General features: G+C 47.5%; 2 protein-coding genes and 1 pseudogene across 5 annotated transcripts in view; all 3 read right to left on the bottom strand.

Annotated features, from left to right (window-relative positions):
- LOC103535821 (1-acyl-sn-glycerol-3-phosphate acyltransferase alpha) overlaps positions 1-18,875 on the bottom strand; it is a 25,269-nt gene extending 6,394 nt beyond the window's left edge. The window contains exons 1-2 of the mRNA XM_030462750.1: positions 18,807-18,875; positions 14,243-14,311 (exon numbers count right to left, since the gene is read on the bottom strand). The gene's annotated coding sequence lies outside the window, so the exon portion shown is untranslated. The remainder of the gene's footprint in view (positions 1-14,242; positions 14,312-18,806) is intronic.
- LOC115599384 lies at positions 6,070-20,277 on the bottom strand (annotated as a pseudogene).
- A 2,529-nt stretch (positions 20,278-22,806) lies between these two features.
- TSPOAP1 (TSPO associated protein 1) lies at positions 22,807-70,326 on the bottom strand. 4 transcript variants are annotated; one of them, XM_030462707.1, is made up of 27 exons: positions 70,120-70,326; positions 64,914-65,021; positions 63,980-64,063; positions 62,542-62,631; positions 61,131-61,253; positions 60,666-60,770; positions 60,248-60,298; positions 54,011-54,194; positions 53,460-53,677; positions 52,313-52,422; positions 50,694-50,803; positions 48,321-49,136; positions 47,653-47,804; positions 46,044-46,637; positions 42,830-43,132; positions 42,395-42,574; positions 38,051-39,175; positions 37,322-37,448; positions 37,067-37,218; positions 36,729-36,897; positions 34,630-34,701; positions 34,230-34,262; positions 33,866-33,969; positions 31,948-32,019; positions 31,171-31,299; positions 27,681-27,740; positions 22,807-24,127 (listed from the first exon to the last, which is right to left on the bottom strand). In XM_030462707.1, the coding sequence occupies exons 6-26, from the start codon at positions 60,765-60,767 to the stop codon at positions 27,714-27,716; spliced, it is 4,830 nt and encodes a 1,609-aa protein (XP_030318567.1). In that variant the 5' UTR covers positions 60,768-60,770; positions 61,131-61,253; positions 62,542-62,631; positions 63,980-64,063; positions 64,914-65,021; positions 70,120-70,326; the 3' UTR covers positions 22,807-24,127; positions 27,681-27,713. The 4 variants fall into 4 exon arrangements, with proteins under 4 accessions (XP_030318567.1, XP_030318568.1, XP_030318566.1 ...); XM_030462708.1 differs by lacking the exon at positions 70,120-70,326 and adding an exon at positions 69,578-69,594 and having other exon boundaries at positions 22,812-24,127; XM_030462706.1 differs by lacking the exons at positions 27,681-27,740; positions 70,120-70,326 and adding an exon at positions 69,578-69,727 and having other exon boundaries at positions 22,832-24,127.
- Positions 70,327-70,576: the final 250 nt, after the last annotated feature.

The raw sequence follows: 70,576 nt of genomic DNA, 5'->3' as shown, positions 1-70,576 counted from the left end.
TGGGGACACAGAGAGTTTCTCTGAGCTGGCTGCAAGATGGGCAGGAACTCAGAAATGATGGAGGAGAGAAAGAAAGGCAATGATTCTAGCAGCCAACTTCTGCCCCACACATCTGGGGATTGATGGGACCAAGGTGGGCAACTGGACATTCCTCGGGCTGGGAAAAGTGACAAAAAGTGCCACACGTTGAGACAAAAAGATTACTGAAGCAAAAGCAGCTGGTCCTGCTGTTTGCACAGACAGAGGCAATCAGGTGTGTTCTGCACACAGAAGAAATAAATCAGGAAAATACAAGTACAGCCTGGGAGTGCTCCAACTGCATTTCATCTCCTCAAACCACTGCACGAGAAGGATCTTTGCAATAAATACAATGAGCAGCCTGAAAAATGAAAGCTTCATCATCATCTGCCTGAGGGGCTTTGCTCAAGCAGCTCTCACCTCAGAGGAAGAATATTAAATTTCAGGAAGGACTGAAAGTTGCATGTTCTCAAAAGCTTCAAGAACCCCTAAAACCACAGTGCATGTCACCAGCTAACTAAAGAATAAGATCACAACCCTGAGAACAATAAAAGACAAACTTCTGTTATATTCCATGAAGAAACTGAGGAGAGGCATGATGATGATAAAGACATTGCCTGAGCACCCTGCCCCCTTGGCTTGGCTCTTCTCTGCTCCATGGGGAAGCTGGACAGAGGTGACTGCAAGCCCACTGCTTCCCTGCAGCCGTGAGAGAGGCAGACAAAGCAAAGAGCTTTGTTTTTCCAGAGGCTCCTCACTGTCCCTTCACCTGGGGAAGAGAAGCACCTTGGTGTGCCCAGTGGTCCTGGGTCCCTGCCCAGTGCCCACCTCCCCTCCAGGGCTGTCCCCAGAGACTTCCCATGGCTGCTTTGTGCTTATCTAAGGTCTGATCCAGCAAACAGTTACCTTCCTAATGCATCCTGACCTCCTTAACCACTCTTCAGTATCAATTATGGCCTTTTACAACTGGGTGGAGGGTGTTTTGATGCACAACTGGTCCATCCTGACCTGCCAGCAGAGAGTGCTGCCAGTGAAAGGTCTGTGAGTGGCTGTCCTGCAAGGATGGTCACAGCTTCCCAAGCAACCCTGCTGCTCTTGGGCACCTGGTGCTGGAGGAGCATCCTATCCTACACAGCCCTGCACATGAAAACTCATCCAGAAGATTCATGGGCAGGGAAGGATGCAAACCTCACAAACCACCAAAAATCTTTATTTTTAAGTCACTGACAGCATGTTTCAGATACTTCTATCAAAGCTGTGAGGAAATTATGCTCTTTCAGCCTGCCATGTACTGCCAAGCAGGGCCAAAGCTGCAGCAAGTTGGTGGCTTGGCCAAAGGAACACAGCAACCCTGCAGTTCTGCTGAGCTGCGGCAGCAAGAGATCCTGAACGTGGTGAAAAGGCACAAAAATGTATTCAGCACAAACGGTGGTGTCCACATAGTCAAAGAAAAGCATAACCAGAGAAAGACTGAAGCAGATTTACACCTGGGGATGTGTTGGCCCCTCAGCACAGTGAGCTGGGGGAGGAGGGGTTCTCCAGGGCAGCACTCAGCTGAGGAATAACCAACACCAACTGAGTACCACTGGAATGTCCCATGCAGAAAGATGACTCCAGATACTCAGAGCACCAAGGACAGACCCAGTCTCAAAAAGACATCAGAAACACAGGAGTCTGAAGTGGTCACCTGGGGCTTTAAACAGCTGGTAAGCATCTCTGATGGGTATGGGGAAAGGCAAGGACACCAAACAGTAATAATAATGATGCCATTCCCAAATCAGCAGAGAGAGACAAGCAGCTCAGAGCTAACAAAACATTTAGGCTCCAAACCACCAGTACTAAAATCCACATCTATATCCTTCTGCAGGGAACCCCAGCACCAAGATCCATCCTGTCTCCCTTTCAGAAACAGCTCTTGCTCAGCCTGCAAGGCATTTTCAGAGACTCCAGCTCTAAGGAAGCTCCCTGTTTCCAGGCTAAATGTGTCCATGCTCAGCTGACTCCCTGTTTGCCCCTGGGTCTTTGGGTCTTTGCACCCTTTTCAGAGGTTGGCTCAGTGCAGGTGAATCTCAGAGGGGGGGTCTTGCTCATCTCATGGGCTCTCATCATGCAGCTTGAATAGCTCTCCTACTCACCACCCTGATAAAACACACACTGACCAGAGGAGAGAGCTGGGGGCAGGGGGGGTGAGCTAATCTAATCTAATCTAATCTAATCTAATCTAATCTAATCTAATCTAATCTAATCAGAAAAGGCCAAGAAATTTTTGTTCCCAATAAGAGTGAAGGCTCAGAAGAGAATGGGCTGCTGTCAATGCAGTGACACTGGAGAGAGGAGTTGCTCAGGTTGGTAATCACAGGTGGTTTGTAAATGAGAAAGCAATGGTTTCAGGATTGGATTCTGAAATGGAAGGAAAACCCACTGGAAGCTGCTGGCACAAACAGCTTGACTGGAAGCAGCCTTCAAAGAGCAAAATAGTGTAAGTGCTCAGTGCTAAGGATCACATCAGCCACCCAGTCCTGACAGTGAGAAGAGCTCTGACAGGAGCTCATCTACTGCTCAGTTATTGCTCAGTGACACTGATATGAAAACTTCAGAGAGATTCCAGGGTAAATATATTAAAAAAGGGTCATCAAGACTAAGGAAAGTGAACGTATCATGCTCTGGCTGCAGCCCCATGCTGAAGCTCCATCAGTTTCACAAGGCACAGATTAGCTTTGAATACTTACAAGCAAAGAGATGGCTGGCAATATCTTTATAATGCCAGGAGAAGAAGAGTTGCTACATGAAGCTACGTGTTGGCTCATGACAATTTCCATGACATTCAGAGAGCTATGACAAAAATGTCATGCAAGGGGCTAGAACAGCTTGTGCTACAGGATGTGCATTCATGGGGATAGTGCACAGTGCAGCCAGGTCAGCTGGAAAATAAAAGAGTTTTTCACTGTAAATCACAGAAAAATTGAGATGGGGAGGGACCTTTGGAGGTCTGCAGTCCAACCAGCTCCCCAGAGCAAGGTTAACCCCAAAATCAGGTTAGGTTGCTCAGGGCCATGTCCAGGAAAGTATGGAGAATCCCCAAGGATGGAGATCCCACCAGCCCTCTGGTCCCAGTGTCCACATTGCACAGTTATCAGGGGAATAATGTTTTCTCTGTCTTCTCTCTTATCCTTTCCCTGTGTGCCCCTGAGAAGTGTCTGGCTTCATTTCTACTCATTAGGAAGGTGCAGACTGAAAATAAACCACCCCCTCTTCCCTCTCCAGATGGAGCAATTCCAGCTCCCTCAGCCTTTCCTTGTACATCCTGTGCTGCAGCCCCCTGGCCATTTTCTTGGGCCTCCCCTCAAGTATAAATATTACTGAGAGAAGGTCCTGAGAAAGAGGGACTGAGGATGGACATCCCTTTGACAGACCTGAAACAGCTGGGGGAGGCTACAGGTGGGAAAGAAAGGGCAGGAGAGGATCATAGAATCACAGAACTTTCAGGGTTGGAAGGGACCTTTCAGCTCACCCAGTTCCACCCCCCCTGCCATGGGCACCTCCCACCAGCTCAGGATGCTCAGAGCCCCATCCAGCCTGGCCTTAAAAACTTCCAGGGATGGATGGGGCTTCCACCACCTCTCTGGGCAACCTGTGCCAGGGTCTCACCACCCTCATGGGGAAGAACTTCCTAACTTCTTCCTAACTTCCAGTCTAAATCTCCCCTCCCTCAGTTTGAATCCATCCCCCATGTCCTGTTAAGAGGCTCCAACAGAGCTGGCAGGGAGGGCTGAACTTTTGGAAATCAGCAGCAGAGGCTGAGCAGGGCAACATTCACTGGAGGTGTGGGGTTGGAGTTAGACAACCAGTGCTGGAAAACTAAAGCTTGGGAAATCTGAAGTTAGCTGAGACATCCCCCCTGTAGCCAGGGGTCTGGAGATACCCCAGGTGCAGTCAGGCTTCTCACACCCATCATATTTGTTGACTCCCTGTAGCTCTCAGCACTGGGAACTTACCCCAGAGTGGCCTCCAACCCACTCTGGGATGTGTTTCTGCCTTCCCAACGTGTCCAGGCTCATCTTCCTCAGCCCACACACCTGGGGCATCACAGCCCCAGCATCATCCCCACCCTGGCCAAGGGCTGCCAGGAGTCAGTATCTGTTCCTCCTCTTATCCCCAAGGATCTCACAGAGAACCCTCCAGGTTTGGGGGTGATAAAGAGGAGATTATTGTCAAGTGTTTGTTGGAACTACATCCTGTGCTGGCCCTTTCTCTGAGGAGTATTTTATAGTGCAGCGTGGCACGGGACTGTGGCTCAGACACTTCACGAAGAAGCATCTGTAACCAGAAATACCTGGGGTCTGTCTTGAATCAACTTTGTCCAATATTCCTATGCAGAATCTACCACCACCCTCCCCTCAGCTGTGGCACCTTTTACAAAGCTAAAGGAACATTTTGGCCTCAACTCAGAACTGCAATTTATTGACCAATAACAGTAACAGAGCAGAGGAAGGGGAAAGGGAAGCAGTTTTAATTCCTTCCAAGAAAAGATATTAAGTGGGAAAACTGGATTAGATTTTACTGTCTTTTAAGTTAAGATTATTCTTATCTTTGCCAGGACATATCTCACCAGCTCCATGGCCAAGAGGTAAATCCCTGGCTCATGCAAGGATGCAGGAATAACTTGTAATGGATTTTGGTATCACTAAAAGAGACCAAAAAAAAAAACCCAAAACCAGGGATTAAGAATAAGTGGCTAAATCACTCCTGGTGTGTAGGCTGGAAACTTTGAAAGGAGGGTACAAAACATGGTTTTGACAGGAAAGCTCACTGAAACCCTGTGTTTATGAAATTGCTTGAGCAATGGGAGTTGGACTGGGACTTGCTCTCTGGATAACTCATTTTGCTTTGCTTTGGGATTGGAGTTATCTCGACAGATCTGGGACATCTTTTCATGAAGTTCTTTTATCACTGGACTCCATCTCACTGGAAAGATTTCATGCAAAATAAACTGAGCAAATGACCATGTCCAAATGTTTCAGGCAGTAAAAGAATCTGCAGAGTAAAAAATAATAATGCATCTCATCAGATTCCCAAGTCTGAGCTTCTGGGGATTCTTCAATGATCAGCATTAAAAGTCACCAGGTGCTTCTTCTACAGGACATAAAAGCCACAAAAGAGAAAGGGACATGGCACAGCTCCCTGTTATCTTGTGTGAATTACTTCCCCAGGTTCATCTGGAAAAGAGAGTCATAAATAACACTGGTATTAGTCCTGCTTGCTCTGAAGGATTCCAGGGATCCCTCCTTGACTATAAGCTCTGTCAATGTCACTTGTTCTGGCACCATGAGGATGGCATTTAGGGGTGTACCCTGACACCCTTCCAAGCAGATAATCCCATATCCCTGGGGAAAGTATAAAGATCTACCCTGAGGGAAAGGGGGAGATGTCTGAGCCCTTGGTGGGAGCTCTTAGCAGCAGAGCTTTGCTTCTTCTCACAGCCTGTATTGTCATGGCAGGGCCTGTCAAAGCAGAGCAAAAAGATGTATTGTTAGAAAAAAAACCCATGGCACTGAAACAGCCAACCTGTCCCTTGGTAGAGCCACTCTTGCCTCCACCTGCTTCCCAAGGATTTCAGAGAGCATTTTGGAAGGAAAGCAATAAGCCTCATGGATGTCACAAATCCTGAAGGCAGCTGAGGGAAATACTGCAAATAGAGGCAAAAAAATTGCTAGCTGAGATCAAACTCTGCAGTCTCTTCTACAAAGTGGGAATTGATGCAAGTGCAGAGCTGCTTCTGGTTGGACCAAGACCTGCTCAGAACTGTACAAACCACAGAGCAACCACCCAGACAGGAAAAGCCCTGATTGGGGCATCACTCCCAATGCAGAAAAGTAAGGAGCTAAACTGAGAAGTCTGTTAATTAAAAAGAATAATGCCAGAGCTATGCACTCAGCTGGGTTTTGCTCACACTGGATGCTGGTGCCAGGGGAGCTCCACTGTGGACCTGGTGAAACAGAGCCTCTGAACATGTCCATGTGCATGTTCAGCCCTGCGTTAGGCAGCTCTGCTTCAGAGCTCAGGGCTCTGCTTATTCCCCATCTTTGCTCCTCCCATAAAGCTGCATTTGAAGCTTGTGCCTTGCTCTGTACCTTCCTCAGTCCCTTGACTTCCAGGCTCTGAGGTCCAACTTTGGGATCCTGCTGCAGCTCCCAAAGCAACGAGGGAATCTGTGGGCCAGGAAGATACATCTTGGTACCTTTGAGATGACAGTGTTGTCACATATTGTTGCTGACAAGGAGATTTGGAGAGTGCAGAGACCTCCTGAGGAGTGAAAACCCCTCTGATTCTCCTCCACCAAACGCTGCAGGAGAAAGAAGTCACAACAGATTTTTCCCTGCCAGCTTCTTCATATTCAAGACTCCTGCAACATTATTTCCCCCTAAGAGAGGAAACAGATTTCTTTTGCCAGGAACAAATGTAATATGTGTTATTTAAATCAAGACCCCTGACCAACCATCTGAATAATTGAAATTGCTTTTCTGCCATGGACATGTAATAAAGCTGCAATTAAATTAAAGCCTTGCCCTGTGTTCCCTCAAATGAGGCACAAGCACCCTCTTGTAAAGAGAAAAGTCAGCACATACCAAACTCAGACTGTGGTTACATCCACGTGATTTCCATGCTGGCACAAGCCCTATAATTATTCTCATTTAGGAAAAAAAAAACAAAAACAAAACAGGTTCCTGTACCCTGCCAAAAGAACAGGATTTCTAAACGTGCCATAGACTGTTTGCCTTTAAGCTTCCACAACTGGCTTTAGAGTTTTTAGTAAGTGTTTTAAGCAGAAAAGGTTCCCAGAAATGTTGGTTTGTGCAATCTTTGTGGTCAATACGTTCAGGAATGGAGCATGTAACTCACTTCTGCACCTGATGCCCCTGAGCAAACCCAAGGAGGAGGAGGAGGACTCCAAGTATGTTGAAAGCAGAAGAGATTTTGGCTGCCTAGCAAACCTCAAACCACCCACCTCCTGCTGCATGTGAAGCCCAAATGCTGCTACAGAGCACAGGGGCCCAAATTGGAAGTGGGGTGGGAAGGAGGAATAGGGAAAATTCATCTCTGAGACCCCTGAGAAGTTTTTAAGGCACTGAAATATGTCAAAGCTGCATCCTGCAAACTGAGGAGGGGGGAACTGTAAATTCATGGAATGGTTTGGGTGGGAAGTGACCTTAAAGCTCATCCAGTCCCAATCCCCATCCCACCAGCCCAGGGTGCTCCAAGCCCCATCCAACCTCCAACACTGCCAGGGATGGGGCAGCCACAGCTTCTCTGGGAAACCTGGGACAGGGGCTCAGCACCCTCACCCCAAAGAATTTCTTCCTAATCTCTCATCCCAATCTCCCCTCCTGCAGCCTGAAACCATTCCTTCCCTACAGCCTCTTTACCAAGTTCCCACCTGCTTTTGCTTCCTCAGGAAAGAACTTTTGAGAAATGCCTGTTCCTCCTCAGGCCATCAGTGAACAGAAGGATTTGCATGACTGCAATTAATGTATTCAAGGAGAATCACACGGTTTCTCTCATCTCAATCTCCCCTCTTCTAGTTTGAAACCCTTCCCCCTCATCCCATCCCTCCAGGCCCTTGTCCCAAGTCCCTCCCCAGCTTTCCTGGAGCCCCTTCAGGCACTGGAAGGTGCTCTGAGGTCTCCCCATGGGATCCTTCTCTTCCCAAGGCTGAACACCCCCAACTCTCTCCCCCTGGCTCCAGGACAGATCTTTGACTTTTGCAGGGCACAGAAGGAGAAGTCCCTCAGAGCAAGGTCAGGAATGCTGCCAGTACCAAGGAAGCACTCGGGGCTGAACTGGGACTTAATGAAGTCCCCAAAATAATATTTTTACTCCTTGCAACCCCTCAAAGTGTTTTAGTTCTTCAGCAACATCCCTGGGGCTGCAGACAAATTTTCAAAACTACCCAAACTATGGTTCACCACATCAACAACATTGGCTGATTCCAATGGGATGAGGTTTAACACGGCCAAGTGCCGGGTCCTGCATTTTGGCCACAACAACCCCATGGGGAGCTCCAGGCTGGGCACAGAGTGGCTGAGAGCAGCCAGACAGAGAGGGATCTTGTTGTCTGGATTGCCAGGAAGCTGAACATGAGCCAGCAGTGTGCCCAGGTGGCCAAGAAGGCTAATGGCATCCTGGCCTGTATCAGGAACAGCGTGGCCAGCAGGTCCAGGGAAGGGATTCTGCCCCTGTGCTCAGCTCTGGTGAGGCCACAGCTTGAGTCCTGTGTCCAGTTCTGGGCCCCTCAGCTCAGGAAGGATATCAAGGTCCTGGAGCAGGTCAAAAGGAGGCAACCAGGCTGGTGAAGGGACTCAGGGGAGACCTCATCACTCTCTCCAACTCCCTGAAAGGAGGTTGGAGCCAGGGGGGGGTTGGGCTCTTTTGCCAGACGACTTTCAACAAGACAAGAGGGCAGGGTCTCAAGTTGTGCCAGGGGAGGTTTAGGTTAGATATTAGAAATAATTTCTTTCTGGAGAGGGTGATCAGGCATTGGAATGGGCTGCCCAGGGAAGTAGTGGATTCTCCATCCCTGGAGATATTTAAAAAGAGCCTGGATGTGCCACTCACTGCCATGGGCTGGGAACCGCAATGGTGGTTCAAGGATGGGACTCGATGATCTGTGAGGTCCCTTCCAACCCAGCCAATTCTATGATTCTATGAAGAGATGCCAGGCTGGATGGGGCTTGGAGCTGCTGGGAGGTGTCCCTGACCATGGCAGGGATTGGGACTGGATGGGCTTTAAGGTTCCTTTCAGCCAAAACCAGGCTGGGACTCCAGGATTCCATGCTCCATCTGCTGTCAGCACAAGGCATTTTGGGCTGATTTTACTTAACAGCTTTTTCTTTAATCTGTGAAGTCAATCCACATAGATCCTGGTCTTCCAGCCTTTAAAGCTGTACTTGTTTTCCTTCTTATTTACAAGTTTCTCTTATAAATAAGAGAACACAGAGTACAAACACACAGGTGTTTGAACACACATTAACATGAGCATCCTTGTAAGCAGGAAAAAGAGCTCAAATGTTCACATCAGGTGTGAAACATCAGCGTGGAGAAAGACAAAGAATTTGCACAGGTAGTGAACAGGCTGAAGGTGAAAACTCGAGGCTGAGAAGGGATCTCAGCCAAGGATCTCAACCATGATAAATCCAGACAGGGAATAAGAAAATCACCAGAAACAGAATAGAACATTTGGAAGAGCAATGGGGAAAATAAACCAACCCAAAACGCAGCTGGGATAACTTCCATATCTTCATAAAGATATCCACATAAACTCTGATCTCTGGGATTTGTATATCCAGCTCCTTTCTTACCTGTCCCCACCACAAATGTTCCTGAACTGAGTGGCAATGACACAAACCCAACTCTGCCTCTGTGCACAAAGGGCTCTGCCAGTGCCCCCACCCAAATGTTGATATTCTTTGGTGTCCCATAAAACTGTAGGAACTTCCTTGCTAGACTACAGTTCCTCAACCCTCAAGCAAGTATTTCAATCCCAAAGGTTGTGAGAGTCCACAGAATCTTCACCAGGAGGTACAACCTGCAAGTCTGGGTAGCAGAGCAGACAGATCAGTGATGTTTTTCTCCCTCCTGGAAGGATTTCTTCCCCTCTTTCCTAAAGCTGGGGCACAGACAGGGCCTCGGTATATTTAGAACATTTTTCTAATACTTTTCTCTATTTCTGTTAAATCCATTGACTTTCCATCCCTCCAGAGCCAGCCTGGCACTTCACTGGGTTTTGGGGAAGGGCCATGTCTGCTGGTCCCAGTTGCTCCAGAACCTTCCAGAACCATTTTGCTGCTCCACTCACCTGCACACTGGTGCCTGTGGTGCCTGTGCCTGGGCTCTGGAGCCAGGGTAGGTCTTAATCTCCTGGCAATGTGGCCAAGGAGCTGGGGGAGAACCATGGTGGCTGATGCTGCAGCAGAGAGCCAGAAGTGTGACCTCAGGGCATCCAGAGGAGACCAAGATCCAGGCACCTGATCCTGGGGACTCCTAAGCCTGTGCTGCGGGGTCTGGGCATGGCAAATGGAATCTTCACTGCCACCCAGGAGCCCTAAGGGACCATACAGAGACCTTCAGGAGGTTTATCCAGAGAGCCACAGGGAAGAGGTCTCCAAAAAACTGGTCAGAGTTGCATCGACTGAAAGTGAATCTGGACAAGATGCTGATGCCACTGTTGTACAATAGCATCATGGCCAAGTGGTTCCCCAGCTGTCAGCTTGTTCCTGTCTGACCACAGGTACAAGACAGTCCCTGATTCCAAGAGAGCTCTATACCATCCTTGTTACTCTTGGTGGGAGAGGGCCACCAGATTTGGCCTGAAGGATTAAATGTTACTGTACTGCAAAGAGCTGAAAAATCACTGGTGCACAATTCTGCATCCTTGTGGATACCCAGAAAAGGCCATCTGGGACTCAGGGTCTTATAAAATGGCCACTTAACTATAGAAGTCTGTGGGGCATGACTGCATCCTCCTACCTGCCAGCTCTGTGAAATTACAGAAAGATCCCCACTGCCAGCAGGATGTCTAAAAACAAAGAAGAATTCAGAGGAAATAACACAGCAGATGGTGCCTGGATGACACCACCATCAATTCAAGGAGACTGAGAATTTCCTTTATCAGAACAAGCATTAGAAAGCCCTTTTCCTCTTGCTATCCCCAGCATCACCTTCGTAAGTGGTCTGACAACAGAGAGGATGGACACCGAAAGCCTGGGAGCTAAAAACAAACTCACCCTGGATTTACATGCCAGTTGCACTTCAGCAGACCAGCACTCAAAGCTGCTCTGTATTCAAAGCCAGGATTTGTGGTTCAGATCAGCTTCTGCACAAGAGTTCCTAGATAAAGCATGGAAAAATCCCAACCTTCTGCTGCAGCAAAGGCAGAGCATCCCCTGACCTGACCATGCACCTGGGTATATTCTAGAGCCTCTGTTTGGGCTGAGAACTTGGGGATCCAGCATGCTTCTTATCAGCATTTGGAAGTCAGCCCTATTGCATCTCCCAGGACATTACTGCCAGAGCAGCTCCAGGCTCTTACATCACATAATGACACCATTTGGCACACCCAGGAGTCACCTGTAAGGTCCTGTCAACAATCTTTCTCAAGACCAGCTCAAAATGCCATTTTGGTTTTGCATCTTGATGAGCCCTCAGTGGTTCTGACATGTTATGTTTGTTTGTTTGTGTAATCCCAGAGCACATTTTTTATAGAAAAACTACAATTTCTAGACAACTAAACAGATTTCTATACAACTAAAAAACCCTACATTTACATTTTCCAATATGCTCTTCCATTTGAGGATGGCTGGGCTGGAACTCAACAGACACTTGGAGAGAAGCCACAGGGGACCAGTCCCACTCCTGCAAACTTCTTTCTGAACTGTTTTCCTACTTTTGCCATTTATACAACACCAAGGAGCCAGTTACAGAGCACTTGGCTCTGGTCTATGCATTGCCCCAGGTTTTGTGCCTCCCTCTCCTCCATCTCCAGACAGGCTCTGATTTCATTGCTCCACTTCTCACCCACTTATCTGTGGTTGTACAGAAATTATGAAAGGGGAACAAGGAATTTCAGCCAAACAGAGGCTGGAGATGTTTCTAAATATTCAGTGACAAGAGTGCTTGAAAAACCCTTGTTTTAGTTTGGGAGCTCTGCTCCCACAGCCAACTTACCTGGGGGGCCATGCAGTGATTTCTGCTGCACTGCAGCTTCAGGGCAGGCAAATCAAACCCAGTCCTTTCCTCCTGCTCAAACATCCCATCCCAGAGCTCATCCACACCCATTTGCTGCTAATTACCCATTATTAATCTGGAGATGGGGATCAATACCACCTGCAAGAGGGACGGGGGAGCAGGTCAGGGTGGTCAGTGGGTGTGGAAAAGCCTCTGGAGAGCCGAATGCACCTTAGATTTAATGAGAAGCTTTTACTGCAAGAGAATGAATCTTCCTGAACTTAAGGCATTAAACAGAAAACACTCTGAATAATGTTCTTAGAGACCTCAGCAATTAAGGAACCAGACAATGTGCTCATAATAAGATGGGCTGCAGGGAGCAGCTACATGGGGAAAAATTCTGGATTGTAATAAAGGTCATTTAATACATTTAATGCAAACTGCTTTTAAGCAGAAGCTCATCCAGAGAGGGCAGAAAAGGCTGAATGAAATCAACTTGCACTGCAGAGATGCAAGAAAGGCTTTGCCTTGTGCCAGAATCCTCCAGACAGCATCAAAGGTGCTTCTGAGTAGAACTGGGGCTCCTGTGGGCTTCTCATTTTCATTTAAGTGGTTCATCTTCATTCATTTTCATTGTATCCCCACCAGGGAGGGAAGTAGCTCTGGAAACTTTTTCCCACCAGAAGCAGCAGGTAGTCCTGGGAGGTTATGACCGAGGGGGAAAGAAGCAAAAGGGGAGTCAGGAATTGCTTGGCCATCACTCAGATCAGTGTTTCTGGCTCAGGCTGCAGGAGCTGTCACCCTGAACTTCCTTGGGAGGATTTATGTTGGAGGTTTTGCAAGCCCATCTGTGGAGCAGAGGGACTTCCCATGTTTCTGTCACCTTGCTGTACTTTTACCCAAGTGCTCTGGCAGTGCTGGAAGGATCTTGGGATCCCCTCTGACACTGCTGAGTGACATTTTTGTTTCCTCAGCTCTATGGCCTTGGTTTGAAGCCTCTTCTGCACCTGAGCCATGAAGCTCCAAGCACTGCAGGTCCCTGCCTGGGCTCCTGGTTTCTCCAGCCATGCCTGGTGGGAATTCTGCAGCCTCTGGCAGTGCTGAGGTTTCCATGAGGATGCAGAGTGGACACCACAGCTCCAGCAATGCCAAGAGGCACAGCTCCTGCCTGACCCACAGTAACACTGCCTCTGCACCAGCATCCGTTGGCATTCAGGTGTCCCCAGACTTGTTCCTCCTCACCTCAACAGCCTGGCAGCTCAGACCCTGCCAAATCCTCCCACATATTCCCTCCTTGTCCTATAGGCAGAGGCCATTCCTCCCAGACAGGTAGAGATGCCCTGCTCCCTCTGTCCCTCCTGCTCCAGCTGGCAGAACAAGTCAGCAGGGTTGTCACCGGTGGTGTCACCACCCCCGGGCAGCTCTGCTGCTCCTCTCACACCAGAGGTTCCCAGCCCTGCTCTGATGTCTCTTTGGAATATTCAAGAGGCTACACAATGTAATTTAAAAAAAAAAAAATCTTTGTCAGGAGGTGGAGATGTCTGAATTGTCTGAAAATTGTGGGATGAAGCCATTGATCTACAGATGGTGATGGACACAGTGAGTGCCACTGTGCAGGTCCCCACATTGCCTTATCCATTGGATCCATCCAACAATACTGAAATAGTTAAATCAACAGTCTTAAGAACTTAAACCCTTTGATATTCCTGATTTTTCCATTGTTTATTTGTTGAACCAGCTCAGCAGACAGGTTTCCAGTTCAGGATAAGTGTTGCCTTTGAAAACCCCAGGACTTCCTTCTCTCACAGGACCTGACCTTTTCTGTTGGCATCTGGCTTTGAAGCTGGTCCTGCTCCAAACCAGAGGCTGAACAAGAGACCTTGAGAGGTCCCTGCCAAGTACAGGAATATTTCTGTACTCCTCAGGTCTCATTCAAGGTGAATTCACAGCCCCAAGGGGCTTTTGCCCCAGAGTGCTAAGGACAGAGGAATGCTCTGGCTGGTCAAAGCCATCAGCACATGGGGCTTCTGGAGAGGAGAAGGCTCACAGTCTGGAGGAATTTTAATCCAAATCTCCAATACCATATTTATCCTGCACCAAACACTGGTTAGAAAAGCTTTTCCTCTGACTTTTCTGCCCCCATGTTTCCCAAACAAAAATATGCAGGTAAAAACCCATCAAGCAAATTCCTCTAGGAAGATGAAGATGAAAGATGAAGAAGAGGAAGATGAAAGAGCCAGAGGTTATTTCAGGCTTATTATTTCAAGGATCTCTGATTTTGCCTGGGACAGAAGGGGACGGTGGGAAGGACTGGGTTGTTTGCATCCCTAAATACTGCACTCGTGGGACAACACTAACGAAGAGCTGGGACATGTGAGATGGTGGCTGGTACCTGGATCATGGCACCCAGGAATTTCTGTGCCTCCTGGGTGTTCTCCATCCCATCTGGGGTTCAGAGCCCTCACCCTCTGCCCAGTGCTCTCCCACAGCTCCAGCATCTCACCTGCTTGAGAATCCCCCAGGGATGTCACAAGAGAGCAGCTGTGTCCTGCCTGGGCCTGGCTGCTTCCCACTGGAAAGAGACAAAAGCCACGTTGGGAAGCACCCACAGGGACCTTTTCAGATTTCTCAATATCTGCACGGTGAGGGAGGTGGGGAAGAACCACAGGGGAAGAGAAGGAAAACGTGGTCTGGGTTCTGAGGGTTGGGGAGAAGTGGAAATGAAAAGCTGGATGTGAGCCCAGGAACCAACCAGGTCCTGGCTGCATCCTCTCAAAGGGGCTTAGGAAAAAGAAGGGGACAGATTTTAGCAGGGCCTGTAGTGACAGGATGAGAGGTGATGGTTTTAAAATGAAAAAAAAAGGGAGATTAAAATGAGATCTTTGGAAGAAATTCTTTGCTGTGAGGGTGGTGAGACCCCGGCCAGGTTGCCCAGAGAGGTGATGGATGCCCCATCCCTGGAAACATCCCAGACCAGCTTGGATGGGGCTGTGAGCACCCTGATGTGGCTGAAGTTGTCCCTGCTCACTGCAGGGGTTGGGATGTGTGAGGTTTTAAGCTCCCTTCCATCCTGAACCATTCTGTTCTTCTACAACTCTATAGAAGCCAAATTTCTGCTGGGTCAGAAACAACCAAGATGCCACCAGGGCTGTGCTCAGCATCACAGGGAGCTGGAAAAGGTTTTCCCAAATAAGGGCTAGGAGCAGTAACTTAAGAAGTTAAATACAAGTGGGTGTTCTCCAGATTCAGGAACCAAGTGCCAGAGCTGAAGAGAGAAATTCAAATGGGCAGAGAGAAATCAGGAGGACCAAGGGAGTTCTGAAAGCCTTACAGCATCCTTTAATCCAGCTGAAGGTGCAGACAAAACAAGATGAGAAGCCCAGTCAGGCTCTCTGGAGAGTAAAAAGTAAAAGCAAAATGAGTCACAACTTGAAAGAATAAATGACAAATGGTACCAAAATGAAATATTGAATCCTTCTTTAAATATCAAGGGCAGGAATCCCAGGAGCATGCAGGTGATGAGAGCATAAAGAGGCACTCAGAGAAAAGTAAACGTGTGGCAGTGCCCCAGTCAATAGAGGGATTTGCTCCTGGATTCAGCACAGAGCCCTTTTCAACTGCTCCCAAAGAGGTTGTGAGAGCCTGGGGAAGGAGGAACAAAAGCTGCTCTGTGTGGTTTTCTCAAGCAGAATGTGTCCACCCAGGGCCTCCAGCAGAGCTCCAGTAGGAAATCACTGAGCCCTGTTAGGCAACTGCAGAGGTAAAATTTCCCCAGTTCTCAGGCACCAGAAAAGCCACAAATAAGAGGGAATTTTCAAACAAGCCCCTGAGCCAGCCTGAACTGATGGTTATAGATTGAGTGATGGCTCTGGAACTGCTGAGGCTCAGGGCTGGGAGGTGACTCAGGAATAATGGATACCCCTGCCCTTCCTGCTCCATCTGCCTTTGGCTACAAGTCCTGGGTAGTCCCTGCCAAGGAGAGACCTGCAGAGGATGGGGAGAGCAGCTGGAGACATGGAACAGCAGATGGAACAGATGGAGAGGTGGGAAAGGCTGAAGGAAACACAACACAAAGAGCTTGGAAGGAGGGGGCTGTAGGGTGACACCAAGCAAAGCACTCCCCCTGGTCCCACCAAGGACCACAGAGATGTTGGCAAGAGGAGCCTGGGGCAGATATGTGGGGCACAAAACAAGAGAACTCAGCTCCAGAGTTGCTGAGATCTGCTGTGCCCTCAGGCTTCCTCTGGCAGTGCCCCAAGCAGCCCCATGAGGCCCAAACCAGCAGGAGTCATCCAGGAGAAAGGACCAAAAGGAAAGGCAAAGGGAGTGGAACACTAATTCAGATGCTGTGTCAGGAGCATCCCCTCTCTAGGGCCCTGCTCTATGGCAAGCCCTGCTCCTCCCCAGCTGGGGCAGGGAGGTGGGAGCATTGCCCAGGGCTCCACTTCCCTTTTCTCTGTGTGCAGCAGATGGGGAGGCTGTGGTGGCTCTGCAGTGCTTTGGCTGTGCCCAGGACAGAAGGAGTTATTTTGGCTTGGAGAAGGAGTCCAAAGGATAACAAAAGCATGAAGAGCAACGGAGCAGGAGGCTGCCCTGATGGGCACTGATGTCCTGGCCAGGGTGCTACCAGTGCACCCTCAGTGCTGGCAACACATCTTAAAATGTCACCTCGTCCTGCAGGGACTCTGGTTCTGCATCCAGCTGGGACCCTCAGAGTGCAGCTGATGCCCTGATGTGCAGCAGCACAGGCAAATGTTTCATGGGAGTGTCCCAGCCCAGCACCAACACACCTGTACCCATCCTGATGAAAGAGACACAGCCACCAAATGACACCTGTGGACAAACCATTGCCCCCGTGCCCATTGTTACAGCCGCTTTTGCTTGGCTCCATCATGGCACAGATCCCCAGGTCCCCTCCAGCACCTCCCTGTGTTCCCTGGGCCCTACACTAGAGCTGCTGAACACAGCTTTACTCCAAGCATACAGAGAAAAAAGAAGAATTTGGAGATGCTGAGACCTTTTTCCTACCTAGCACAGCTTGTCTCAGCCTTTCCTGACGTTTGCTCTGCCTCATGTTCTGTGTAAATAAGAAAAACAAACAATTAAAGGAACAAACTGTAGCGGGTGGAATTGTTTGCTCTGTATTTCAGGGTCAGAGGTGTCAGCACCCAATTCACCTGCAAGAGAACATGGGATCTGAGCTTTCCACTGGCTTTTCATTGGGCTGAAGGGCACAGTTCCCTCCCCCTGCCCATGAAATTCTGGTTAAAAGCCAGCAAGCCCAGCTGGCAGCTGGGATCCCCCAGCCATAGCCCAAGCTGCCATCCAGTAGGGAGGTGAGGGCATCCCAAGGGGCTCTGCCATGGGTACAAGCAGGAGCTGAAGGGAAGAAAGGCAGACAGCCCTTCCTGGGTTTAATTCCTGGGTCATTGGGTGGGATCTGCAGAAAGATAAAAGAATAAATTCACCACCAGTTCAGGGCTGCAGAAACTGCAGAAACTGCAGCTGTAAGACAAGCCAGGGGGGAGCTAGTTCAAAGAGAATCCCTATGCTAAACCACATGGGGATCACTCATAAACCCCAGGTGTGCAGGGTCAGGTTGAGAGCAGAGATGCTGTTTGGGGAGTCCCAGGTCCAGGTGAGCCTGGAGATGCCAAAATTTACATAAAGTCCTTTGGATACCTAGGATTTTCCCCCTGAATATAGAATATGGTTTGGGTTGGAAGGGACCTTAAACCTCACTCAGTGCCACCCCTGCCATGGTCAGGGACACCTCCCACAGCCCAGGGTGCTCCAAGCCCCATCCAACCTTCAACACTGCCAGGGATGTGGCAGCCACAGCTTCTCTGGGCAACCTGATACACACCTATCAGATGGAATCTTTAAAGCTCAGGTGTTCCTGTTTCGTGTTAGGAGTTTAGTGTCCCTATCTGCATAGGGGACAAGCTGTCAGCCAGAGCCTGTGACCCTGCTCACATTCTCAAATGGGTGTTGGCCAAATGTTCATTGATGCTCCATCCCTTCAGAGCGTTCCTTGAAGGTAAATAAAGGTACATGGGAGAGGCAGAGCTGCAGCACCTCTTCAGAGGCAGAGGAGCAGGGCTGCAGAGAGGCCATGTACATCCTGGGGAGCATGGAGAGATGAGCATCACATCCCTGCCCCAGGCACCACTGAGCATCAAACAGGCAAAGATCTGCTGGGGTGTTGACACCCATCACCTGCTGTCTCTGATGTATTTTTGGGATACTGGTCAAGAGTGGCTGAATCTGAGCCAGCATGTGCCCAAGAAGGGCATCAAGGCACCAGCATCCTGGTTTGTCTCAGGAATGGTGATGGTGTGGCTGGCAGAAGGGAAGTGATGGTGCCCCTGTCCTCAGCCCTGGTGAGGTTGCACCTCGAGTGCCGTGTTCAGTTCTGTGCCCTTCACTACAAGACGGAGCTTGAGGGGCTGGAGCGAGTTCAGAGAAGGGCAAAGGAGAAAAAAATGAAAAATCAGCCACTGCTCATAGACATCACATGAATTTACAAAAATAACAGGCTTTAGGATTTAAGCAAATTACAAAGATTTATTTCAGGGAAAGGAAACAATAAAACCACCTTTAAAAGAAAAAAACAAATTTTCAAGAGGAGAGATTTTACCTAAATTGTCACTCTGAGGAGAGAGTTGTTAAGAAAAGAAAAAAACAAGAGAGCAATGAGGTTTTATCACTGTCTGCTGGCCCTGGTCTCTGGCTGGGGGGAGGGTGTGGGTGTAGGACCCCCCATTCCTGCTTGGCTGCTGTTCTCTGCTTTTTTTCCTGTTGGGGCTGTCCCGTAGCTGAAGCCAAAGTGGCAAGAGAAGGGGGAGAAGAGAGAGCCAGCATCTTCTCCTTTTCTCTTGGAGTTTTTATACAGCAAAAAAAGGGTTCTGTCTTTTCACAAATCATTGGCACACAGACTGGAAAAGATTTGCCATCCTGAGAACTTCTCTTTTAATTACTGTAATCCTTCAGTCCTTGTTACCTTGCTAAATTTAATATCTTTGTCTTGACCATCTACCAGGAGACCTTCTGATCAGCATTCTTACCTCTAGAGCTCACAGCCTCCTTGGCAGCCCCCTGGTCATTGCAGCTGGGTCACACCATGGCTCCTGAGGCCCTGCCCTCTCCTGGGCAGCCAGGTGGTCCCCAAAGCTGGGCTACAGAGTCACTCCTGGATGGAGAGGCTGGAGCTGAGCAGAGGATGCTCCCTCCATGCTGGAGCAAGGCTGGAACCCCCCAGGCTGTGTCTCCTGGCCTGCCAGTGCAATCCTAAAGATCCCCAGCAGTTGATCTTTGCCTGGCAGGAGCCCTCCCTGTGCCTCCCTCAGCTGCTTTCTCTTCCTGCCCCTGGTTTGCATCTGCTCCACACAAAGCAGGGCCAGGACTGCCACCCCATGGAGGACACTGCTCCTTCCACACACAGATGAGATGTCCCTGCACCTTGCTGCCTTCCCATCCTCTCTTGGAGCCTTTCTCACAGTTGTCCCCACAGTGACATGGACCCTTGCTGCCTCAAGTCTGGCAGAAAAACTTCTTACCTTGGGGCTGAGCTATTGTGAGTCCCATCCCATGTGTGCTCATTCCTGATTCAAGCACAAGATTCTTCTGCAGCAAAGCCTTACCAGCGCTGACCCATTGGACCTTTCACTGCTGCATGCTGGAAAGAACTGGGAACGTACCCAGAGCACTTCCATGAACTGACACATCCCCAAATCCTCTTACAAAACGGAAAGGCAGCATAGAAAAATAACTCAGCTTTGCCTCATTGCATGGGAAGGATCTGAGCTGTGGCCCATCAGAACCCCGTCCCATTCCCTCCTCCCAAACCCCACAAAGCCCCAGTGACCAAGCCCTGCATCTTCCTCCTCCCCCTTCCTCCCCAGAAGGTGAGGTCCCTACCTGTGACATTCAAGTCCCCCCTCACAGACCACCTCAGGTTCTCCTTAAGGAGCCTCAAGGTGGTTTCCATGTAATCTGCAGCCTGAGTCTGTTTGAAAGATCTCAGCAGCTCTGCTGGGCTCAGGGCATCATTTTTCAGGTGCGCCCTTATGCTGCAAGGGAGAAGAAAACCAAATCACCAGGTCTGAAACGGGACAAAATTGAGAATCCTGCAGGTTTCAGGCCTGAGTATCAGCATTCTGAGATGGGGGGGTTCTGGGGGGTTCACCAGAGCCAGGAGGAAAGGGCAGGGATGCTGCAGGGCAGGCAGGGGGGGAGTGCTGGCACCCACCTGGGAGCCCCCCTGGGCTGCACTGGGGGCTCCTCCTGCCCCCAGCTCCCAGGAATCTGAGCACAGTAATTGCTCTGCTCCCAGCAGAGAGAGGTCAGAGATCTGTGGCTATACACACACATACATTCTTGTGTTTATAGTTTACAAATAGAAATGATATATTACCTGTATACATGCCTGAGAGGAGCCTGTGAGAGCCACTCGAGGCATGAGAAGGGTATTTCCATCAGGAGAGGCTTCCAATAGCCACCATGGGAGATGAAGCCATCATCCATCCATCCTGCCATCTCACAAGAGAGCAGTTGCCATTTCTTTGAGCTCTTTTGCAGCCCCAAGTAGTGTGATTCAGGTTAATTCTGTGTCCCCAGCCACAGCTGTCACCAGGAAGCCTGCACATGCATTAAGAGCTTTTCTCTGCTGTTTTTTTTCTCATCACTGTCTTTACTCCCCCACTTCCTATCTGCCAAGAAACCTATGGGGAGCTCAGGCCCTTACCTTTGGGTAAGAAACTTGGGACAAGTCCCTCACACCAAGCCCTGAGCAGCTGCTGGCAATGCTTGGGCAGGGCCCCCTGGCTGGACCAGCACAAGCTGTGCCTGGAGCATCTGAAAGCTGCACCAGATGCTTCTGTACCCTGCAACTGGAGTCTGGGTTCCACCTACAATACTGGGGGGTGCTGGTCTCTACTGGGGTAATTTGCTGTGGCAAAGCAGATTATTCCCAGTCTATCACCCCAGCACAGCAGTGGTTGTGTCAGAGAACAGTAACTGCAGGAGTTGGGCTGCCCCGGTCCTCCTGCCCCTCAGTGCAGCATGGAAAGCCCAAACCTGCAGGGATACACAGAGCTTCTCCACAGGTACATGCTCCCATCCTGGCTTGCAAGTGGCTCATTATGGAGAAACCAAATAAAAAAGGGAAAATGCCAAAGCATCTGAAACTTAAAAGCTGCACTTCTAACAAAACCCATCACTGACCTCTTGGGTTCTGCCCTATTCCAAAGAATAAATCATCAGGGAATCACAGAACTACACAGAATCATCAATCTCTGGAGAACACCTTGTCCAGCCCCCTGCTGGGACTGCCAGGAGCACATTGCACAGGACTGCAGCCAAGGGGGGTTTGAAAATCTCCAGCTCAGAGGACTCCACAGCCTCCCTGGGCAGCCTCTGCCAGGGCTGTCACCCTCGGGGTAAAGTTTTTCCCCACGTTCAGATAGAGTTTCCCATGTTCCAGCTTGTGCCATTTCTCTTCTCCTGTCACTGGGCACTACTGCATCCTCCTTACACCCACCCTTTGTATTTATAGACACTGATAAGGTCTCCTCTCTGCCTTCTCCTCTCCAGACTGAACAGTCCCAGCTCTCTCCACCATTCCTGGGGGAGATGCTCCAGTCATCCAGTCATCCAGTCACCTTTCTGCCCTCCACTGGGTTCTCCAGCACTTGTCTCTCTTGAACTGGGGAGCCCAGAACTGGACACAGTACCCCAGATGTGACCTCACCAGGGCAGAGCAGGGCAGGAGGATGAATGACCACCCTCATCCCACTGGCCACATCCTGCATCCCAGGATGCCATTGGCCACAAGGCCACAAGGACACAATGCTGTCCCATGGATAACTTTTTGTCTCTGCCCAACTCTCCAGCCTGGACAGGTCACAGAGGATGGCAGCACAGCCTCTGGCATGTCACACACTCCTCCCTGTTTTGTGTCACCAGCCAAGATGCTGAGGGAACACTGTGTCCTCAGCCAGGGCACTGATCATGTTCAACAAGAGCAGACCCAGTTCTGACCTGTGGCCTGGATGCAGCCCCACACGATGCTGCCAGAGCTGCATCAACACAGCAGGACAGGAGCATGGCCCAGGCACTCCTGCCATAGAATCATAGAATCATAGAATTGGCTGGGTTGGAAGGGACCTCTGAGACCATCAAGTCCAACCCTTGATCCACTCCCCCCGTGGTTCCCAGCCCATGGCACTCAGTGCCACATCCAGTCTCTTTTTAAATATCTCCAGACACGGAGAATCCACTACTTCCCTGGGCAGCCCATTCCAATGCCTGATCACCCTCTCCAGAAAGAAATTCTTTCTAATCTCCAACCTAAACCTCCCCTGGCACAACTTGAGAGCCTGCCCTCTTGTCTTGCTGAGAGTTGCCTGGGAAAAGAGCCCAACCCCCCCTGGCTCCAACCTCCTTTCAGGGAGTTGGAGAGAGTGATGAGGTCTCCCCTGAGCCTCCTCTTCTCCAGCCTCAACACCCCCAGCTCCCTCAGCCTCTCCTCATAGGATCTTTGCAGGATCCCTTCACCAGCCCAGTTGCCTCCTTTGGACCCGCTCCAGCACCTCAATCTCCTTCCTGAGCTGAGGGGCCCCATGCAGGAGGTTTGGGTGCCAGGGCAGCTGCTTCTGTCCCGTGCCCTTCACACCCAGCAGCACCCACCTACAGGACCAGAGCAAGGAGCAGAGTCTGGCTGTGCAGGTCCCCTGGGCTTGGTGACACCTGCACAGAGGGGTCCAGAGCCCTGACCCAGGGATTAAGGTGCCTGGAGCCACCCAGCAGGGCCAGGGGCACATCCAGCTGAGGGCTGGGGATGGAACAGTGCTGAGGCACAGTGTGACCCCATATAACTGCACCTCAGTGCTTTCTCCTCCAGAGTTAGGACTCTGAAATGGGAGAAGCCAAGGCTTCTCACACCTAGAGAAATAGCTTGCACCATGGGCACAGGAAAGGTGGGCTCCTGGAGGAGGTGCAAGTGACATTGTCCCCCTCTTGCCCACTCCCACCCACCTTAGAAGAAGCATCACTGAATCTTTTGCTTTTTTAAGGAAAAATGTATTTTTGTGAAAATAGACTTTATTATAATAAAATCTGATATTAAATAAAAACATACCATATCACCAACACTCATGGACACTGTGCTGGCATCATTCACATAACTCACATCAAGTGTCCTTCTCGAAACAAGTAACATACTGAAACATGCAAAGAAAGGAACACTGAAAAGGATAGAAACCATGAAGTACAAAACTCTCGTGGCTTAGAAAGGGATGTGTCTTAACTCAGGGAGCACGTTATCTCATATGAAAATAGCTGCAAACTCTCCATCCCCAGCTTTGCTTTCCAAATGCTCCAACTTGGGAGCAGCTCACAGCAACAGCCAACTGAAACTCTGAACCAGGCAGATGAAAAATAAGAAATAAATAAATAAATAGATAGATAGGTAGGTAAATAAATAAATAAATAAATAAGGCAGAGTCCCCAGCCAGTGTTGTGGTCAAGGTGAACCAGCCCAGAGCAGCTCACAGCAGCCCACCTGCTGGGCAGAAGGATCAAACCCCTTCCCCAGGACCCTCCTCGTGCTGAACCATGACTGAGGCAGCCTGGGATGCTCCTAGGCACAGCTGCATATTTACAGGATTACAGTACAAATAACTCACTTGTCAACCCAGAGACAGCAAAGGGGATCAGTGGGAATGGAAAAGTGCAAATTTTCTTTGCAGGGAGTGAAGGAGATGACACAACCTCCTTTGGACCAGAGAAATACCAGGGTGTGTAGTACAAGGGATCTCTTCCTAAGGGGCTGGGGCTCTGCTGGGAAAAGCCATATAGCTAACTTACAGCCAGAATATAGTTTCTAAATGGAAATATTTACAGGGAAACTGTGCACTGGGGGCTGGGTGGAGCAGGACACACTACTGCACAAGTAGCTGCATCCTAGAGCTGAGGCCTCACTCAGCCCAGTGCTGAGGCAGCTCAGAGGGCTCACCCAGCCCACAGCTGGGCTCTCAGCAGGGAGACCCAAAGCTCACAGACCCAAAGTTTTCTCTCTTCAACATAGACTTTTTCCCTATGAAAATACTCTAATCAGCTTATTGCAGAGGGCCTCTCCTGCACAGATAGTCTTTAAAGAACAATAAATCCCTTGTTAATTTTTCTTACTGGACCCAAGTTTTTTGAAGAACTTTTTTCCTTTGATGAAGAAGCCTCTCTTCTTTTTGCTCTGACCAGATACATCACTGCATTTGAGAACAGCCAGTGATGCCTGCTCTGGACATTGCTCACCCATGACAAGGCAGGAAGGTGGTAGAGCAGGAGTTGGTGAGGAGTCACTCTGATCAACAGACACATCTGGATGTAACTGGAGTGGGAAAAAGAGAAAACAAAAGAAAAAAGCCCAAGTTAGTGCTGATGTAAAACATCATGGCAACAGAAACCTCAGGCAGAGAACTTCCTTTCTCCCCACCAGTCCATCCCTCAACCTCCATGGCTTAGCTGCTTTATGCAGTGGCAGAGCCAGGCAGGAAGTTTCCAGGGGATTTCAGCTTTTTTGTACTCACTACCCAGGCCCTGCCAGAGCTCAGACATTCTGACATTCCTTAACTTCAGGCTAAGAAGCAGACAGCAGAAAAGCCCCTTTGAGGGCTTGGTAAGAGATGTTGTTCCACAGCTGAAGCCACTGAAGTGAAGCCCCTCTCTCCCAAGAGCAGGGCTGGATCCTGCTGCATCCACATACACCCCACGGGTGCCTGTCTGGGGGAGTCTCCAGGGCTCCCAGCACACTGTGGGAGAAGAGACAGGACATGGGCAAAAAAACCCCAAACAATCTCATGAGAGCATGGGCTGTGCAAGACCTTCATAAGTTCTCCTCTCTGGAGATATTAAAAACCCACCTGGATGCAGTCCTGTGCAATGTGCTCTAGGTGATCCTGCTTTAGTGGGAGAGTTGGCCTAGATGATCTCTAGAGCTCCCTTCCAACTCTGATAATCCTGTGATTCTATCCCTGTTGGAAGCTGAAGGAGGCTGGCTAAGCTAGGAGGCTTCTGCAACAGTGGTCATGCTCTGTGCTGGGGTAAGAAGAGAAATTCAGAGTCTTGCAAGGCTGATCAGCAGGCATCAGATCACAGGAGGGGCAGAAAGCAAAGTCTGATGCTCTGCAGTGGAAGAAAAAGTTTATGATGGAGCAGGACATGGAGAAGTCTTGGATCCAGTGGGACACAGTGCTTGGCATGTGTTGCTCAGTCACCCAAACATTTGGGAATGTTACCTGGGGTCCACAGTCCCAAATGATGCACTGTGTGCCACTACTTTGGGCTTCTAGAAATCAGCAAGTGCCCTTGCCTGGGCTCAGTTTCCTCTTAGCAAAAGACTTAATGCAGGACAGTTCCCAGCAGCATTCTTCCCACACCTTCCTCTTGCAGGTTTTAGGTGTCCAGACAGTGAACATTTCTAACCTGGCAGGGCAAGCTTTCCCAAGAAGCTGTGAAATTCATCAGCTCTGGGTTTCAGAGGCCTCAGAGAGCTGTTGTCCCACTGCCTTTTCTTCCACCTAGCTTTCACAAGCCAGCATCTTCCAGGCTCCTGGGTGTACATCGTATCTTGGCATTACCCAAAACACACCATGAGAGTGGCTGGAGCTGTGGAACATCAACATACCCTTATCACCTCTCTGCTTGGGTCCCACTGAGGAAGAGTTGAGTGCATGTTCCTTAAGGGTCAGCAAGCCCCCACAGCTCAAGATGAGCTGGTGACACGGGCAGCAGGATGTTCTGCCAGGGGTGGAAGCATTGCTGAAGAGCAAAGATGTCATAACCAAGGCACAATCATAGTTTATGTGCTGTGGGTCTGAAGTTTCCTGGGGTCAACAGCACGACCAGCATTGCTCCAGCATCCTGCTCAGCACCACACCTCCTGTCTGACAGCACCATCTGCCCTCTGCCCCCTCCCAGGCTGTGCTCCAGTCACTTCACTCTGCTGCAGGAAGACACTTCTGGGATGAGAGGAGCAGAAACCTCTTCTCTGGGGTCAGCCTCAGCACATGCAGTAGGAGAGTCTGCCCTGAGCAGAGCAGTGCAGGGTTTTCAGAGAGCTCTGTCTTGGTGTGAGCACACTGCTCCTTGCAGCTCCAGAACACTGAGAGGCACCTGCAGCATCACCTCAGCTGTCCCAGTGACAGTGCCATCAATGTTTCCTGCCTCAGCTAAAGTCTCTGGCTACAGGGACAGAGATGTAACTACTCTGTACATCTCTTTGCTACAGGAAGCAATAAAGTAGTTGATTTTTCCTGAACTCAGAGTGTTTCACCAGGAAATCTTGTTCTACACACTTTCAGAAGCACTTTTGTGACTCCAGATGGTGCTGCTGCCAAGGGTGCTGCAAAGGGCTCAATGGCCCAACCTGGCTCTTGGGAAAGCTGCACTCTGTCTTCCAGGTTCATGGCTCTGATTAATGCTGCAGCATCAGCTGCAGTCTCTGTGTCTGCTGAGAGCACACACAAGCAAGCCACAAGGCCGGTCTGTTCTGAGAAGTCTGGAAATAAACCTGAATGAACTTAGAGTAACCATTTTCAGCCAGCAGTGCAGGATGTATGGAGGCAAAAGAAGACAAATAAGGGCTAACTTTAGCCTACAGGGCTCCAGAAACTTCATGCACTGTGCAACAAAGACTCCTTGAATAAAATGCACAACAGCATTGGGCTAACATCAGAAGGGGTCTGACCAACAAATACAGAGTGGTCTCCCCTATGAAGCTTAACAACCTTGAAATCACTTTTCTGTCAGAGCTGGGACAGTTTTAGGGCAGCTCTGAAGTGGTCCAACAAATCTTGTGTTATTTCTCCTGCATGGAAAACTGTCTGCAATTGAGAGGAAGGTACCCAGACCAACTTGCAAATGTCACAATTATTTCCTGCAGCATCCTTATTAGAGGAAGAGTTAAAAGGAGGGACTGGCAGCTTCCTGACTCCATGGCTGGTAGTGCTGCCCATTCCCAGCTCTGCACATGATGCCCAGGCAGATTCTCACACACAGAGGCACTCACACACACACAAGCACATACAGGGATTCTCAGAGGTCTCCATATGGCAGAAAAGTAACAGAATCAGTTAACAGATTCAGCTGATAAGAGACAAATGTATAATAAAATTAGGGTTTCTTCCCTAAGAGAAACAAAGGAGAAATTGTTCTAAGATCCTGACAAAATCTATCAGGGTTGATAACAAAGTCATGTCAGTTTTCAGGGGTGGTTTTCAGTGCTGTCTCCAGTACTACTGATCTGCACAATTTCAGGAAAACCATATTTGAAACTAAGAAGAAAGCAGATCTGCTCCCACTGCCCCCCCAAAAGCAGAGATCTCACTTCCCAGCCCCCAAATTGTTTCTTTAAGTGTTACCAAGTAGAACAATTACCCACACAAGGTTGGTTTTAGGGACTAAATGTTACTACTTGCCAAGGCTGATGGTGTGCAGGGGTTTTTCAGGACTATACCTCAGGAAGGTATAAAATCAAGAAGAAGAAAAAAAACACAGGCTGAATATGGGGTGTGCTCAGCCTGAGAAGGACTTTGCAAAGGCCAAATAAAGCTTTGGCTTTGAGATGCTCCATCAGTGCTAGAAAAGCCAGGCTGAATTACAAAGCAGGTCTTTTCCAAACCTCAAAATTCAGCACAGTCACATCACAGTCCCCAAAACCAACAGATAATTGTTCCAAACAATTTCACTTCATGTGCTGAACAGCCCATGGCTTGTCTTTAACACAGAACCAATCTGGCACCAGAGGATTTGAAGGTGGACTTGCTAGCAGAGCCCCAGACCAGCCTGTCAAACTACAAGAAAAGGACTAAACTACAGGTACAAGACTCTTTAATATGCCAGGCTGGGTGGGAGGTTGAAGAGGTCTTCTCACACAAACTTACATGGTTGCTTTCTCTATGTATCATTCATATCTATCACTGGACTCTTCTCTTCCTCATTCTCTGAAGAAAAGAACCATCACAGGTGCATAACACAGGCAGAAATAAATACATGAAATCAATTAGAATCAAACACTTTCTGAAGTGCTTTACAATCAGTCTTTGACAGAAACTGCAGATTACTGATACAAAAATATTCATCTGACAGCCACAGCATTAAAGCAACTGCTAAGCTGGTGAGCAGGAGTGTTTCAGGGCCTGAGCTTATGACTGTAACTTCTTGGATTCTCCTTTTTGTGCTGTATTTTTTTAATCCTCAATCTTAACCCCCAAATGCTGTCAGTTTGAAAGATAAACTGCTTCACCATTTTTAGCAGTTTAAGATTCACTCGAAATTAATTCCAAATCCACCTCCCCCCATTCAATTTGGAAAGTAAATTGTTGTTATTCTCAGATCACAGCAGCAGGGAGAAGGGAAGTGTGAAAACCACTTAGGGTGACATCATTAAATCCAAGAAGTTACAAGCAGTTTAAAAACCACTCATGATCATGCTGAAGAAGCTTCTGATAGGATTAGAACTGGGTTTAATGCAAGTCCAAAGCTCTGCTAGGATGCTGTGCTGGGTACAGATGCCCCTGGGGCTCAGGCTGGGACTGCTCACTGAGATGAGAATCTCCTCTGCCAATGCTGCCCTTCAGAAGACTCAAATAATACTTCTCCAGTTCTGCCACACAGCTTTTGCCTTTGATTGCATTTGTTGCCCACTTCCCCAGCCCCAAAAGCAGCAGCAAAGGTGTTTCTGTGTGCACTGTACATGCCAATGACACACTTAAACAAGCAAGTTTCTTAACTCCAGAGGGTGAATATGTTGTGGTGTTTGGAAAGCCCCAGGCAGGGTTTGTTCCAGCTCAGGGTTGGCTCTCTGAATGTGCCTGCCTTATCCATAGGATGTTCTGCCCATGAGTAGGGATGCTGTGACATTGCTGTGACAGAGCTAAAAGCTGAGTGTGGTCAGGTTCTGCCTGTCCAAGGTAATCACTACAGATACTTAAATGTAGTTAACACAAGTCTGCTTACAAGCAAGGCAAATGTACTGCTTTTAAAAGGGAGCAAACATGCCCTTCACATTTGGAAGGTGTTCAGGCAGATCTGGATTGCCCAGCAGAAGCAGAAGGCAGGACTGCACATTGACAGAGAGGGCTAAGGCTGGGTCAGCCAGGACAGGACAGGCCAGGGCTCCTGGGGAAGCAGGCAGGCAGCAGGACAGGCTGCAGGCTCTCACCATACACAAGGAGCCAACATGAAGTCAAGCCCTGGTAGTTAATGTGAATTCCCACTGAAATTAAATTGGCTTAATCATGATCAACTGAATTTTCCAAGTCCCCAGACTTCAGACTGCAAAGAACAGCAGTTCCTGGACCAGCTGAGTACCAAAAATATCAAATCAATCCTAACCTAAGGCAATGGCTTCCTGCCCTACAGACCCAGAGCCAATGCAGGGGGATTGGATCTCTGATCTTTGGCAGGGAACTGGAGACAAATGGAGAGATATGAAGGACAGGAAAATCAGAAACATTTCTATTTTATATGAGATTGTTTTTATCACAAGTCATGTCTGTTAGGAAAAAAAAAAAAAAAAAAAAAAAGGTGTCATGAACCACAGGAAAAATACTTCCAGCTCTGTGCATACAGGGGCCAAACTGCTGCATCCAGGGGAACAGTCACCCACAGAGACTTGGCAGGTCAAACTGGTGTCAGTTTCTTCACCAGCAAAAGAGAAGATTGGGATGCAAATAGGATTCTTGAAATAAAGGCAGATTTGTTGTATATTTTACCCTGTTTATCAGCCACTTTCCTCTCTTATTCACCATTAATAATACACATTTAGATAAACCAGACCCTTCATACCTGCAAGATCAGCTCTCTGAGCCCTGGAGGTTACTTTAATTTCCAAATGGTTTCTGGGGGAACCCAGGCTGGGGCTGGAATAATAATCCAAGCATCAGAAACAGACCCTTGTTGCTGGAGATGCTGGAGAGAGAGGTCAGATCTGCCATAAGCTGCACTCTGAGTTCAACCTGTTCTCATTTTAAGGGTTCAAGTCTCCCAGAGGAGAGCATTCTCTGCCCCACTAGATTAATAATTTGGGAAGAGTAAGTAATTTTGAGAGAGAAATTGAAAAAGAAAACCCTCTCTGAGTGCTTCTTTCCTCCCTGTGTCACCTCTGGGCTCTTCAGCCCTGGTACTCATAGTTCATTAACCAGTGATTGCCCAGCATGGGCCAGCACTGATGGGCTGGGAACAAAGGGACAGAGTCTCCTAAACAGGAAAGCACAGGGGACCCAGACAACTTCTGAGTGTAGAAGATGATCCAGCAAGGTTCCCACAAACCTTTCTGAGCCAGGCCTGTCATCTGCTTTGCTAAGGCAGCATCAGGCTGTGGTGCTGAGCCTCTCCCCAAAAAGCTTGAAATGCCTGGGAGCAGGAAATGGGGCTGCAGGTAAAGCCTCAGGCAGCATTTGAAGATAAAAATGGGAACTAGGTACAGAAAAAAGAAAGAGCTGAGCACAAAAAGCAGGACAAGGAACGCTGCAGAGAGCAGGAAAGCCAGAGTGATACCAGCAGGAGAGGTCAAGGGAGGAGGATTCAAGTCCATATAATTTCTTATGGACTGGCCCAAAGCCAATCTGGCTTTTACACACTTTGTGGGTCTGGCACCACTTGATGGGGCCAATAACCTTCCAAGAAGAACTGAAGGTTGAGTACGTGTGCTGGCACTAAGCTGCTCCCTCCCTGGCTCCCACTGCCTACAACAACCCAGCACACTGAGGTCCAGGAGCTGCCAGACTTCTGGCTTCACCCTCTGAGGACAGAGTGAACCTGGCAGATGACCCAATATTAGTCTGGAAAGCATCAGCAACATATTGCAAGGGGTTAGGTTCTGCCTTTGAATTGCCTGTATTTGTGGGATGCTTCCAAAGCACAGCTTGGTTTGGGGACATTCCCACTGTTCTGAATTAATCTGGAAGCTCCTTGGGTTGGATTAAGATGTATCTAACTCAGGATGTGTGGAGCAGCATTGGTGTTTGGGTGTCAATAACTCCAGAACTCTCTGGCATGGACATGAGCATATCTGAGGTTTTTTGTGTGTCTGGGGAACTGGCTGAACTGTTTTGCTTGCAGCAGGATTCCACCACTGATCTTCTGATGGATCTAAAGAATTTGCTGCTAGGACCTGCTCTTTGCTCACCTGACCATAGTGAGACTGAGGCCTAGGTGGATGCTATTGCTTTGTTTCTGCTTTTGCACTACAGGCAAATATTTTAGATTAACTCCTAGCACTCCCTTCTAAACTTCTGAGCATCTCCCATGGGTTGATGTGAGCTGCATGCAATAATTTAAATGATTCCATCAGCTGCTGCATGCTGTGCAGTGCTCAGCCTCCAGCCACAGGACAGTTGGATGCCTGTACTAGGCAGTCACAAACCTTACCTGGCTCTCAGCACTCAGCAGAAATGCTTCTTTATCTTTTGAATGAAGTTCCTCAACCATGCCTCCCTCTGAAGTTACAGCTTCCAAGAAGTTAGATGGGACAAGCCCTCTCTGTTGGTTCAGCTCTCCCTGCAAGATCAATATTCAGTTCCCATATCAGGTTTCCTGGCTGAGGGAGAAATAATCAACAGAGGAGAAGTTCCATGCAGAGATGACTAGGCTGGGGGCTGAGAGAGGCCCAGGAACACATTTGTGTTGGAGGGATCCTCAGCAAATTTCATTACTCCAATTCTGGCTTAGTTGTGGAACAATTCAGAGTGCAAAACCACAGGAGAGAAAAGGTAAGAAGATGGCAGTGAGCCATGACAAATCTATTCCAGCAACACGGTCACTTCTACAAACTCAAAAAACTGCAATCCTAGATGGAACTGGAATAGGACTGTGCCACAATATCTCTAAAGACCTTTGATTTGCTTTGGTATCTATTTTTTTCCAGAAGGGGGTATGACTGGTACAATGTCCTGTAGGCATTGCCTCAATGCTCAGTAAGGTCCAGAGCTGCAAACCAAGCTTGGCTGTACCCCTAAAAAATTGTATCCAGTTCAACAGAAGGTGCATGAGGGAAACAAACCCAACCCCAGCAGTTGGTGTTTGGATTTGCCCCAAATCAGAATACTTTGTGTTCAGAAATCAGAACACATTTCTGGTCTCCTGCCACTAGATGGACTCAAGGGTTTTCAGATGTGTCCCCAGGACCTTCCCCACCCCTGTACTTACATAATAGAACCCATCATCATCCATGGACCCAAACACAGTGATAATGTCCCCAGCACTGAAGGTCAGTTCAGCCTGCAAAGAGAAGAACAACGGTGGCAGGAGAAGCACTGCCCACAGCTTCTCACCAGAAATAAAAGGTCACAAGAGCCTTCTTGCACAATCTCACCCTGGGGACAGGAGGCCACTGTGTTAGGACTTGCAGAACCAGCAACTGAACAGAGGAATTCAGTGCTAATCAAGCATTCCATAAATTAAGAGCAAAGTCTGTTTCTTAAAACACTTCTAGTAGGGCTTCAAAACAGTACCTACCCCATGTTCTGGAAAGGTTTGTTGAGAACAAGCTGAACAAGCATCAGAAATAACTTTTATTTCTCTAAATGCAAGCACTAAATCCTGTCCCCCTTGGACAATCCTTTTCCATATGACATGCTCAGGGATTAGTCCAGGGGGATGGATCCAGAGGGGATGATCTGACCTGGGAACAGAGCACACAACACACCCACCCTGATCCCATGGGTCTGTCCTGTCAGCCATCCCAGCATGTGCTATGGAGCACGACAGACAGAGGTGTTAGCAGACTTCCAATGGAAGAAACAGCCCAATTACCACTTCTACAACAGAAGTGGTGGAGTTCCACACAGGCTGTGTCCCACTCAAGACACACTGGCTTTATATGCACTTCAGAGGACCACCTGAAGGGACCACCTCTAAAATATTTACATTATACCCCTAGTACCCCTCTGGAAGCTGCAGGTTCCTCCTGTTTGCTGTGAATTTGTCCTAGCAGAAACATATTTGTAGGGAAATAGAACAGCACAGTTGATGTCTTGGTGCAAGTTCACAAAGAGCAGCTCCAGCCTTTTTAGCAGAACAGGTGACCAAATATTCTGGAAGTGTGAATGGGGAACACCTCCAACAGTGCATCAGAACTGCACCAGTTTGTTTCAATAATCTGAGTTCTATCCACAGGGAAAGTTCTAGAAAGGCCAAATCACTGCAAAAAACTAGTCAGGTTCTTGTTGAAAAGAGCTCAAGAGTGTTCTTTGGCCAGATGCATCCTCTCACTTTACCTCTCCCAAGATAATCCAGCACTCATGCCCATGAGCCAGTCAGTTTGGGAGGCAGCCATTACCTGAACTGTGCCACCCCCTGGCCACATGCTCCTTTCTGGGTGCAAGAAAAGAATCTGAATCCAAACCTCATGTTTATGTTGGCTCAGAGTAGACCAACACTGCTACAGAGGAACAGAGAACAGAGCATGTTCTAATTTTAAAAGGTTTTTTGCAGGAAGGGTTCTGCATGGCAATCTTTCCACCTGAACAGACTTATCGAAAAAATATTATTAGGATTAAATGTAAGGACTGCTTGAAAAGCAGGAACTGGGGAGACTCATCCATGACATTGGAGCTAAGCCTTTTTGCTTGAACAGAGACCTACACAGGTATTTAAAGCAGAAGACATGCTCCAAGACATGCTCATCTTTAGTATCAGAAGTCCATTCAAACCCTTAAGCTGGTTTTTGCTTTTACCAGAGTGTGCCCTGAATCAGCTGGTAACAGCAGGAGCTACTTTCTCCTGCCCCAGATCTGCTTAGTCTTGTTTAATAACAACAAGAGGATGCTCTGAGGCCATGAAGTGTTTGCAGTTTCACTGAGACACCCTCTGAAAACCACTAGGGGTATATTGCTTGATTCCTCACAGGTAACTGAACACTGTTATCAGAGAAGATATTCAAGAATCTATCAGTAAACTCTACATTTTATGACTTCAGCCAACCCCTTTTTTATAAGCAATATTGCCAAGCTAGAATTGCCTCTTTCGTTTTCTCCAAAGTGCTAAGTGGCTCAGGATAGAAGGAAAAAAAGAGAGAAGTAAAAGAAACCTATCAAAGATTCAGCAGGGAGCAGTTGGTGGTTACCTCTACATCTGCATTTGGAGAGCTCTCCTTAGGGTTGTAGTCAAACACAGCCACCATGCTTCGAGAAGTCAGCAGTTCAGCTTCATAGCCTTTATCCTTCTGTCCTGCAGGACAAAAATAAAACAAAATACCCTGAGCTGGGAGTTCTAGGACAAAATCCCAAATCACAGCACCTTCAAAACACTCCTGTTTAGTCCAAGGCCACTACTAAATTAGAAGAACTGAACCTCTTCTCTCGTGTGTTCTTACAGGGCTTTGAAGCAGCACTGCAGGGTCTTGCACTGGCCCTTGACCCCAAAACACATCTGTATTACCATCATGCATTATCTACTCATAGTGAAAAAAAAACCCTAACAATTTTCACCTGAATGAGACTTGCACTTCTGTTTATCCAGCCCTGCTGGGGGAAGAAAATATCTTATCAGAGACAGCTCATCTTCAACAGGGATCACACAACACAAATGGCAAACAACAAGAAAAAGAACAAAGACCAAGGCAGTAAACAACTGAAGCAAAATGTTCATGCAACTCAAAGTAACCAGTAACCAGTACTCAGAGACAAAACAAGAAGCAGAGGTCGAGCTCCAAAACTATAAAAAGACATCACTGTTGTTAAAAACTTAACACCAGCACAGGGATGGGCTCTCTTTCCACTTCCTAGCAGTTGCACAAACATCTGAGGGTCCTGTAAGCAAGTAGTAAAAATTCAATGCAGTCTGTAATCCTTTTGCAAAAATCAAAGGTAAGCAGTGGGTGACACAGACCTTTCTTGGAGCGTCTGGGTTTTGGAGGAGGGACGGATTGGCGGCGTGGAGGTGGAGAAAATGTGCCATTTCCTTCATAAAAATCCAAAAAAGCAAATAAATAGACAAGAGAAACAGACAGTGAACAGAAAGTGAAAAGCATTTTGAAGAGTGAACAGGCAACAGAGTAGCATGACATGCCTCCCCTGGGAAGCAGACACTGATTTCAAGGGGCAAAATCCAATTCTCCACTTCTCCAAGGTAGGCTCAGACAAGGCATGATCCACATCCCAGCCTCACACAGAAATCCACACTGTATTTATGCCTGTTAGCCCTATCCCAGTACAAACATCACTGTGCTCCATCCTTCAGAAGCAGCATCATATGGATAAGACAAAACCTTGTACTGCTCACTCCTGAAATATGTGAGGGGATGTGCACCCCATCAACCCACCCAGGTGGGGAGAGATCTGGGGAGGCCCCCAGCCAAGGCTTCCACACTGAGCAGGCTCAGTACTGAACAAGTCCCCTGTTGACTCAGCAGAAGAGTTCACAGACCAAGCCCTCCATGGAAATTTCTGAGTAACAAGCCTGTAATGGGGGTTTATGGCAGCAGGAAAAGAGATGCACACTGCCAGCTGCCTAAGGCAACAAGGTTCACTCTTTGCAAACATTAGGTGCATCTATTTCATTATCACCACACTCCTGAACACTTTGAAACCCATTAAATTTCATGAAGCCACAGAGTGATTAAGTTCCTTTACCCCAGGAGTATGCAGTGAGGCAGGGGACAGAAAGCCTTGTGGGGACAAAGGCCACTGCAAGCATCCAGCCATCTCCAGGCACCAGAGGGTACATGCAGGAGAAACATTATGAATGCTTCAAGTGAGAAAAAAGCCTTAATTAAGTCTGTCCTCTTCCTAGACATGAGATATAGATGTCAAAAGACACAAACCTACTAAAAATATCCCATAGCCACAAAGTGAAAGCAACAGATTCCTCCCTCCACCCCTCTGCTCCTCAGGCTCAACCTTCCCATGCCCCACGTTTAGAAGTTGGGCACTGTCAGCCCCTCAGCTCTGGGGCTGGATACTGGGTCCCACTGCAGGGAAATGGAAACAAATTGGATTGTTTCTTCTTTCTTTTTTTATTTCTTGGGTTTGGTTGTTGTTGTTTGGGTTTTTTTGAGTTGGGGGTTGGTTGTGTTTCTTCTTCCACTGCCTGTAAGAGGCAATGGAGCAGCTCAGTCAATGTCAGGGCTTACCTTTGCCATCAGCCAACAATTGCCACTGATAGCAGAGAGTAGAGAGAGGTGCAGGGTGAGACAGGAAAGACAAGGGACAAGGACTGGGACATCAGTGTGCAGACAGCAGTCTTGGGCAGCTCACAGTCACTGAAGAGCAGCCTGGCTCAGCCTGAGCTGGGGTGTGGGTACACACCAGGGGTTCCTCTCCTCTCACTGACTACATGAGTGCAAAGAAACAGAAAAGTTTCTGAAGCACACAAAGCACTGAACCACATACTTCAAGGAGTGAATAAGGAGGAGCCCAAGGACCTTCTTGTCTGCTTCTTGTACACTCCTGACTGCCTACCTTGCTGCCTTCACACCCTTCCTTCTCCTTCCCCACAAGTCTCATCCCAACTTCTTCCACTCCCAAGTCACAGATTCTTTCACCCAAGAGCAGGGTCAGCCCTGTAGGTTAAGTTGCAGACTCCCAGAGTAAAGAAGACAACACAGAAGTGAAAACTCCTGTTCATGTCCTTTAGCTGTTCTGACTTTTTTGTTTCCCCTTCTCTACCAAGGATCAGCCTCCCTCACACTCTGTGCTGAGTTCACAAACATGATGCCTCAAGCACAGGAGCAGCTCCAGCAGCTGCAAATGCAGCCTGGGGCAGTGCTGTGCTGCAGCATCCAGGTATGAACTGAGACCTCAGAATACCTGCACTCATCGAGACCTTGCTACTGCAAGAGCTACTGAACAAGCTTTCAGATCCTGGGGACCAGCCCTAGATGGATGGGCTGCACTGCCTACACAGCTTTGACAGCAGTACTAAGCTGTCCACATTTCAGCAGAAAACAGTCTGACAACAGCACAGCACACACAGAGGAGATGCAGTACCTGTGCTCTCCATCCGTGTGTCAGTGGGTAGGAACCCTTGCTTTAAGAGCTGCTTCTTGATTTCATTATTCTCCACTTGGACTTCTGAGACCATGTTGCAGGGAATGTAGCCCTCCCTTCCTGCACATTCACCCCTGTAAAAGCCATCAGCATCCTTCTCTCCACACACCTGCATGGAAAAAGACAGGCCAGAGAGTCTTTATGTTGTAGGAACTGAGATGCACAGAGAAAGGGAAGGTATGGAAACTCCCAAGATGAAGGAGGCTCTGCCTCTCAGACTTTATGCTACTCCTGGACCACCAGAAGGACCACCAGACAGATGTTCACCATGCTCTTACTTTGAGGATCTGTCCCTCCTTAAATGGAAGCTCCTCTTCTGCTGCATCAGGATTAGGAGACATAGAAACAGGATCGTAGTCAAAGAGAGCCACAAATATTCTAACTCCATCATCATTAACAGAGGGTTCTGAAGTGATGCTCCTTGAAGAACCTGTGTGCAGCAGGGGACACACCAGAGGTAACGTCAGCACTGCTCCCCTGCATCCCCAAGTCTTCTCTCCTGCTCCCAAACTCTCTCCCTCTTGCCCACTCACCTGAACCAGGGAGCAAAGGTTTCTGCATTTGGCTTCTTCTTATGCTCTTGCTCCCTCTCCTGCTGGGAGCCTGCCAGGCAGCTGTGCCAGGCAGCTCCTGTCCCCTACGCTCTCTGTAACTGGATGCCTGCAACAGGAACCACCAAAGAGTTAGTAGCAGCTCTGCCTCTCCCAGCCAGCACTCAGCCCAAACGCACTCCACAAAGAGCAGTGCATCCAAATGCAACATTCCTCTTCAGGGACACTCTGGAGCTGAAAACACCAAGGGAGCTGGAAACCAGAACCACGTACAGGCAGGCACCCTGCCAGGCACCAGTGACAATCCCCTTGGTAAATGGGAGGAGGCAGGAAAGGGCATGTCAAGAGGAGGCAATGACATTGCAAGCCATCATCTACACGAAGCTTTCACAAATCAGCTTATTTCACCAGGGACTTTCATTGGGGTCACACAATCTCCTGCCCTGGGGAGGAAGACCCAGTGTGAAAAGGAATACTGCATTGATGACACTCTGCTAGACAGCAGGAAAAGCAGAAGCAGCTGAGACAAGAAAAGCCATGGAGCAGCACAGAACTACGGAATCTCTCATATATTCTTCCAGACAATCCTAGAGGAGAGTTCTTTCTCTTGACAACACTGAACAAAGCAAGATACAGGCAGGCCAGGGAAGCAGAGGGAAGCTAATGCCATTGCAAGCTGCTTCAAAGCCAGAATAGGAAATGTCACCCAACCCTTTTGTGCAAGGAGATGCTACGTATCCCCTTCGAAGGATGTTCGAGCCTCCTTCTCCAGCCAGGTGACTTACAGTCCAGCTCCCAGTCCTGCTCCTCAGACCTGCTCTCACATCTCTGTGCTTCCTTCTCCTGGCAGAACTGCAGGCGCTGGCTCGGAGATCCAGCCCACTCCATACTCTGCTCTTCTATCACCTCTGGTCTGCTCAGGTCCCTTCTGCCATCCGTGTGGGCAACCTCAGACTGACTGGAGCAATCACTCCAGTCCCTCTGACAGCCCTGGGACCTTTCTGGCCACTGTCTGCTCTCAGTAGGGAATGCACAGGTCGAATCCTGATCGTCTTCAGAGTCATATTCAATGTCTATTTCCAGGCTCCTGGGGCTGGAGCAGTGTGTTGCCATCACAAGAGGTTCTGCAAACCCTGAAATCACTGCTTTAGTCTGCTTTTTTCGCAAGGTGCTTTGTCTGGCATGACTGTACATATCAAACCCCTCCTTACCACCAGCACTGCTGACCACGTTCAGCTCCTCCCTGAGGCTAGGAGCTCTGTATAACCCACCTCCCATCTGGCTGCAGTTACCCAGCAGACGACTGCAATGCTCTGTGAAGTCATTCTGCCTCTTCCTACCCATCTCAGGCCGACTCCGCATCTTCTCTCGAGAATTATTTCCCTTCTTTTTACTCCAAGCAGAACTTGTCCCAGTTCCAGACTTGGAATCATTCTCTTGGTAACCCCAGTTCCAGTTTGCCTTCTTCTGACTCCAGGCTGGTTGGACAGAGGCAGGAGTCACCTGGTCTGCAACCCCTCTGCTCTCCTTAACACCAGGCTCCTCCCGTGGGATCTGAACAGACAGATCCTTGGGGGTATTACTCCCATCTGCCTTTAGAGATAGCTCCTTGGTGCTGAGCAGCTTCCCTGTCCTTCCTGAATGGCATGTAGGTGCTTCCAAGGAGTCTTGAGGGCCTGCCTTTTCCTCCGTAACACACTTCTCATCCTCATCTTCTTCCTCATCTTCAGTCACTTCAGGGATACTAAACAATTTCTTGCTGTGGTTCTTTTGAAGGGGGAGCTCCAGTATCCTCTCCAGAATCTCCTCATCGCTGTCAGTATCACAAAGATCCATCTGTACCCAGCCCCCGAGAAAAGTCACAGCCAGGACAAGCAAAGGAAAAAAGAAAGGAAATAAACATTAAAAAGAGAGGTAAAGTTACAGCTGATTCCCTCCCAGCACAGCAGAATGAAGCAGCAGCAGCTGTGGTCTGCAGCGAAGCAAGCAGGAAAAGAGCAATGGAGCTTCTGGCAAAAGGCATCGGATGAACGGGCAATGCAGTGGAAAGTGAGGAAAGCCAATGCATGAGGAGCTCCCTCCCAGCCTCTGGCTCTACACACACAAGGATCTGCAGCACCTCTCATCCTGCCCCACTTAACTCCCCACAGCTTCAGCATCCTCAGTCTGGGATTCTGGGGCAGAAGGGGCACAGCTACTCCAGGGCTGCTGACTGCACGTCTGAGCTGAGTGGGTTCCTCCCTCTGAGTCTCACCAGCAAGCACAGTCCTGCCCCTGCCTTACCTCTCTGTCCTTGTACTGGAACAGAAGGAAGTGACCCTGAGCAGCCAGACACCCCTTGGAGATGCTGCTGCTATGGGAGGACCTTCCCTAGGCCCTTCCCATCATCTGCTGAGGTCCTGCTCTACAGCAGGTCACTGCCTGCAAATGCAGAAGAAAGTTGCCCCAGTAAAGTATTTACATTAAAACCCTTTACCTCAAAGGGGTCACACTAACTTCTATTTCCCTTGCAGCTGGGTAAGAACTTACCAGGTTACAGAAAATTTGGGGGAAAACGCTGCTGAATTTTAAAATTCATCTTGGACCAACTGTAGAACATGTATTTTGTCTCTTGCTACATTTATACTGAAATAAAAAGGTACAATCACAGGTGCATGGTGTAATTTGTGCTGAAGATACCTCTGGAGGTCTCTCATTCAACTTCCTTGACAAATTACATCATCCCATGTTCTAAAAACACCTACAAATAGTTTACAAAGCATATGTAGCTATTGATGCTTTTAGCTACAGGCATGAGCAGGACTGTTCAGAGATAATTCAAAATGGAACCACAGCAGGAAAAAGGCAGTTGTAAACTGCCTAGTGATTATTCCAACCTCTGTAACCCCTTCCAAGCAGAAGTTGGTCTTGAATTATATTTAGAATTGGTTGAAGGGGCCTCCCAAGGTCTCCAGCTCAATCTCCTAATTGCAGCAGGACTGCTGCCAACTGATTACAATTACTGATGCCAGTAATTCAGTGTCTTTTCTCAGCTGAAGCCTGAAAACACCAAAAAATGGACATCCTCCCCAAGTCCAGGGACCTGTCCCAAGGCTGCAACACCACCCTGGGAAAGAGGTTTGTACTCATCTCCAACATGAAGCTCCCAAACAGCAACTCATGACTGCTGCCTCTTTTCATCTCATCTGCAACTAACAAGATAACTTTGGCTCTCCCATCCTTTTAATCATCCTTCAAACAGCTGTAGGCAGGTACAAGATCTCCCTAGCCTCCTCTTTGCCAAACCAAACAAGCCCATCTTCCTCAAACTATCTTTACAGGACATGTGCTTTAGTCTCCTACCTTGGTAGCTCCAATTAGGAATATGCAAAATGTATAAATGCAAGATAAAGACTTACTTTAGCTGCTTACAAACTTGTGGCTTTTGCTTTAGAGTTTTAATATAATAAATGGTTTCAGAAATTAAGCAACTCATTTGAGGTGAAACATGTTCAAAGCAGCACCTCTCCACTCTTTCATCCCCCAAAATCTGGATAGAGTTGGCTGAGGAATCTTGAGATAACTCAAAATGTTACCAAATACATTCAATCATAGACAACAGCCCTACTGAGACTCAGCTCACATCAGACACCATCTGCCTTTACTTTATAAAGCAGTGCTGGGAGTTCTGTGCTCTAAAGTTCCTGCCCCTGATGCCCTTTCCCCATTCAGCAGCTTGTGATGCTCACACCCTGGTCACTGCCAGAACAGAACACAATCACTTGATCAGGTTAGGAAACACCAGTTTGCTCAAGTGAACAAGTGTGGGGGATTTCATTGCCTCTTTTCCAGAAAAAATCCCCAACCAAACAAAGAACAAAAAACAACCAAAACCCAAACACCTTCAGGCCAATAAAGCATCCAAGAAAAAGAGCCAAAGAAAGGTTTTCTTGTCTGTTCTTATTTCTTCTTTTCTCCTTCCAGGGAAACTGTTTTTCTTCCATTTTTTTCCAGTGCAATCCCAGCACCTGGAAGCCCTCTCAGCAGCTCCCTCCCAAGCAGCCCCAGCACATCCAGTCACCAGACTCTCCTGAAGCCCCTGACACACTGCACTGCAGGTCCAACCTCCCCACCTGGGAAGCAGAACCTCCTTCAAAAGGAGAAAAGAAGTGGCAGCACACTTACTCCAGAACCATTACCTGCCTGCTACTGACTGGGGCCTTGAGCAACCTGGAAAGTCTCCTTGCACATGCAGGGGGTTGGAACTAGATGATCTTTAAGGTCCCTTCCAGCCCTAACCATTCTATGATCATTCAGTGCTCACAAGACACATCCCATCCATGCTGGAGGCCAGCAGCCACATGGTGAGCACCAAACTACAGGTGTTCTTTGGTCTCATGAAAAGAAAACAAGGGTGCTTTCTTGCTGTATCAGATTTCCTGCAAATCTCTGATTTCTCAGGCATTCAGTAGTCCAAATACTTTCCTGCATCCACATTCATCTCAATTTGTATGATCACATCCCACTTCCCAGTCACACAGTTGGAAGCACATTACCTGTTACAGATGCAATTCATGATCTCATGAGTTGAGATCAGCTCAATTAGCACTTCCTCAGTTGCAGTGTTTGAGCTGCAAAGCCACACGGTCTAAGCAAAACAATCTGCACTGAGCTATTCACACACAGGAGCACTGGCAGGACTGAAGCCAAAATGGGACACACCCTAGGAGGAAAGGTGGGCTGGTGGACTTTAAAGATTCTTATGTGTTCACTGTTTCTGTCTTAAGAACGACATCAACAGGACTGAGTTTTAACCTTGGGTTCTTGAGTTCATGTTACACTGTTTTTCCAATTAATTAAACCCTGGGTATGTTCATTACATACAAACACCTTTCCCTCTCATAAAGAATTTGGATTTTAGCTTAAGACAACACTGGGAGTAAAAGCAGAGCAGGCAGGAGCTTAGCCAGGCACTCCTGGGAGCACTGGGCTGTGACTGGCACCTCCTCCTGTGAGCTGATGGCATGGGATGGCTGCACTGGTGCTCCCCACAAGCATTACTCTGCTACAAGTTACCTTTTCCACATTCTCCTGGGAACATGGCTCTCTCTGGTCCCCGTTCTTCTCTTCCAGAGCTTCTGAAGACAGTTCATCTTCTTCCTCCTCTTCCAGAATATCTGAAAGGTCAGAACTACGGTTGTGCTCAGCAAAAAGGGTGTGCTGTCGTCTTCCCATCTCAGACAGTTTTTCTTCTTGCTATCAAAAAGTAAAAGAGATTTCCTCAGTCCCCTAAGGGATGCTATTTCAGGCATAAAGTAGCATTTCACCTTTTTCTAGCACACGTGCAACTAAAGAGAGGCAGAAAATAAAGTGGGCAGCACTCAGTGCACCCACATGCTGACACACAAACTGGCAGAGATGCTCCAGAGCCTGCAGAACAACAGGACTGCCTAAGACTGTAAAACCTGGGGGTGTCAAACACCACCCACATTCAATCAAATCTAAACACACCTCTCTCTTCACTCTGGACATTTCCTTCATCACCTCCTTGCCCGAGGACAGCTTCAGGAAGTCCTGGCAGCAGCTCCCACTCACACTTGTGTCTGGGAAGGTGCCCTCGGTCCCCTCAGCCTGGCTGGAGGAGGGCAGAGGCTCTGGGATTAAGTGTTTCTCCTTTGCCTCTTTTTCTCTTTCAGCATCAGGATCTGTTGGTCCCTCCTCCACAGAGCATGTGTAGCAGGTCTCCAGATGTATCTGCAGGCTACTGCTAGATGGGCTTTCCAGCTCTGGCTCTTTGGGAACAGATTGCTCCATCTGGGAAACAAATAAACAAACAAAAGGTCATTGCAAACAATGAAACCTGGGGGAGATATCATGCAATACTTATGCACCAAAAGGGTGCCCTTAGCACCCCAAACTCCCTGACACTAACACCTTGCACTCTGTGCTGCTGGCATATAAATATTTTAGCAGGGAATCTGCAGCTGGGAAGGCTGCCCAGCCCTGGAACAAGCCCCTCACTGCCATTAGCTCCAAGCAGAAACACAAGCTTTCCACTGCTGCAGCTCTGGCCACCACAGGTGGCTCATGATAGATCCAGAAGTGTATTTCTAGAGTAAGAAGTGCCCAAGCTATACAAGATCATTTCCCATTCTCATCTGTCAAAGGAATGTCCCTCAGCAACCTGCAGGTTAGCTTGAGCTGGAGATGAGGACACTACCCCAGAACTTCTTGGAGCGGGTAAGGGATGTGAAAGGGAATTAATGAAGAACATAGATAGAGAGTACAGCTGTACAGGCTCATGGTTAGGTCACCTAATTGGATTACAGAAGATTTAAATTTTGTCTGTTTTCCAATCATTCCAGTCTGTTTTTAAGCAAACCTCTAGGAGAAGGAGTGAAACCCTAGGAACAAGGAGTGCAGGTGGGTCTTCATCACCAGCCCTTTCTCTGATCTTGCTCTAACACATGGCAGCCCCCTCCATGTGTTGCAATGAAGCACAACCTTGTCCTTACATACTAGGGACACCTTGAAAATATTTACAGAACCCTAAGGGAGATGAAGACATTGCAGTGCCTGGTTTCTAAATGTCCCCTGGGCTCAGGCAAAAGCCAGACAGGTCTAGATCTCATGTTTAATCTGACAGCTATGATCCTTCTGCCCTGTTTCTCTTTGTTGATTGCCAAGTGAAGATGCACAGCTTAAGCCAGAAGGATGATTTACATTCTGGAAGCACCCATTTCACTCCACTGACTACAAAGGAGGCAAAGCAACCCACCCACGTGTAGCCATCTACACTAGACATCTAAATGTGGGCAAATGAATCACAATTGACCTGAGGTACTGTGAGCAGGAAATGACCAGAGGTTGAAGAAAGATGAGTGAAATTCTGCACTGAACACCTCAGTTCTTCTGTGTATGTATCTGGCCTTTGGCTTTGTGCCCACAGAGCTGCCAAAGCTTCACAATTATGAGAAGTCTTCCACACTTTTGTCTAACTCTGAGCCTCTGCAATCTCACTCTGCCACAGTTAATAAAGTCATGCTGAATTTAACATTGGGAAGCACTTCCCTGAGCCCCTGACATCAAAGGTCAGAATGAGAAAGAGTATTTTTGTTTGGAAGGGACTTTCAAGATCATCTACTTCCACTGCCCTTGCATTGGGCAGGGACACCTCCCCCAGCCCAGGGTGCTCCAAGCCCCATCCAACCTTCAACACTGCCAGGGATGGGGCAGCCACAGCTTCTCTGGGAAACCTGGGACAGGGGCTCAGCACCCTCACAACAAAGGATTTCTTCCTTATATCCAGTCTCAATATCCCCTCTTTCAGTTTGAAACCCATACCCCTTTGTCCCATCCCTTCAGGCCCTTGTTCCAAGTCCCTCCCCAGCTTTCCTGGAGCCCCTTCAGGCACTGGAAGGTGCTCTAAGGTCTCCCCATTGCAGCCTTCTCTTCTCCAGGTTGAACACCCCCAACTCTCAGCCTGGCTCCAGCCCTTGGATCATCTCCATGGCATCCTCTGGACTTACTCCAACAGCTCCACGTCTGTCCTGTGTTGGGGACTCCAGATCTGGACCCAGCACTGCAGGGGTATCTCAACAGAGTGAGGCAGAGGGGGACAATCCCCTCCCTCCCCTGCTGCTCACACTCCTGGGGATGCAGCCCAGTACAAGGTTGGTTTCTGGGCTGGTGAACATTGGTGGCTCATGTCGAGGTTCTCATCAACCAATACCTCCAACACTTTCTCCTCAGGGCTGCTCTCAATCCATTCTCTGCCCAGCCTGGATTTGTGCTTGGGATTGCCCCAACCCAGATTCAGGACCTTGCACTTGGCCTTGCTGAACTTCATGAGTCCAACTCTCAAGCCAGTCAAGGTTCCTCTGGATGGCCACCTTTCCCTCCAGCACATCAAACATACCTCAGAGCTTGGTGTCATCAGCAAACTTGTTGAGGGTGCACTCAATCCCTGTGTCCCTGTCTCTGCTAAAGATGTTCAACAGTACTGACCCCTGAGGACCACCACTCATCACTGCTCTCCAGTTGGACAACAAGCTGTTGACCACTACTCTTTAAGTTCAACCATCCAACCAATTCCTTATCCACCAAGTCCCAGGATCTACCAAGTGGTTTTCTGATCACACACCAACATTACCCATTTCCCTCATCACAGAGCAAGCACCTTAGAGATAACTCACCTGTTTTCTTATGACCTCTTATGACACCTTCCCCACTGTTCTAAAAAAGCCCTGAAAGCACTCACCCACCTGCAGGATTCCAAATCCCTCACGTCAAGCCAGTTTGCCACTTCTCCTCCAGACAAGGACACTCAGGGTTCCACTGTGCTGGAGTGCTTCATGTGCCTTAGGCAAACCCTGACTGAAGAAGACCTCTAAGTCAGAGAGCACAGCAATGCCAGCCTAACACTAATGTCATCATCAACAGGAATGTCCTTGTCATCTCCTATCTCTGACAAAATCTTGCTTTCCTGACTCTTCTCCTGATCTGCTTGCACACATGTGATCAAGTGCTGAGCTTCATCTGCTCTTCAGGGTACACACCAGCCCCCAATACTCCCCACAGTTTGCAAACCTCTGGACCATATAGCCCAAAGAAAACAGTGCCACAGAAAGAAAAAGTTGCTCAGTGACACTTCATTCCATTCCTCCAAATGATCCATCTTCCTTCCCAGCACCCACGATACTGGTCAGGAGATGTAAGCACTTACCTGCACCTCTGTTCCTTCACCCAGACCTTGCAGTTCTGTTCCCCTTGAAGAGACAGGCTCTGTGCCCTCCCCAGGGAGCACTGTGCTGCCAGCTTGCTGGGGAGGCACTGTCAGACATTTCTTGTCTCCTGCAGCATCTGATCCCCGCGGGGAAGTGCCCAAGTCCTGCACCAAGGGCACACTGGGAGAGGAGAGCTGTGGCAGCAAAGAGGCTTTCTCTGGCAGAGACTGCACTGAGCTGTCATGGCTGGAGTGGAGATCAGTCAGTTTGGCATCTGAGCTATCAACAGGAACTTTCTGTTGAAGCAGAAGAGCAGCTGTTTGGTGTGTGGCTGGGCTGCGAGCAGGAGGAGAGCCCCTGGCTTCTCCACGGGGCAGTCTAGAGGTAAAAGTGGCAGAAACAGCAGAATTTGAAGGTGAAGAGCAGTGAGAGGCTTGCAGCAGAACTGGGGAAATCTGGGCTGGAACTGAATCCACTGACTCCCCATACTGAGACATCGTCCTCACAGAAACCTCCCGGCACACCTGGAACATCTGAAGCTGGGACAAATCCACCAGGACACTCCCAGCTGTTGGAGAAGTAACTTCTATTGCCTGTAAGCAAAAAAACCAGGAAGCAATTATTTAATGTACCCAGCTCAGCCTCTCTGATGACAGTTCCTGAACCCACAGTTAACAAAGGCCCCAAAGCTCTTGAGAACCATTGTGCAGAATTCTCATCCTTATGCTCAGTTTCAGGGAATAATGAACAGTAAGGAGAAATTGTTACATTGACCATGCAAGAAACTTGTTATTCTATAAAAGATTAGTATATTCCTCCCAGCTCCAGGATTTAATTCTTCTTGTTCCCTACACTTTAAAGGCTATTCCTCTTTTTGACCTCCCTTTTGCCTACTTGCCCACACTGCTTTTCTTTGACCTGTGTAGAGGAAAAACCATCGATATGGTAAAAGAGGAATCATCCAACACAGCACCACTCTGCTTTGCACCGTGCTCCTTTAAATACCAGTGGCTTCCCTCCCTCACAGCCAATGGCACATCATGTGTGCAGAAGGCCCCAGGCTGCTTTTAATCCTTGGAGGTTCTTTACCAGTAGTATTTCTACTGGACCCTGTCATGTTTGTACATCCCTCCCTTTGCCTGTCCCTAATCTAAAAACAGGCTGGGAAACTACATCTCACCCCACTTATAGTCTAGAGAAGCCCCAGATGCTGGCAAGGTTGTGTAGTTGTACTCTGTCCGTGCCCTGTGCACTCACTGCTCACTGAGCTCACTGCTTCCCCAAGGATAAAGGGGTAAGACACAGAAGGCTGACATTAATTGTCCAGTTTTCCTAATGAAGGGTCCTGCCACAGAAATTTCCTAGCTTAGTTATACCAAGAACCCATCAAAAATCTGGACAGATGTCTTTGTGTTGGCGTGCATCAGTCAAAACAAACAGCCCCAGCACTGTCCCTTTTCTGGTATCATTCTTTGAGGCCAAAGACTGCCAGTGCCTCCTCATGGCATGCTTACTGGATCAAACTTTCCAGGTCCTGAGGCTCTGCAGCTTCCCATTACCCCTGCACCAGCCTCCAGCCACCCACCTGCAGGACCACCAGCACAATACCTTCCGTCCGTCCGCATACACAGCATAACCAGTGACCCGCACTCCATTGGAGGAGCCTTCAGCATCAATGGTGACAGGTAACCAGCTGATAACCAGGATCCCTGCTGAGGGACCAGCTTCCACCTGGACATCCAAAGGAGCATCAGGTGTGCCTACAAGACCAAGCAGATTTTCCTCTTGCTTACCTGACTACAGCAAAAAGCAAAGCGAAACCCTGGTCAGAATAAGAGAAAACTCCCACAGACTTTTAGCACAACTGTCCTAAAACAAGCACATTGGTCTTGGGAAATGACAGACAGAACCACTGAAAATGAGGTGCTCTTGTTCTGTGAAAGCTTTAATGCATAGAAATTAGAACTTTGCAAAAGTAGCTGAGGCCAAGATGCAGCATCCCTTAGAGCAAGGTCATAGCAAACCAGGTCTCCCGTGCCTGAGAGACATGCTGCTCAGATCAGCCAAGGGGAGGTTTTCCCAGAGCAAAGAAAAACAAAGAGAGAGAATACATTTTTAAAATAAAGGAAGAAAAACATAAAGACAAAACAATACAGCATCTCAAGCTTTGGGACCTAACAAGCTTTGCTTCCCTTCTCCCCCAGGCTTTGTAGCAATGTGGTGACAGAGCACACTGCTCCGAGCACTCCATGCATGGGGCATGACTGTGCCGGTACCTGCTAGTGGGGTAGTGAAGTGTATCACAGCCGAGTTCTGCTCCTGCCCCTCTGGGACCTCTTCCCAAGGTGTTTTCAAGGGCCGGGCCTCCAGCTTGGCAACATACTGAGTGTTTGGCTGCAGGTTGTGGAACGTGTACCAGTAGACCCCAGGTTTTGTCACGTCCCATTCCTCCCCGTTGAGATACACTGCGTGGTGGTAATTGCTGTTGTAGGGGAGCCACGTGACCTCTGCTGACATGGCAGTGACACTTCTGACTTTCAGCATAGTTGGTGCCATGGAAAAATCTTGCCCCACAAAGAAAGTGCAGCGCAGTTTGTCGGAGCTGCCTCGCTCTGTCACGCTCTGCACAGAGACACGGTAAGCTCTTGTCTTTAAATCCAGCTTCTCGATCACTGCTTTGGTCTGAAAGCCACTCTTCACATTTTGACGTAGCTCTTCATCCACATAGATGTTGTAGCTTTGTATTTCTGGGCAGCCAGCTGGCAGAAGTGGTGGCTCCCAGCCTACAACTATGCTTCTGGCAAGCTGCTTGATCAGAGTCAGTTTTCTTGGGTAAGGCACTGCTGTATGACTAACAGGTTCCTCCTGGTCTCCTTCTGCTCTACTAGCCAACGGGCTGATGCTACTCTCTTCAGTGGAGAAATCACTCTTATCTCCACTGCTGGTGTTTGCACTGACCAAACTTTTCTCCTGGTATGAACTATGGGTGAGATCATTCAGCTCCGAAGGCAGAAATGTCACGAGGTCATCGTCTGAAACTCGCTCAACAAAATTGGAGGGGACCAACCCTCGCCGCCCATCCATCAGCTCCCCTAAATAAAAAACAGGAAACCTGTTACCACTGCACCTACCAGTCAGCCTTCCAACCCAGCTTTGAATGACAACACTTATGGTAAGGCAGAACTGCACTGCAAAACATCTCTGGGAGGTCATTCCTGGTAAAGTTTCCTGCGTATTCCCTAATTAGATCATAACTCACTGCTCCACACATCCCAGAGCCAACTAACTAAGCAGCTGTTTCCTGTAATAAGCTTAAAAGTATTTCCTACTTCATGATCCTCCTGCTCCTCATCACAGCTCTTCTACTATCCTAAGTGCCTCTTTCTAACCTACACAAACTATGCAGATGGATGACTTCACATCTTCTCTCAGCCATACTGATTTGGGGGTTTGTAGTACTTGCTCAAAAAAGTCCATCTTTCCAGCTCTGTGTTCAGCTCTGGCCTTCTTTTCACTTCCCTCCTTTGTTATGCTAGTTTCTGTAACACAGATGTCCCAAAAGGACCCATGAGGATGACTGACACCACAGCACTCTTGCTAGGTGCAAGACCCACCAAGTCCCAGTCAAATGAGCAGTGTGTAGGAATTACACTGACTTTCCCCTTTCAAATTCTCCCTACAGCAAACCAATTGAAAGCAGGGAAAGCAGAAAATGTTAGTAAAGAATAGACTTTTTATTCTTTAAACAATAAACAAACGAAGAAATAAATACAGAAGAAGCTTGAAAATAGAAAGAGCAAGCCAGAACAGTCAAAGAGCAAGCAGTGCAGCCTGGCATGCATTTGCCTCAGCTCTTGCAAAGCACCTCAGAACATGAAGATCCTTCATCTCACTCAGCCAACTCCATAAAGAAACTTCATCACAAATTAACAGCTCACAATTCTTGTGTTCAATTCCACCTGCTTATTAGTCAACTAGGAATGTGTTTTCAAAGATGCCAAAAGAGAGACACTGAATGACACCAAAGAGCAGAACAACTGCAGTTTGGTCTGCTTAGCTTCTGCCCTACACTCTACCAAAAGAACAGAGGTGATCAAGGACAGAACTGTCTGGTCTCTGGCTTACTGTGCACTCACTGGGAAGAGGGAACCACACCACCTGCAGAAAGTGCCCAGGGCTGAACATGTTCTCCATGACTAGAGAGGAACCATACTGGATCAAACCTGGAGTTCTGCTGAAAACAGTGGCAAAGCTCTCACTGATATCACTAGATGAAGATCTCACACCTTAGACTTACTTTATTCATGACATATATAAACCCTTTTCCAACAGAATTCTCTCTTCTCTCTAACTGTGGCCAGGAAACCTTTATCTTGAGGCTTCAAGAGTCATTAAATTCCTCTTTTGTTTGTGCTCCTTTTTTGGTTTGTTTTTTTTTTGTTTGGTTTGGGTTTTTTGTTTATTTGGGTTTTTTTGTCTTGTTGCTTTTTTGTTTGTTTGTTTTTTCTTGTTTGGGGGGGGGGGCTTTCAAAAAATTCTTTGTTTGTTTGGGGTTTTTTTTGTTTGATTATTTTTTTCTAAGACAGATAAATTCTCCACAGCAGTTTGGTCACATTTCAATCTACTAACACCTTTCAATCTAAACACACCTTCAAAGAAGCCATCTTCATCCATGTCTCCATAGATGTAAATATATTCTCCAGCAGTCAGTGGAAGCTCTGCCTCTGGATTTTCATTAGGCCCATCAAAAGGATTGTAGCTGAAATATTTCCAATAAGAAGACTTACTTTGTGTAGAACTCCCATAACCACACATTTAAGCTGTGATATCAACTTTGCTTACAAATCACTGGGACTGCATCTACTTTTTGCCAAGATCAAATGCCACAGACAAAGGTCATGACTTTATGGTTTTATATATAACTAATAACACATCACTCCATGTACAACTAGCTGCTAGGAATAATGTTCTGAGTAGCAGAACAAGATGTGTTGTGACATCTGAAGGAAAAGATCAGAACAACCGAAGAAAGTGTAAAAGAAAAGATTGAAATTACCTGAGTGCCTGTTGTGTTTAAGTCTACCAAGTAGCTAAATTGCAGGACTCTGCATTGCTAAAGTAGACACTTTTTAATTGACCTGAGCTCTTAACTATTTTATGTAGATAGCACTACAGATTTCATGTGTTTAAGAGTTTTGGCAAAAAAAAAATTTCTATAGAAAAGACCCTACACTTGTAACATCACCAAACTCACCAAATTGTAATGGACAGAAAAAACACAGAATCTCAAAAGTCCTATGTTTAAAACCTTAACAATGAGTTGATCTGTGCAAGAAGAGTGATAAAAGCCTTTTTCTTCTTAATCCAGCCTTCAGGATCCAAGTTATAAAACTCTCAGTGCTGTAACTCCTCATTTTAAACAGTGGTCCAAAAGCTTCAGTAGTGTGAAAATGATAAATACACTGGTGCTAGGATCTAGACTGTGGTTTGTTGTAACCTGCCTGCTCAGGGATCCTTGAGCTAATCAGAAAAAATCACAAAAAAATGCCTCATGAAAAACTTATCATTGCAAGCACCTACTGCCAATTCTTGCACTTTAGTCTTTAAGAAGGATTTCAAAATGCCAAAGCAATCTTATCCCCTCTGAGCTGAGCAAGACCTTATGGTCCCAGACCCTAAGATGAAGACACACCACATTTAATCTGCTCCTCACCACCACAGAATCATCCCAGCTGAAAGATGTCAGTAGTCTCTGACCCTGATGGCTCAGTGAATAGCAATATTTAATAGAAAAATATGGATTTATTCTGTGCATTTTTTTGTCTTTGTCAAATTACAACCAGAAAGATCTTGCCCCCCCCCAAAAAATCAGAAAAATCTGAAATTATGGGCCAAAATTTTCTAAATTTTCTCAATTGTTGGAATAAGATTTCTTAGAGAAAACTTCTTGGATGATTCTGGAGAAAGCAAACACTTCAACGTGTCAATTCACACTTCATTTTCCATCCAGTATCACATCAAAAAAAGAAGTTTCACATTTTGCTGTTCACTGAACAACTAATGAGAGCAATGCTAAGCACATTGGATTTGCTTGTACAGGAAACAACAGGTCTGAAAAAAATCCCACGGAGGAAATAAGATACAGGGTCTAACCTAATGTCCACCTCTAAAAGTGGTGAATCCCAGAAAAGAGCATGAAGTTGGCAACTATGAGGCACATGTTGGCAACTATGTTGGCAACTCCCAGGCACAAGAGGTGACCCAGTACCTGTATCGAGCCAGGAACACCTGGAGCTTGGCAGGGCCGTGGCTGCCCCTCTCTGGCATCACAGAGATGCTGTCAACATCCAGCTCCTCCATTTCACTTGCAGTGTCCACCTGAAAACATAAAGATATGGCCCAAATCAGTGTAAAGGAACACTCAAAGGGTTTGGACACCAATGAGTAAGTCCTCTAAGCTCCAGTCTGGCCACTGAGCTAAGGACCAGGCAGAAGAATGTTTTTTAAGGTGAAGAAGTAGCAATAAGAGGCAACAGCTCCAAGTTGCAGCTTCAGAGGTTCAAGTCAGATATTAGGTCCTTGCCCAGGTGGGTGACGCAGCCTTGGGATGAGTTCCCAGAGCTAGGAGTCCTCTTGAAAAACCTAGAGCCTCAGCTTGGCAAACCATGGCCACACTTACCTACTGCTGCTGACAGTACCACTGGACTAAAAAAATTGTATTAGAGACTCTGGAGGCCCCTTCCACCTGACCCATCTGTAATTCAGCATATTCATTTCCTGCTTTCTCTAAATGGTGGCTGACCCTGTGTGCAGCATAACTGGATATTTGAACAAAGGAGACCTCAAAGCTCCACTAGATGTCTGAGTCTCCAAGTGCTTTCGCTGAGGCAGTTCCCTTCCAGCACATGGAAATACTTTAATATAATGTTAATGTACTTCCAGAACATTAGATGCAGCTGGGTTGGAGCTGGCAGTGCCAGCTACTCCAAACTGCTGGCTCTGGTAACAGCTAGTAGCACATCCTCAAGGCAAATCTACACAACTCATCTTCCTCAGCACATTCAAAATAACAGTTTGCAGCCCTGCATGTGTTTAAGGGCAGCTGAGATGTCACAAAAAAAAAAGCTTAGTAGTTTTCCCACACTTTCCACCAACTAACCCCCCTGCTCCACCCCTTCTCCAGTCTCCCAGCCCTCTGCCAGTTCTTTCCTTCCTGGAGCACAGCATTATGTTCAAATGAGCATCACATGGGCATCCAAGGCTGTTTCAGTTTTTCCTACAGCTTTTCTTTTGTTTTTCCCTTTTTCTTCAGGCAGCCAGGAGGGAATGAATGCAACACTACTGGTGCTGTGAGCAATGCATTTATTCCCTCGTGGCTGGAAAGCCCAGGCAGCAGAAGGGACTCCCATACTGACCTCTGGAGTTGGGCAGGATTTGGGACTGTTCTGCATGGATTCTGATTTTGAAGAGTTCGACTGAGATTCCACTTTCTTGGCTTGTTTCTGTGAACTGGTAGCAGCAACTGGTGAGCCAACAGTGGCATCAGGTGCCTGCTGCAATGACTCCAATTCCTTAGTCTCTTCATTCTGAACCTTCTTTGCACTCTGAGTGACCAATCCAGAAACAGTTGATTCTACAACAAAATAATTTGTCCATTATTTTTAGCCACAGGCAGAATACAAGAACAGCAGTGAGCATCACAGTGAGCAAACAACCTTTAAAACAGCTCAAGTCTCTAAAAATGTTACTCATTTAACACTGCACCAGTCTGGGCACCTTGGGCTCTCTTTGGTTAGAGAAATGCCAAGTTCTCTTTTTGACTCCAAAATGAACCAAAAGTATTTATGACAGAGAGCCAGAGATCCCAAAAGTTAACCAAACATTTGTATTATTTCCTTTTCACCTTTCCACCTGCACATATAACACCTCATTTGTCAAAACAATCACAGGCATCTCCAGCAATTACCCTGCTCCCCGTGGGTCTGTGGGGAAGAGCTGCACAGAGCAAGAGGAAGCTCAGAAGTCACCAGTGTAGAGGTGAGGAGGTCGATTTTTCCTGTTTGAAGTCGGAATTGTTTGAGTTCCTCAGACAGGAGGCTGAACTGCTCTGTTTGACTGCGGCACTGCTCTTCCAGATCTTTCACCCGGGCCTGACAGGAGAGACAGAAGATGAGGCACAAACCCATAACAAACCAAACAGCATTTGCCTTGGATACGTCTTTTCAGTGGGTCTCAGATTCCAAGAACCTGTGCCCAGCCCAGGAATGGTCACTATAAACCAGCAGCTCCACAGCTGCAGCATCTCTGAAAACCTGAGACTGGTCATGTATGAGGAGACTGACTGGAAGCTCTATTAAGCATCATTCCTGAAATGCTGGGTTTGAACTTCAGTCCCCTACCCAAGCCCTGCACAAGACCACATGAGCTAAAGCAAAGCAAAATAAGCCTTGAAAAGAAAAAGGTTGGAAAGATTTTATATGTTTTTTGAGCATTAAAATCATGCCCCAAATAGGAGTTGCTCTCCCAATGCTCCATCTCATCCATCACTCCAGAGGCTCCAACAAGCTCCCAAAACCTTGCCCTGGTGTCTCCTCATCATTCTGGGCAGGACTCCTGACCATCCCTCCAGATCTTGACTCTTCCAGGCACCAGGAGAGTCTCAGCACCCTGACCCATGATGCAGAACACTTCTTTGATGCAGGCTGCTGGACACCAGGTCCATTTCACAAATGAAATGTGTTTTCATTTGCTCCATGAAAACACAGGCTGAGTGTGAGAAAGGTAGATCTGGGCAAGAGGAGATGCAGAGGAGCCTTGGGGAAATACAATGGACAGGGAAGGACACATTCCTACTAGACCACCATTTGCATTCTCTAGTATTCTCTTTCTCTAGATCTGCCCTTTCCAAACTATTGCTGAGCCTTGGCTGGATGTGTTCTTGCACATCCCCAGAGTTCTAGTTGTAGGCAGATGGATTCCCAGAAGACTGCAGCTGCTCCTTTTCCTCTGCTCACTCTTCCACTGCCCAACAGCTTATTCTGGTTTCTTAGGCACAAATCCCATGCAGCTCCTGCTCACAGGTAGTAAATACACAAAAAGAATTACTACTGAATGGGAACAGATCATCTACTCAGCAGCACTTCATCTGAGTTAATGCAGACAGTATTTAATTTGGCATTAGTGCATTTGGCTGAGGTGCAGGCTCTGCCTTGCAAGAGATGACTTTTGTTCCCTCTTTTTTTCTCTTTAGCCTGAGATGACACCAGTCTCTCATCTCATTGTTTTGTGTAGGTTAAGATGCATTCAAACAGATGACTGCATCGTGCTCTCCAAAATCTTTTGTTCTAAAAAATTTCTTTCAAGTATCTTTCTCCTTCCAAATGAAAAAAAAATAAAATCATGCCTTAAAATATGCTGTGAGACAAAAGTCTGGATTTTAGGCAACTCTAAAATAACAAATCTGACCTGGAAAATTTTTTATTCTTGGTCTCAGAGTACCACTAAATCTTTAGTGGTACTAAATCTCTGCTCCATACCAAGTTACAAGGGTGCATGCATTTTTATTTTACTGAAACACATCTGTTTCAAGCACTTGTTTGTAACTTTGCCACTTGTTTCTTTCACAGCTAGCTAGGTGCTCTCTGTCTTTAAGGGAAGCCTGGAAGTCTCTGGAGTCTGGCAAGACCTTAAGTTTATTTGAACTGATGGAGAATAAGGATGCCATGAGCAACTTTCAGAAGTGTCTGCATTCTGCACTTGCTGTGTAAGTCATGCTTATGTAAAATTCCTCTGCATACATGGTTGGAATTTACTGACACTTCAGAGTTTTCACAAAAATGCTTCTCCCCTACACATCATACCTCAATAGAGGAAAGAAACCATGAGCAGTAAGAACAGTTGCACTGGATGAAAGCAGGGCTTCCTCTAGACCAACATCTGTCCCTGATCACACCTTGGGATGACAAGACACAGGTCCAGAATGACTGCAGGACCAGAGGGGGTTTCCTGTCTTGTCTGGAGACCTGAGCCAGCAAATGTGTCTAATAGCATCCTAATGCCTTGGGTCTGTAAATTTATTAATTACAGTTTAAATCCACTTATACTGGTGGCCAAGCCAAAAGCCTGGATAATCCAGAGTTTGATTCTGAGATACCTAATTAGTCAGGTGTCTTTCAAATCTCGTGTTATTTAAAATAAAGTACAAACAACACTTAAATATGACTTAACTATTACAGCCAGACCCTGCACAATGTTTACTTCCAGCAGACTACTTGCAGAGGTTCACACATAGCTGGGGAAGCCACAAGTTTCCTGGACAGTGCTAGGAGGCAGGGGGATAAGGAAGAGGAGCTTAAGGACACAACGAGGAGTTGCAGGGAACCAGCAGGAATCAAGCCCCAGGCACAGAGAGGAGACTTTTGTGTCTATGGTCAACCCAAAAGAGGGAGAAAGAGGAGCCCCATACCACTTGAGATTGAGCAGTGTGATTACCAGAAGAAGCTGCAAGACCAGAGCCTGGAGGACTCAGTTTACCAACCAGTTCAGGAGTTTTACTCTGATTTCCACTCCAAGATAGACTCAGCCACTATCAGCTCAGCCCTGCCTGCTTACACACTCTCCTTGGCTGTTCTAGTGCACTTCTGCTACAGGTGATGTTCCCAACCAGATGTTCTTGTTGCCTTTCTCTGTATCATCTGCTCTTAAGTTTTTTTGAGATCAGAAAAACCACAATTTTGCTAGAAGGGTCTGCAGTCCAGAGTCCTGCTCAAAACAGGGCTACTGCCAAGCATTCTAAAGGAACATCCATAACTCCATCTGGATGTGAGCACACCCTGATAATGAGCTTGGGTTGTTCCCAATTCCTTTCCTAGAACTTCTAAACACTGTACTTGACTTTCTGACCAGATCTGTGAATTCAGTTGACATTTGAAAAAGTATCACACTACCTCAAGCACTGCTTTATATGGCAGAGCAGGGAATCCAGAGCTCACACACAGTGCCTCTTCCCTGACATCTCAGCTCCACATTACTCATTAGATCTTCTCCTAACTCTTTCCTGTCAGATCTGAAGGTGACTGCTGCAGTTTTTTATCACCAGCAGTGTCCACCACTTCCATGTAAGCCTGCTTTCCATATGCTTTATGAACAGGCCAGCAAACAGACCTAGCTAGTTACCACCTCTTCTGTGGAAACTTCACAGTCTCTGCTTCCCAACTCCTACCCAATGACAAAGCCAGCAGGATTTGCCTTTTTCTTCTCAACATTTTCATTGTTCATGTTCATGTTTTCATATTCACTTGCATGACCCTGCTGTCACTTCTGTGTTTTGAAAGAAACACCTCATTCTTGGACTGCAAGTACTTCCCAGGACCTTTAAATGTATGCAACACATGGAAAAGGTGCAAAGTTGGATAACTCTTGAAAAAACCTGGAAATGTCAGAAATTGTTCCATCTACTTGTACAAAAGCAAAGCAGTGAAACTGAAAAGCAGCTGCTCCATTAGACTCATAGTGGTAGCTCCTTTCATTCCATTCATTTCTTGGACGTGACACTCTTGCAATTTTTTCCAGAGTATAGTTAAAATAAGAATATCAAACAACTGTCAAAGTCAGGGCAGAGAAGTGTCCTGTTTGACAGGATTATAGCAGTACCTGCATGCAATCCAAAGTACTCTGGTAGCAAGAAGAAAAGCAAAAAGAGATAAAACCACATCAGCAGTTGCAGTAGCCAAAAATCAACAATCTGCCAAAGACAACCCAGCCCTCAGTTTGAGTGAAATTGTTCTCTCACCAGCCTACAATCTCTGCTTTGTTCCATGCTGAGAATCTCAAAATCTCATGCCCAAAAGCATTTGTTTGCCAAGCAAAAGCCAATTCCCACATAGCAAAATCATGAATAAGATCACCACACACCTTCTGAGGGCTTCCTAATCACAAGATGTTTTGGGTCTCAGTGCTGTATTTCAAACCTTCTTTTCCCAGCACTTAGTCCAAGGAGTGCTGGGAATCAAGGCACAGCTCAGAACCTGGCCTGCCATGATGTCAAGCAGCTAACAGCCTGCTCAGTCATGCATTCTGCTCCTTGGTCAGGGTAAACAAGCAAAGTTGAGTTCAGCTCACTCTATTTCCCAACAAAATCCCACACTGAATTCCTGAAACCAGGCTGTGGCCTTTAGCATCTCTGCAGTGCAATAAGCAGTTGAGAATATTCCCTCATGTACTTTGGAACCACTGATGGACTCCTTCACTCCCCTGATCACAACCCTCACTGGGCCAACCCTTCTATCCAAAGGCATCTCTGCATATGAAAACCATCCCAGACCTTTACTCACCCCAGCACAGTCTTACCACAGAACTACAGAGTAGGTGAGGCTGGCTGGCAGCTCTGGAGGTCACCTAATCCAACTCCAAGCAAGGCAAAGCTAAAGTAGGTTGCTGAGAGCTTTGTCTAGTTGAGTTTTGAACATCTCCAAGCATGACAAAGCTAAAGCAGATTGCTGAGAGCTTTGTCTAGTTGAGTTTTGAACTTCTCCAAGCATGGAGACTCTACTTATGACAATCAGATGACTGAACTCTTTCAACAGGGAAAAAGACCACACTCATTCTTCATTAATATTACACTGCAGAGCAATCCAAACACATGTAAAAATGATAATATGCAGTGCAAGCACCCCAAAGCCCCTAATTTTGTGCTACACATGTTCTGGAATGACTATGATTATAGTTAAGTTATTTAAATGACTGCTTCTTCACATTAAAACTAGGTTGAAATCACAATTTCTTTCTTTGGTCCATCTGGTGTCACTGACTTATGAAGCATCATTGTACCAGTAGCATGAAAGCAAGAATGTTTAAGTGATGAGGCCCTTGAAGAAGGGCACAACCAGCCTCTCAAACACAAACAAAACAACTGCCCCTTTGTTCCTGGGTACAGGTAGGTGGGTAGTTGAAACCAGAGTAGCTTCTCCAATCCTTTCATAAATTAATACAGAAAACATTCAGGAAGGTCCAAACCTCCCTTCCCTTAAAGGCTGCTAAGAAGGCAGCTAAAGCCCAGGTGACACAAGAGCAGCATCTGCCCCAGCTCTGATCCTGTCTCTGCAGCCAGAAGCAGATGCTGCAGGAAGGACACACTGGTGTAACACAAAATGTCACTTCCCCAGGACACTCACTCAGCCTGCAACAAATTCAGTCCCATTTGGCAGGAGCCCAGAACTTGGGCTCTCCAAAATCAGACACCTGTCAAAGGAGATGTTCTTGGCGGCCACAGAGCAACCTCCTCCACTGAGGACACTTTCTGTCTCACTCAGCTCTCCTCTAGCAGTCACCAAGCTGCTGCACAGCAGTGGCCACAGGCAGCCCAGCCTGCCATCTGACTGCACATCACCATACAGACAGGACCATGGCATCAAGGGCCTGAGATCTGACTGTCCAGGTGCTCTGCTGTGGGGCATTCTGCTTGGTGGAAGAACTTTTAGGACTCAGACAACCTCAGCAACCTCAGAAGGTGCCCCATTTGCCATCACACCTAAACCAACTCTTTAGCAGTCACTAAAACACCACAGCAAGTTCCAGGATTTGGCATTTTGCCTTTGCAACCTCAGCAATTTGCAGCCAAATCTTCCTCCAAAATCATCCTGATGAACACAGAGGTGATGCAAATCAAAACCAAAGCAATACTCCTCACATCTGCCAGGCTGCACCATGATGCTGTCTGCCACATGGCAAAGTGTGGTGTGGATGTGTGGATGGCAGAGCACCCACAGAGCTGCTCCCAGCTCAGCCAAAGGCCCCATTTCTCCTTTGTTTCCCTAAAAGCATAGAGCACATATACACAGAAGAAATTTCAAATCACACAGATGCAAACATCCTTCCTCCCTGCAGATAAACCTGGAAAACATAGAAAGCATCTCTGAAGTTGGTTACTTAACACATTCCTGAAAGGACAGTTGGGCATAATCCAAATAAGTAACCTAAGGACTGAGCAGGCCAGGATTTTATCCTTGAAAACTCTGACCCCAGAGACTACTCTGCCAACACAACCCATCCTTGTTCATGGCAGCAACACGTTGCAAATGATCAAGATGCATTAAAGCATTTTGCTCAAGAACCAACAAAACCCAGGGCATCAAAAAAACTGACATTAATAACAAAAGATATCACATCTGCAGCCACTAATCCATCTTGTTTTCTTCTGTCTTACCTCCAGTAGCTGTACAGCTCCTTCATGTTCTCTTTTTGCCTCTGCCTGTGCCTAAGAAACAACAAGAAATTGAGTAAATAAGAAAGCAGACTAACTAAGCTTCCTTCTACCACCACCCTGATAGACCATTACAGATTAAAACACTTCACAGACTGAATGCACCGTTGCTCTTTGGACAAACATCAGTGAGAGATGAGAACTGCCATTCATGAGAAAAGCCCTTCTCTTTGCTTACATACTGGTTTCTCTAGATAGACAAAACCCTTCCCAGGTTTACTTTAACCTGTAAACTCATTAAAAGCTCATATATAAACTCATATATACACACACCACACCTTCAAGGAAAGAAAGTGCAGGAGTACCATCACTTCCCAGGGATTCAGAGAGTAATGTGTCCATTCTCTCCCATGTTCCATACCTGCTGCAACCGTCTGACCTCTTCTTGCTTCTCCTGCAGGACTACCAATGCTTCCTTGTGCTCAACTTCCAACTGCTGCCTTCTCTCAGCCACATTTCTCATGTGCTGCAAAACAATTCACAGGCAGCTGAAGGGTGCTGGTACTGAAAAGCTGTCCTGTGTCCTATCATGGACCACCCAGTCAAAACATGGCTTGTATTTCATGTCATCATGAAACGGAGGAGAAAGTAAGAAACTCTTATCACAAGCCAGGGCAACACAGTCAAAGAAACTCCTTAAATCTTTGCTGCTCACTTTACTTCCCCTCTCACCCTCCCTGAAACCACGTACCAGGATCCTGCAGAATTCCCAGCGGAAGCACAGAGACAAAAGAATGGACAAAAAAAAGCAAAGAGACAACATATGCCATCCAGAAGCAGCAGTAAGTGCCTGAAGAGTCCTTCCAGACATGTGGCTCCTACTGACCTTCAGCACCTGCTCTAGACTCTCCAGCTTGGTTTGGAGTCCTTGATTTGTCTGAATCACTGAATCCCGTTCCTTACTGACCAAAACAACCTGCAGCTTCAGGTCAGCATTCTCAGTTTCAACCTGAAGAGAGAGGATTTTCAGTCAGCACAAGTAGCTATGAGTATTCTCTGTAGAAATAACAGAGGACAATTTATTTCTGTATCACAACAGGTTGTTTTGCAAACCTGCTTTCTACTTCTAATGATACCAAACTCATAAACCTCCTCTCCCTCTGGCCTTCAATCAAAGCATGAGCATTTGTCTCAGTCCTCAATGTGATAAACACTTCATCTGCAGATGCTGCTTCTCCCACTAGAGTCACCTCCCCATGCTATTTGCAAGGAGGAAGGGACAGGGACAAGGGCAGGCTACACACTGAAAAGGTATATAAAAAAGGCACAAAGGTCTACAAGCTTTTTTAATCCTAGATGGTAGGATTAAACAGAGAGAACAGTACAGAAAGCTCAGCAGCCTGCTGAAATCATGTTTAACTCCTTCACTTACTACTGACAGTTTCAGCTATGTGCTTTGGTTCTAGGGTGCACTATGGCTTGATGATTATTAGCAATGTAGATGATTCACAATGCAGATTATTCACAACAAACAGTTCCACATAGAGCAAAGAGTTAATAAAAACGTGGGAAGCTCCATGCATGGTGGCAGCATTGACACTGGGATAGACAAGTGAATTTCTAACTCTTCTGCATATTTGTCCAGAGAAGGAGGTGAGAAACCCATGGAGGATCTTTATTGGAGGACCAACTCTTCCACCATTCTCACACACATGTTCCTAGAACACAGAGGTGCAGGCCCCTCCCCTACAATCTGCTCTGCAAACTGCACAGTGCAGCTACCCCACCTTTGTCTCAACACATGAAGCTTTTAGGTTTTCCACCTGGCAAGGACAGCTCTGAATTTCAGGGGTGTTTTTTGCCCTGCCCCATCAACAGCCACCAACACCCCTCTCTGAAGATAACAAAAATTGTTTGAGGTGACTGAGGACCTTCAAACACACCAGATGCTTGGCACCACTTCCAGTGATGGGTTCTGCTCTACTGCCACTCTGACCAGTGTACATTGCACCCACCAACCATCTTTGGTTATGAACTCATTAAAATGTTACCACAGGTAAATCAAGTGGGAACTTAAGTAAGAACAAAGCAGCTTGCTCAAGTCTTGGGAAACTGTAATAAAAATACAGCAGTTAACTGCTCTGCTTGGTGCCCCCTGGGGGTAGGCAGGACATGGGTATAGATGGGCACCTGAGCATTACACAGCTGGAAAATTAAAACCTTGCATGCTAACAAGGTCTCCTCAACAAAATTTTACAGAAGCAGATGTTCCATCTGACAAAGATACTGCTTTTTACCTGTCCTGCCCATCCAGCCTTCTCATTCAGCTGCAAGTTCTCTTTGGCCAGTCGTGCATTTTCACTTTGTACCTCCTGCAGCTGGATCTCCTGTCAGAAAGAGCAGGGATTACTACACCTTGGACTAAGTCCCCCAAATTATTCTGCAGAGTGTTAACTGTCAGTGCAGGATGCTGCTTGAGGGGTGGAAAGCACTGCCCAAGCAGGCACCAGCCCTGTGCCAGATGACCTCTTAAGTTTCTTTTTCCATTTACATAGCCTCAAAACTCAGAATGAGAAAGAATGTGTTTACTTCACAGCTCCAGTGTCACATTATTTACATACCAGTATCTGGAGCTCCATCTCCACCTATATCAAGGCATCAAGTTTCACTGTTAGTTCAAGACCAGTCTTCTTGACCAATTTCAGTTAAGGAAGAAAAATTGTTTGGAAGAATGATGCTAAAGAGAGTTCTAGACTGCAAACACAAGAGTTTGAAATGGCTGACTCTGAAATTCAGTCCAGAGTTAGGAAAGTAAGGAGCCAGCTAAAGAGAATGCAGTCCCTGAGCAGGCAAACCATGGACACAAGGAGACACTGACTGAATCTGTCTGGTCCAGTCCACCTGCAGCAACTTTGCACAGCACTAGAGGGATTTAATAGTTGCATTAACACACAGCTGCTCAAAGACACACACAGATTGCCCCATCCCAATATTTTATGAATCATCAAATATCTTCTGCTTATTCCAAGAGCTGATTCCTTGCACACACAGTCTAGGTCCCAGGACTTCAAGGTGAATCAGTCCCTTCTGGGCTTTGCAAATCAATTGTCTAACAACATCCATGACCAGCTTGTTCCTTAAACATCCCATTTTCATCCAGACAATGAGGCTGAGCTATGCACTGACTTGAAGAAGGCATCTAATAAGAACATCTAATCAGAAGGTAAGCACCCTTGGGTGAAACTATAAATTGTCACAGTCACCAACAGTGCTACTGCTGTGCAGTGCAACAGTCCAAAGTAGGAACAGAAGGGGGAAATCCAGATGCTGTGATACAACCTGCAAATCTCCACAAGATTACACAGAGGTAAGATTTCATCCAACAAGAAGCACATGAAAATGAACATGGATTTCTGTAATGAGCATCTCAAGATGCAGAAACCTCTTGATATTTGTCTGGAGTCCATAAGGAGATGATAATAGCTCCTCAAATTAGCAAAAACTTTGGAGTTTTGTTCTGGGATTTCTGTGGCTATATTCAACCCACAGCTCACTGAAAGAGGAAATAACTTCAGCCTTAAAGGCTGGAGCCCAACATTTGTGACACTGTTCATGTTAAGAGACACACTGGTGATTCCTTAATAAGATAAGCTAAGGAGAATCTAACCAGGCACACAACAATCTATCTCCTCTTCCACCACTGTGCTTCTGACAGCAGGCAACAAGAACACTTACCAGTTCTTTGCATCTTTTATGTTTTTTCCTCACTTCATGCTCAAGGTTTTCACATTTTTTGCGCTTTTTCTTGAGTTCAAATTCCTGCATGAAACAAGTGCAAGTAGATCACCAAGTCTGCATTCTTACAATGCATGAGAAATTCAAGCCCAGCTTCTCAGACCCAATGCTCTAACAGCAATTTTTATTTTCTTAAAATCTCTTTGTGGCAAATATAAATCATATAGAAACTAAGAGAGATTTTTTTTAAGGGTAGTAAAAGAAAAAAAATGTTTAAAGTGAAACAGCAATTCCCCTTTTCCCCAAGCCTTTACTCTTCTGGAAACAGTTCTGATTCCCATTTGCACAGATTGGTCCTATTTGTATAGAGTAGTGTGGGGGACAGGATGTGGGGGATAAAAAGACAGAGCTGTGCAAAATATTCAGCTTGAAACACCAGCTGTGCTATCTGAGCTCTTGCCCTAATTCAAACAACATCTAACAGAGAGCAGACATCCCCTGATTATTTACCTTTATCTGCACTTAACTTGCTACCACTCCTGGTCCTTCAGACAGGTAAGAACTGCTAAACCTCACTGCAGACTGTCCTAGTTTGTTGCAATAATTCATACAGGACACGTTCCTCTCATAATATCTCTCCCAAGATCAGTCATATCTGTTCCCAATTCAAGTAAGACTAAAACAAACACAGCACAGAATCTACTGGTGTGCTTCCCCCTCGTTTTAGGGTGACATATTCCCCCACCAGCCCAAGACCTGGAGGTGCCTCTCTCCATGCTGATGCCCTGTGTTTTCCCAACAACTCCCTAAGCTTCCCACTTCTGCAGAGCAGATGAAGACTTCAGTCCCCAAAATCTCTGCCTGGATTGAATGGATGAAAACCCTAAGAAAAAAGCACAGCATTCTTTCACCCAAACCCGTGTTCACAACTTACCAGCTGCTGTATCTGTTGGCTGCTCTCTTGGTCTGCTATTGCATTTTTGGGAGGGAAATTTTCATGTCCTTCAGAGGCAGGTCCCAGTGGCTGCACACCTGGTCCCACCTGCAAAGTCAGGGAGATGCCAGAGAGCACAGGGACAGGCAAGAGGGCAGAGCACAGGGACAGGGGGAGAAGGGGAAATCCTGACAGTACCACCTGGGAGAGTAATGCTCCACATGAATACCCCTGACCTCTAAACAGCACCACCAGATATGAAGAAAGGGGAACTCAGCCACCAACGATGTCTCAGTTCTCCCATTCCCCTGGGAGTCTTCTCAAGTCCAGCTCAGATCAGTCCAGCTGGGCTAAACCAGCCAGATGAACCCTGGGCTCCAGAAAGCTCTCAGGTATGACCCCCCATTTGTGTCTCATCTAAAGTTTCAATGAGAAGCATCAGCAACACCTCTCCTGGACCTCTCCAAAGCAGTAAAAAAAAGATGGAAGATGATCTGGAGGTCAGATGGTCACAACACAACCCTCATAAAACAGCAGAAAGTAGAAACCAGTGAAAATGTCTGAATCCAAAGACAGGAAAGAACACACAAAAAATACCAAGAAATGGTGCATCCCATCTCAGCTGATAGCTAAGGAGGACTGAGATGGCAGCAGATGTCCTATGGCTTCTGTGCCACCACCAAACCAGATGAAAGGAGACTTTTTTTGTACACAAGTTTCTAAGAAAATGCCTTTTAATTTGGGCTCCAGACAAACATCCTTTTAATACTTCAAGCTTTCACTCTCAACTCGATATTTAACTCGACATTGTTTGACTAGGGCAAGGCCTAAGGTAAACAGAAAGAAGAAAGAAGTCTTTGATAATGTTTTAAACATTGAATTTAAAGCTATTTTTGATAAACACATTTTAGGGACAGGCTCATCAAAGGGAACTTGTACAGTGAGCAAGCAGCAGGATTTGTGACTCCATCTCAGTCTTTAACCTTGGGTTGGCTTCTCGTCACAAGTGGAATTTCTCATTTCATTTGGAACACCCACAGTGCTGAGGAACCCATGTTCTGAAAGCCAGAAAACTTTTTCTAAAGAGACTGCACTCAAGCCCAGGCTATCAAGGTTTTCACATCTTCTGCTACAAAAGAAACTCTGAAACCACCTCCCATGTGAATCTTATTCCCTACCCCCTGAAACAAGGTTCACTGGGGAGTCTGAGCACCAACCAGTGCTTGCACATCTTGAGATCCTCCACCCCAGCCATGGTACCCTCCAACCCCTGGAAGCTTCCAGATGTGCCAGGAAACCAGCACTGAATTCTGGAATATTTATGTATAATGTTTCTGAGACCATTTTTTTTTTTTAATAAACTATCTGGCACATCCTAAGCCTCAAATCTGTATTTCATACCTCCCCTTCAAAAATACACATCCTTGCAAGGTGATAATGCTCCACTTCAGTCAACCTCAGTGAAATGATGTCCCAAGGAATGCTAGTGGGTGCCACCTGAAGTTACATCCTGCACAAGTGCATGTGCTTCACATGTCACACTCTCTTGCTAACAGATATGCAAGACAAATTTGCTTGTTTGTGATCATTTTGCAGCAAAAAGCTAAACAGAATGATAACAATCCTAATTACAGACAACTTCCAAAAATTACAAAATTATACATTTTACCACAAGGACCTATTTCCCCCACTAGAACAAAAGACAGTCACATGCTCACTGTTATATTTACCCAGAGCCCAGACTCATCACCATATTAAACAACTGATAAATGAGACTGGCACACATCACCATGAGAGCTGTGACCTGGAGCTCTGCCACCTCATTCCAGCAGGGACTGGAAGACACTCAACAAATGGGCCAGGTGTAAGAAATCTGTTCAACTACCCAGCTAAAAACCACTGTAGAAGAGCTGCTCCTCCCACCCCATCACACTGCCACATGCTGTGCACTGATGCTGAGAGGGCAGGATGGGGCCCTACACCTGATCAGCAAGCCCAGGCTACACCACCTAAAGCTACAACTCCAGCAGGAACAGAAAGATCTGTACTTTGGTTAATGACCAGAAAGTTTAAAGTACAAATTAAAATGAAAATGCTGTAGACTTTCTAGAAAGCTCTGCCCTTGGCATCAGAAAGCACAATCCTGCCCCCCAGAAATCAACACAGTGTCTTTCACATCCCCACTGCTCTGCCAGGGCAGTTCACAGCAGGCAGAGCTGGACCAGAAAACAGAGGGAGGTTTCAGGGCAAGCAGGAGAAGGCTGGGTTTGTTAGGTTGGTTTTAACTTGGATTCATCTCATCCCACCACTCAACACCAGTTGCACCAACACAACTGAAAGGGCAGGGGGAACAAACAGTGGGGAACAAGAGGTTGTTTCAGCCACCACTGCCACAAAAAGAAATCCCACTGTAAACTATGATTTGTCATTACACAGACAAGAACCACCCTAAAATTCTAAATAAAGAAGTAGAGAAATCAGAAGGAGAACAGAGAAATGCAATTTTCCAAGGACACTTAAAAGGAAATTTGATCTTTATCCTCTGTGGGAGTTCTCTGAAAGTTGGAGGGTACCACCCTAACACACCCTGCTGGTGAGCAGGACAGGAGAGCAAAGTCATTTCTTTTAATTAGAATAACTGTGGCTACTGCCCCAAGAGTTGTCTTCACCATCAGCCTGGCACCACTATGCCCACATAAATACAGCCCATCCAGCCCACTGTGTTCTGAACCACAGCTTTCAGCTAAGAGACTGCAACCCTTGCTCCCGCTCCACTACTGCTGTCAGGCTTAGTCTTGTTGCTACTTATCAGCCAGAAAAAACTTCTGACAACGAGGAGAGACTCTCCTGAATCAGAAATATAAAGACAACACATGAGAAAGACCATAATATATGCTACAGACAGAATCTGCAGGGTCAGCTGAAAACCAAGGTATGGAGAGACTGAAGAAAGACAAGGGCAGAGCACAGGGGTAAAAAAAAGAAGTCTGTGCATTCCTCTTCATTGTGGAGGTGATGGGCCAAGGGGACCGAAATCAGAGCTGAAGATCTTTCTCAAACTGAGCAGTCTGTGAGAAGAACTGTGGAAGCCAACAATAAACAGTAACAAGTCTCCAAGATTAGACAATATCTACTCCCAAGGGTTCAAAAACCCCCTTTGGCATGAACTAAATCTTTCACTTCAGCAGTAACTGAATCAAGGCATGCAATGTGTCACTTCTCCAACACCACCTTACAATGCAAATTAACTGGAAGGTGGCAAATGTCAAATTTTAGGAGTATTTCTGTGGAGATCTGTGGAAACACAGACCAGTACATTTGACACACGTTGCAGGCAAACTGATAGAAACTGCATCAAAGATTAGGCAGATATTAAAAAAAAAAAACCACACAAAAACTCACACATCTTATTGGAATAAAAACACACTCACAAATACATAGTTTTTCTAAGCTGTCAGCAAACAAACAGACAAGGGAGACCCAGCAGGTAGAACCTGCCTGAGATGCTCTGGACATGTTCAACTACAGTGCTCTGAAAGGCTTCTGCAGAGACTGAGACACCACAGGGTGAGGAGGAAGGTTTCCACAGGGCTAAATATCCAGTAAAAATGAGAGTATTAATAGACAAGCAGCAGGAACTGTGCTGTGCATGTAACAATGCAGCAAAGAGACAAATGGTGAAGCTGGCCTCATGGCACTGAGAGATTACAGAAGACCCACAGCCAAATGATGTTTTAACAGAGCCCAGTGCTTAAACAAAAAAGGCAAAGAGATCTGTTGGGAAAGGGAGAGAAAACTTCATTAGGCCACCACAGAAATCAGTGACACAACACAGCATTCTGGGGCTCTGTGTGCAGCCCAGCACAAAAAAGAGAGAACGTGACATTATGATTAAAACTGAAAAATGGAAGAGGCCAGAAAGAAACAAAAACTAAACAAAGGTTTAGTTGGATCAAGGGTTGGACTTGATGATCTCTGAGGTCCCTTCCAACCCAGCCAATTCTATGATTCTATAAAATGACTGAAGGAAAGAGGCTTATAAACTTGTGAATGCCTTGAAGATGACCAACGAGGACGGAATAACTAATATTCTTATTTAAGAGCTGGGGAGCAATGAATTAGAAGTGGTGGGAGCTGGCAGGGTGGGGGCTCGGCAGCCCCTCCGCACACAGCCCATGGACCTGAAATTCTGCGACCGAACTCTTCAGAAAGAAGCCAAGTGAAGCCACACCAGACAAACCCCTCAGGAGGCAGCGGACCCCGCGGTGCCGCCCCGGGCTCAGGGAACCTGCAGCCCCCGGGAGGTGGGGGCACCGGCAGCACCCACCCAGCCACCCAGCCCCGGGGTGCCCACCAGGACTGGCCCAGACCTGGGTCCCCGCGGCGGGCAAAGCCCCGGCCCTCTCAACGCGGCTTCGCCCTCCTTTGAAGGATTTCGCCCCGAAGCGCTGAGGAAAAGCTCCCGCCCTACCCCGCAGGCGGCGGAGGCCTCGGCGGGCCTGTCCCGGCGTCCCGGGGGCTGCTCGGCCCCACCGCGGCACAGCCGCTCCCACACGGTGTCCCTGCCCCCCCCGGCTCAGTCCCCCGAAAGTCGGAGCTGCAGCCGCCCCCAGCCCAGCCCAGCCCGGCCCGGGGAGGGTCTCGGCGGGAGGGCTCGGCCTTACCTGCCGGCTGCGCGGCCCGGCGGCGGGAGGCGGCGCCCGGAGGCGACCCGGATCTGCCGGGCAGTACCACTGCGGAGCCGGAGGGGCCGGCGGGGACGGGAGGCGGGGGACGGCAAGGCCGCAGCCGGTGCTCCCCAACCTGGCTGGGCCTGAGGCCCGGCACACCGCGGGTATTCGCCATGGCGGGGGCCACTGCGGCGGGGAGGAGGGGACGGAGCCGACGGTACCCGCGACGGTTCCAGGAGGGGTGGAGTGCGGGGTCCCGAGGCTGCGGGCCTCCCTGACACCGCCACTGTGGGCAGCGGTGCCCGTGGATCTCCCGCTGGGAATCAGCATCCCAGCCCAGAGGGGCTGCGGCCGCCTCCGTGTCCCCCCACAGCTGCCCAGAGCTGGGCTTTTGTCGGTCATTGTAGAAACCATTAAACCCTGTTAGCAGCCGCTGTGAACTGCAGCCCTCATGTACGCTCTGAGTTTCCCAAGGAGGGTTCGGAACTCAGTAATTAAACAGCGAGACTTCCAGATTCCTGACCCACAGGTCTCACCTCCCACGTGTGGCCCCTCCAAGTGCTGAGGCTCCCAAGCCAACCTCCTTACACAGAGGTGAACCTTTCGTGCGGGTTTTTAGTGTTGGCACAGCGGGTCCCAGGCGTGTGGCAGTTCTTGGCACGGTGCTGCCTGCAGGGGTTTTGGCGGAACGGAGACATTCCTTGAAATGCTTCAGGGCGATCTGTCTCTGCAGCCGCAGCACCTCCTTCTGGGACTCCCGCAAGAGGCGATCGAATTCGATGACATTCAGGCAGCGGGGATCATCCTGCGGGAGACACAAACCCAGCACCGTGGCACTGACAGAGCTCTAAAAGGTGGAACAGGTCGGGTGATGGAAGATGCACGCTCCAAAAAGAAGATGGCACGCACCGGTTTGTGTTTCCAGTCACAGCGCATCCCTTATGATGAGCTTATTGAGCAATGAGGTTATTCCTCCCGCCAGTAAATCATTAG

The sequence above is a fragment of the Calypte anna genome, chromosome 19, assembly GCF_003957555.1.
Source record: "Calypte anna isolate BGI_N300 chromosome 19, bCalAnn1_v1.p, whole genome shotgun sequence".
Classification (NCBI taxonomy): Eukaryota; Metazoa; Chordata; class Aves; order Apodiformes; family Trochilidae; genus Calypte; species Calypte anna.
This window is presented reverse-complemented; position numbering and strand designations above follow the sequence as displayed.

What these genes read in the sequence shown, in the direction of transcription:
- TSPOAP1 (XM_030462706.1), bottom strand. Translation starts at nt 60,767, where the DNA reads ATGAGAAATGTGGCTGAGAGAAGGCAGCAGTTGGAAGTTGAGCACAAG. An exon ending in CCCAGGAGAATGTGGAAAAG is followed by an intron (nt 39,176 to 42,394) that starts GTAACTTGTAGC and finishes GGCTGGGTACAG; the next exon opens with ATGGATCTTTGTGATACTGA. An exon ending in AGGAGGGACAGATCCTCAAA is followed by an intron (nt 36,898 to 37,066) that starts GTAAGAGCATGG and finishes TTTTCCATGCAG; the next exon opens with GTGTGTGGAGAGAAGGATGC.